Source organism: Desmodus rotundus, chromosome 2, assembly GCF_022682495.2.
Source record: "Desmodus rotundus isolate HL8 chromosome 2, HLdesRot8A.1, whole genome shotgun sequence".
Taxonomy (NCBI): Eukaryota; Metazoa; Chordata; class Mammalia; order Chiroptera; family Phyllostomidae; genus Desmodus; species Desmodus rotundus.
In genome coordinates, this window is record NC_071388.1 from 6,675,364 (window position 1) to 6,746,662 (window position 71,299).

The 71,299-nt window shown below is 49.5% G+C and overlaps 1 protein-coding gene across 1 annotated transcript; it reads left to right on the forward strand.

Moving 5' to 3' along the window:
* The first annotated feature begins 5,227 nt into the window (after positions 1–5,227).
* Positions 5,228–57,737, forward strand: PCP4 (Purkinje cell protein 4). Its single transcript, XM_024559789.3, has 3 exons — positions 5,228–5,382; positions 30,303–30,354; positions 57,337–57,737. The coding sequence occupies exons 1-3, from the start codon at positions 5,374–5,376 to the stop codon at positions 57,462–57,464; spliced, it is 189 nt and encodes a 62-aa protein (XP_024415557.1). The 5' UTR covers positions 5,228–5,373; the 3' UTR covers positions 57,465–57,737.
* The last annotated feature ends 13,562 nt before the right edge of the window (positions 57,738–71,299 follow it).

Below are 71,299 nucleotides of genomic sequence, written 5' to 3' on the forward strand. Positions count from 1 at the left end.
CCCCAAGATCTCATATACAAAGCTGTAGATCTAATTCTCTGGAAGTTCATTCAAAATTTATTTCCCAGTTCAATATATTTAGTGTATATATTTTTGCTTAGGTTGGCAGATGCAAGGTTTTTGATATTTCTGCCTTACCAGCAGAGGAAATGAGACATTGAGGAATGGAGAGACTCTGCCAAGTTCACACGGAAAGCTATTGCTCACGTCAAGGATGAGGAATCTGAGCTCCAGTTTGTGACTCCATCTACCATATAATGTGGTGTTTGCCTGATAGGAAGAAAGTCATAGGCAGGGGTGTGTTGCAGCTGCTTCAATACACTTGGTCCATGTAAGAGTCAAGAGGTAACACAGATCCTAAAAGGAGGTCAGGTGAGGAGGCGGGAGGCGGGAGGGAGCCTGGAAAGTTTGGAAGGAGTGAGTGATGTGTGTGTGTGTTACCACTGCTTCAAGCAATGACTCTCAAACTTGGCTGCCTATCAGACCCACATGGAAAGCTTTAAGGACCACCCAGTACCACCCTTGTCCCTTGGCATTCCGAGACGAGGGGCAGGGAGTCTTTGTGACCTTTGGTCTGATGGCTGGTCATCCTGGGGCACCATGGCCCCAAGGGAACGGATGGGGCTGGGAGCTGGGGTCTTCAGGCCCACCTGTTGGGGCATGATGAGTGGGGCCTTCAGTGCCCACGGAACCACTTGGGGCACACACTCACATGTCTCATGTGTGACCCGTGGGTGCTGATTTCCCACGTGCAGCCTGGTTCTCCCTTGTGGCCACGTGCTTGGGTTCTCTAAACCAATGGGACCCCAGCCTCACGAACAGGGGAACTTTGAAGGTGTCCTGGAGACATGAATAGGTTATGCTGAATGCCACCTGGAGAACCTGATCAAATCCCCCTTCAGGCCCCTCTGTTCTTTCCCCGAACGTCTCCTCCAGGTGCTTGCTGCATCACCTGCATTCGTCTGCTCGGGCTGCCACAGCAAAGTCCCACAGGCTGGGTGGCGTAGACATTTGCTTTCTCACAGTTCTAGAAGTTGGCACCTGGAAGTCTGAGATCAGGGCTGACTCCTCCTGAGGCCTCTCTCCTTGGTTCACAGATGGCCATCTTCTCCCTGTGCTTCCCCCTGGTCGTCCCGCTGTAATGGGCCCTCGTCTAGATTTTGTTGCCACCACAACAAAGTGAGTATCACCATAAAGTGAGTCACACTCTTTTGTCGGTTTCCCCGCACATGTAAAATTTATGTTTATATTATACTATAGTCTTTTAAGTGTGCACTAGCATTATGTCTAGAAGACCCCATTTTGTCTATTAAGTGTGCTATAAATAGCATTATGTCGGAAAAAACCTACCTTAATTAAAAATCCTTCACTGATCAAAAATGCTGACCATCCTCGGGGCCTTCAGTGAGTCCTCATCTTTTTGCTGGTGTAGGGTCTGGCCTCCAGGTTGGTCAAAACACGGCATCTGTGAAGTGCGGTAAAACGAGTTGTGCCTGTACAAGAATTTTTGGGGATACAGTTCAGCCCATGATGTCATCCATCCTCTCTTCCATCGCCTTTCTAACCCCTTGATTTGTCCCAAACTGCTGGACACTCTACTCAGCAAAGCCACAGCTCAGCCTCGGTGCCTCTACGCCTGTCCCCACCCCTGGAAACTCCAGCAACTGTTCACTGTTTCCCAAACCCCAGCTGCTGCAAATTGCTATGTGCTTCTGTATTAGGAGGAAGTTCACGTTTGCTGGTTCTCTCTGTCCCGTCTGCTCATCCCCTCTGCCGGGGCACAGCCTGCAGAGCCCCGTGTGGGGCCCTGTGAGTGTTGTCCCTAGGAGATCTCATCCTCCTCCTCCGAGCCCCCAACTGGACAGGTGTCCCTGGGGAAGGTGTGGCTCTGCTCCCATGCAGAAATCGAGCCCTGCTCCCCTTCCTCTTGGACATCTGCAGGCCCCTCCTCCCCTCTCCCATTTCCAACCACCTGGGGAATCCCGAAGGCACCCTGCCTGGGCCTCTCAAGTGTAAACTTGGGAGCAGAGAAGGAAGGGGGTGAGCAGATAAGGAGGATGCTGTCAGGATGTGCTGGCTGGCAGATCCTTTGTTGGTTTGCAAGTGATTCATGCAGTCAGGATGCCTAAGTAAATACAGACAAGGATAAATAATTGTAGCCCATTCTGTTGCTCTGTGAAATACGAGTTATTATAACGGAGGTACCCGTCTTCCCATCGGAAGGGGCCTTGCTATAGACAAATCCCTATGTGAAGTGGTTATAAATGAGGAAGATTGGCTCCCACAAGCCGTAGGGACTTGTGTTTCTTGCTGTTTTCTGCTTGTGTTCACTCATGTTTAAGCAGCACAGACGAGGGTTCCTGGCCTCAGCTCCGCGGGCAGCCTTTGCTCCCCAGTGCTGGTCTGGGGTCCAGCCTTTGCTCCCCAGTGCTGGTGTGGCTTTTCTGTCACTCACTGAGGTAGCCCTGAGGAATGTGGTGGACTGGCAGGGAGTGGGACTGGGTGACTGAAGGTCAAGGGGAGGAGGTCATAGTGAGTGGAGCTGAGTTAGGCTGAGAAGAGGACTAACCTAGGGTAGCATGGGGCGCCTTGGTCTGTACAGGGAGTGGGGGGCGTGTGGGGAGAAGGTGTCAGCAGACACTTGAATGTTCTTGCTGGACCCATGAACTCCCACCCCAGGACTGGCCAGGTCATCAGACACAACGTTCCCTGAGTCTCCCTTCCTGTCACTCCCACTCTCGAGGCATTTTCTCAAGCACACAGCCCTATTGAAAAGTTGTTGACTGCTCGGTGTCCCAGGAACAAAGTGGGAGCCCCAGCAATAACCTGCATGGGGGGAAGTTTGAAGTTTCAAATCAAATGCTCTCCCTGTAGGTTGTGTTTCTCTGTCCTGGCTCCACCTTGAAACATGCTGTCCTGCTAGAATGTTCTCAACAAAGAACCACGTTCACGGTCTTGTCTTTGATAGTGCCCAGAAGGGCCCCTAATTCTCTCTGTCCTGCACTTTTATTCTTTGGTTCGAAGCTCATCCACCCTGTCCTGGGAACTGGAGAGTGGGGCCAGGACCACGGTGGCACAATCCTGGCACGCAGGGACGAGGTGCCTGCCGACTCTCGGGTTTGGGCAGCAGCGCCAGCGTTTGCGTGAGGCTGGTTTTGCATGTGCCCTGTGCTCCACTTCCTACTTCCTGCTCCAGACTCAGAGGAGTAGCTTCTGTGTGTCCAACTGGTCGGTTTGGAGAGTACGTGACGCAAATATTCACAGGTCCCACAAGGGCATTTCTATCTCAAGGTGGCTGCAAGGCAGATGTCTTGGGACTCTGCCAGGAGCAGTGACAGTAGGTCACTCCCTGGCAGTGAGGAAGGAAAGTAAGAAAGGGGCCCGGGGAGAATTAGAATTGCCACAGTTGTTGGGGTAGAGAGGTGGGGTGGCCATTGGCAATAGAAAGCCTGGAGAAGGAAGGCGTGGGGTGGGATGAAAACTCCACAGGGTGTGAAGTGAGAGAGGGTGAAGCCCTTGGAGGCGGGAGTTCAGGGTGCGGCCACCGTGGCCGAACAGAAGCCAGCCGAGGACAACCATAGACGGGCTGTGCATAGCACTGAGTCCACGCGTAGCTGTGGACTGAGTCTGTCCATGGTGGGGGAGGCGGCTGAAACCTTATAAGGCATCAGAGGATTGTAACAACTACCCCGTTTCTCATTTATTTATCCACATGAGATATTCGGTAGCCATCTTGTGGCTATGTCTGTGCCTCCAGCTGGTCCTTGGCACCTTGTCATTTGGGGTGTTTGCCATGTCACAGCATCAGTGTTCTAGTGCTGAGTCTCTGCTGGAATCTGGGACCAGTTGAAGTTGGCAAGTTGCAGGGGTCACCCTGACCAGTGATGGGCCCAGGAAACCTGCAGCAACCTGCATCTTGGCTCTGGGCAGTGGCCACATTCCCTAGTCTGTGGTACCTGCTTCATGAAAGTCAAGGTCCACTTGGGTGCTGCGAAGACTCCTCAGGGTCTCACGAGCTCAGGATTGGGCGAGAAGATGAAATCTCTTCCTAGAGATGCTGGGCGGGATGAGGCTCCCAAACCTGCTGTGGATTCCAGAGTCAAAGTGGAGTCTTCCTAATGCCAGTGAAGTTAGGAGCCACAGACAAACCTGGGGGCACTCCTCTCCTCTCGGGTCACAGCGTGACTCTCCAGGTCCATGTGCCAGCCCTGCGCATGCCCTCCGACCAGGGATGAAGGAAGTGCCTGGGGTGTGAGCAGGCCGGAGGGTTTGGGGCCGGAGGGAGGAGTGAGACTGCTCAATGCTAATGGCTGAGATCTGTGCTGCAGAGGGCAGCGGAAGCTGCAGGTGCCCGGAAAACAAGGAGGGACGAGGCAGAGCGCATGCTAGTACATCAGCACTGCTCTCCCTTCAAAAAGCCACCTTTCCAATAGCAAGACATGGAGGCAACCCAAGTGCCCATCGATAGACGAGAGGACAAAAAAGCTGTGGGGCATCTATACAATGGAATACTACTTGGCCATAAAGAAGAACAAAATCTTACCATTTGTGACAGCATGGATGGACCTGGAGGGTATTCGGCTCAGTGAAACAGGTCAGAGAAAGACAAATTCCATATGATTTCACTCATATGTGGAATCTAAAGAACAAAATGAATGAACAAACGAAGCAGAAACAGACTCACAGACACAGAGAACAGACTGAGGGTTGCAGATGGGAGGGGGGTTGGGGGCTGGGTGAGAAAGGTGAAGGGATTAAGAAGTACACATTGGTAGTTATGAAACAGCCATGGGATGTAAAGTACAGCACAGGGAATATAGCCAATGACATTGTAATAACTATCTGTGGGGCCAGGTGGGCACTGGAGTTACTGGGGGAGCCTTCGTAAATTATATACGTGTCTAACCATTGTGCCGTACACCTGAAACTAACACAATATTCAATGTCAACTGTAACTGAAAAACAAAATAAAATAAGGCACACAAATCTTTTTTCCACTGACATTGACAAGCGTGTTTTTACGTGCTGAAACCCTTCACCCCTTGAATTAACAAACAGTAGCAAACCCGAAACGATCTTTGTGCTTCTAACTTTGACTTTTTAAAAAAAAAAAATTGGTCATTTCCTTCTCTTCCCTTACAGAACCTGGAGCAGCCACCTGGTGTGTGTTCCATCTTTTTCCACTAGGGGGCCCTTTGTGCTCTCAGATATCTGCCAGGCCTTCAGACAGGTGAATGCATCTCATTGGCTCACGAGAGGCATGATGCCACCGGGCAGCCCTTTTTAAGAGAAAAGCCAGGACCGGTGGAATAGCGACCCCTCAGCAGTGCTCTCTGTGCTGAGCGGCAGGACCAGAGCGGTGGTTAAGGCATCATGAGCGAGGTGAGTGGTATTTCACTGGAGGAGGGAAACCCCAGGCGGGGAGGGAGAAGTGGTGAGAAGGGACCTCAGCTATCTCAGAAAATATGAAGGAGAACTCATCAGCCCTGGAACTATCTGCTTTGAGGACCAACACTATTTATAGCTCGCTTTGCAGGGCAAGTGCAGAAACCGATTCAGTCTGCAACTTTTAAAAATTTGCCTTAGAAAGAGAAAGGGATGCATCGTGGGCTTCCGATGAAATTGCGACTTTGGAATGAGCTTTGGGTTTTAGCCCTCAGGAGAGAAAGCCAATTGTCTGAGTATCTCATGAAGATTTATGCTACTTGCTCGCATGTGTTTGCTGAAGGGAACACCTTTCAGAGAGCTAGCAGGCAGGCGACGTGGGGAAAGCCGGCTTCTTGGGAAGAGCAGTGGGGAGAGGGTGTCCCCGCCTGGCGCGGGGACGCACGGGCTGTGCAAACGAGGTCTGCAGTTCCTCTGGGTGCCAGGGAAGGAGACGCACCTCGGTCAGACCGTGAACGTCCGTGTGCCCGCGTATCTAACAGGGGAGAGACTGGGCAGAGGAGGAGTGGCAATTTCAAATTGAAAGTCGCTTCGCTGAATGTGTTTATACAGAGTATATTTTGGTGGGGCACACTGATGGGGCTCGTTTTATTTTTTTTGAAAGATCATATTTTCTTTCTTTCTTTCTAATGGGGCAGATTTGCATAATGCATCACTTCCCTCTAACTCTGCAACTAAGCCCGTTTTTGATTCCTTTTGGTTGGCACTTAAATGTTTACTTTTAAAAATCTTTTATCTTCTCTGCCCTTTTTTTTGGCAGATGGGAGTCCTATTTTTGGAAGTCTAGAGTAAAATTAACCACCTCAGAACTAAAATGTCTCTTCACTGCTTTGATCTCTATGATGGGTGACTTTTGATATAAGCATGACAGGGAGAAACAGTGGGTGAAGCCTGATAAAACTTAGGAATGGGGTTTGAGATGGAGTCGAAGGCTCAAGCGTGGGGGGCGGGTACGCGCGGGGAGGAAGGTGGAAAGGCTGAAACCCTTTCGTCAACAGTTGCATCCACAGCAGCAGCTCCCGCTGGCCCAGCGATCTCAGCTACTGTATTTGAGTCGCCCACCAACTCCGAGAGGTGGGTGCTGGTATTATTCTCACTCAACAGATGAGGAAACTAAGGCATGGAGTTCAAGGTCAACTGGTTCAAAGCCACCAGGAGGTGGCAGAGCCAGAACTTGGGCTGTAATGCTGGGCAGCTGACTGCTACTTGGATGTTGATGTCCAAGTGCATAAAGAAGTCTCTGCACAGCAGGAGCTAGAGGAGGAAGAGGAGGAGGGGGAGGGTGGGAGCCCAGGAAAAGGAGGCGGAGGCCCTGGCGTGGACACAGGGAAATGAGTCTCTGGCCTCCATTTCCTACGTGCCTGGGTGGAGGGCTTTGTGCTGGGCTCCGGAGATTCCAGAACGTTGTCTGTGTGAGCTCACCTTGCTTGCAACAAGAAGGGATGGCTGTGTGCAGCAGGTTTTCATACATGACCTAATGGTTCACGTGGCAGAAGCACTTGGAAACCAGCACGGTCCTGGGGCCCCCTTTCTTTGATCAAATCAGCTGCCGGGACTCTCCCAGAGTGGGGGCCTCCGCCAGCCCTTCTCCTCACCAGCTCAGCCACCCCCTTCTACTGGGTGTCTTCCTGCCTAGCGTCCTACTCACATGCTCTCTCGAATGCCCCAGCTCTGAGGTGCACACTTAACTGTGGGTCCCCTGGGGCAACAGCAGATGTCTCAGACCTCACTCCATGATTAGGGTCCCAACCTCGTTTCTGGTGGATACGACATTAAGGCCACCCGGCCCCAGCATTCCATCGGACAAGTTGGCAGGCAGTTGTAAGAATTCTCTGCCTTTGCTCTGTGAATCTTGATAAAATCCCACAAGACGCAGTCTTCCTCTTAGCTGCCCGCGAGACCCTTCCTGCTCCTGCCCATGCGCCCCCTGCCCCTCCTGTAGCTATCTCCCCCTTGTGTCCTGTGCAGCCCCGCCCACTGGCCACCTTTGGAGTGACCAGCCCTCTGGCTGATCTCCCAGTTTCTGAGGGTGTGCTCCTCGGAGAGTGGGAATTTGTCCTTTGACTAAACCTTAATCTGCTTAAAACATTTAATAAAGTTGAACAGAAGCTCCCTTCTGGCAAGAGAACTGGAAACTCGCCTCGCCCCCACCCTTTCTCCTCAAGCTTTTCTTGAGTTGGATGAATGGCGTGGGGCTTCTAGTGTTAATGAGTCAGGCTGGGACAGGTTTCAGGTGATCTTTATTGACTGTGCACCCCATTACTGCAAGGGTCAGAGCAGAGCTTGTCAGACACCCTCTGACTTCAGCATTTCTTTGAGGCTGGTGGGCAAATAATTCCTGCTCCAGCTGTCAGGCTGCAGCACCCAGTGCAGAGTTCCTGAGCACACAGCTGCCCCCTTGGGCCAGGGCACAAGCCCGGCTGGGTGGACAGACCCTCCAAGGGCCACATGCTCCTGGGGGTGGGCTCTGCTCCTCCAGGTCCTGCAGCCTTCAAGGGGATGGAAAGTGGGGGAAGCTGAGCCTGGAGCTGGCTCTACACTGAGTGGTTTTACCACACAATGCCTTCTTTATCCCCAGTGACAATGCTTTTTGGGGGGAATGACATATGATTGAGAAGAGCAGCTCAAGTATAACAAGGAAAGTCAAGTCCAAATTTAGGGCAATGTGAGAGAGCGGAGGTGGTTTGTGGGGGTGTGTAATTTACATTTCGGTATTAAAGTACGTCAGATGTGCCTGGAGCAATCTAGAGATAAATTGGAAGATAATTCAGCAGGGATCAGAGTGCAGGCTTAGGGGTGTTCGCTGGATCAGAAATCTCGGCTGCCAAGTGGAAGTTTACACAGTGCACCCTCTCCCAGGCATGGGCTCCCAGGCACCAGAAGGATGGGAAGGTCCCCTTTGCGTAGCCACCTAACACTATTTGAAAAAGAAAAACATGAGTCCCACGAGCAACAGCAATTAGCCTCATTTTCTTAGCCAGGTGTGTGTTTTTAGGTTGCTTTGCACAAGAAGTTATTTAGAAGAGCCAGCAGCAAAATGTTAATGCACAAAGGGAAACATTTGGAGAGTTGATTTAACAATGACGCACCACCGCCCTGTTTGTGAGGGGGTGGGGGTGGGGGAGCTCCCAGTTGCATAATACATCAGCTGACAGCCATTAATTAGAGTGGAGACCCTTTTGGGAAAGCATCCTCCTAAGCCTTCAGTGTTGCCGTCACGGGTGCCTTTCTTTCATCGGCTTGGATGGGAGGTTGCGACTCTGTGCCAAGGTTATGACCATTTCTTCCATCCAGACATTGGCCACGAGAACAGGACTGTCTGTCAGAGGCGTGGTTTGATCACACTAAGGACATTTAAGGGCAAATCTTCAGACCCACATGTCTGTCCGTAGCCCAGAATGAGAAACCGCTGCCTTATATATCAAATCTCTAAAGAAAGAAGAAAGCCTGATATCGTGCTGGACAGAGGCTGCACACGGAGGCTAGTCCCACTTAAATCCTGGGGTGGGGGCATCGGAAAGACACAACTTTCCTTTTGTTGAAAGTAGCCATTGGTTACAAAATACCGTGTGACACTGGTCTGGGGCTTACCTAGGTAGCCATCAGAGCCCCGTGCTGGTGAGACCCACAGTCCGATGACACCGAGCTGCGGCGAGAATGATTATGGCCATGTGCCCTGATGATGTCACCGTGAGCTGACCACTTGCTAATGGAGGATGATTAGGTTTGCCGGGAGCTGTACAGTTCAGACCAGTTGAGTGCAGATTCTGAGGGCCACTGCATAATGTGTGGGTTTTGCAGCTGGCCCCCAAGGCCTAGCGACAGAAGGTCAGAGGACAGTTGAATTTCTCATGTTGTGTCATCCTCGTCTGGGCGTGTAAGGCAGTGAAGGTATGGGAAGACTCAGCGAGATCCGCACGGTTTTGCTGAGTCACACGATGAGAGACACCCTCTCTACTCCAACCCGAGATGTGAGGTGTAGAAAGCCACGAACTCCAACTTGGGTTCGAAGTCCGACTCTAACCGGGAACAGGCCGCAGTTAAGCGCGCTGCTGAGTTTGCGGGGATGACGAATGTGGTGGGCGCCATGCGGCTCGTCCCCCCACCCTGCATGTCACAAGGGATGCGGTGGCGCTAAGAGCTCTCACTGTTCTTCTCTTTCGATTTCTAAGAGTGACAGACCGCGAGATGTATTATTTTTTTTCAGAAAGAAAGGTTGACAAAATGAGTCACAGCTGATTTTATTAAAGGCTCGGTGGAATGGTGTGATTAGGATGACAAGGCAACATGGGCTTTTGTGACGGAAAGTGCCTTGAATTTATGATGAACCTATTCTGTGTTATTTTTTAAAATTCTGATTTCTGCTCTCATGCTTTAGTAGCGGTGCTCTCCCAGGCGGAGGTGTTCACAGCGCGTCCGCGGTCCTGTTTCTTGTCCACCGGGTGCACTGTGCTCTTGGAATGCATGAATAATATCAGGAGTCCAAGCCCGGGGCTTCTCATTAATTCAGAAGGACTTCCTAGAAAGGGCTTCCTACTGGGGGAAAAGAAGGATTTTCGGGGATGCATATGCACAGATTTATATTATGTTTGACTTATATTTTAATAAAACACAGCATTAAGGATCATGCTGTTACAGTGTTGCCTTATTCTGTTTGGGCTGCTATAGCAAAATACTATAGCTGGGTGATTATAACAAACAGAAATTTATTACTCACAGTTCTGGAGGTTGGAAGTCCAAGATCAGCATGAAGCATGGTCAGGTGAGGGCTTTCTTTTGGGTCACCAACTTCTTGCTGTGTCTTCTCTTGGGGGAAAGGGCAAGGGGGCTGTCGGGGGCTCCATTAACAGGACACTGATCCCCTTCCTGAGGGCGCCATCATCCCTGAGGACCACCTACTCAGCTGCCAAAAGCCTCACCTCCTCATGCCATTATTTTGGGTGTTAGGATTTCAGAATAGGGATTTTGGAAAAATACAACATCCAGTCCTTTGCAAGTATTATGAGCTGCGTTTTGTTTACTGGGATCATCCTGTCTTGGCGGTGAACTTCCTGAGGACAGGGACAACTTTATATCCCTTTGTATCGTCAGCAAGGCTGGGCTCCTGGTTCGGCACTTGCTGATGTTCGGTTACTGGAGGGATACGTGGGCTTCAGGGTGTGGATTTGTCAGTGGCTGTGACCAACGGACAGACCCTCTTCTCTTAGATGTTAAGATTTGTGGCCCAGATAGGTTTGGAGAGGAAACGCTCCGTCTCTTGTTCTTTGCTCCTGGTTTGAAACCTGTGTTTGCCCATTTAAATCCTCCATTGGAAATAGATGCATTGATATCTATGCAAAACAAATGTTTTCATGGCAGGCAAAGGAAATGAGAAAAACCGGGAAGAATCTCAATAGAAAGAACCCTTGACATTTGGGAAAATGTAAAGGAAAATAAGGGAGCTGACGGAGGGATGAGAATTTTAATATCCTGTAGTTCAGGGTTGTCCCCATTGAGATTACTCATTTCAGATAAGTCCTATGAAATTCAAACAAAAGAGATTCTAGGGAGAGAGGCAGAGCCCCTGGATCCCGTGGAAAACAGTGGGCTGTGTCGAAATAGGCAACTGCTTCGGCTGTGCTGTGCGGGGTATCGGAAGGAGCCTAAGCAGGGCTTCCGTCAGATGGCTCCTCGTGCTGAATCGCCGTCAGCCAAACTGCAGATGCGGGCACGTGCTGGAAGGCAGGGACGCAGAAAGCAAATGGCATATTTAAATACTACAATTCGTAGTGAAACATGAGTCCTTGGTGTTAATGTTAATGAAAACACATATTTTAATTATAGTTGCATATTTAAATATTTTAAATTAATTTATATTTGAAATAGGAATATATGACAACTCATATGCAAAGAAAGACTGATTTGCGTTTGTCCTCCTGGGAAGTTGGACATGGAATCCTATATCCATGCCCACCCCTGTAAAGTCGAACAGGGTCTGTCTCTACCTCCCCGCCACCTCAGGCATAGATTCTACTGTTCCTCTCCCAGTCACTGGAACAGAGTGAAGTACAAATGTGAACAGAGAAACAATTTCCATTCAATTTGGTTCAGGTGCCTCTAGGGTACGGGCATGAGAATGTGCCATATAGGTCTCTGTTTTGTACTGTCAGCCAAGCAAGCTTGCCGTGCCAGGTAATGGCCCAAACCTGTAAACCCAGCCTTCATTTCTGGGCTGCTTTGCATGAACGATTCGGATTCAGCATAAGTTACGCATTTCAGGCATCAATCTGCTTGAATATTGTTTATGCCTTGCAAATAGCCTTAAATTTATGCTTCAGAATCTCACTGAATCACTTCTCATTCCATTTCTGAAAGGGAAAGGCTTGGCCATATTTATAACGTTGCCAGCGGGAAAATCAATCACCCGCTAAATGCCGTTATTTTATATTGTACTCTGCAACTGCCACCTTATAAATAAAAGCAAGACAAATTAGGATTGTAGAGCAGGAAGGTAATCATCCACAAATGGAAAACTCCCTTGCAGAACATCTAAGGGGGATGCCAAAAAAATGTGAGCTATTCAAATGAGGCAATTTTCATATGGTAATAGAACTAGACCAGAGAGGAGGGGCAAGTTCATGTCTCCTCGAGGCTTCTGTACCCAGTGTGAGGACGTCGCGGACTTTGCCAAGACCCAAATCTCCCAGGTCATCCATACTTCAGTCTTTCCCTCAGTGATCTGCAATGTGCTCTGAGGGTCAGTGTTTAAATACTAGTTTCTGATGATCTGATGGCCGATTTTGTACCAGGACTGGTTTGAGACTATGCTTTTCCTGGTATTACGGTCTGGACCTGGTGTGGAGTGGCACGGCAGGATGGTCATCGGGCCCGATAACACCACGCCTGTGCCTTGGCCAAGATTCTAACTGAGTGACTAGTTATTTTAATTTTACATGACACCTGCAAGGAGGACCCCAGCGGTTGACAATTCTCATTAGCATTTGTCATAACAAAATAAGAAAGTAAAACCATAACAAGGAAATAGGTTCTCCCTTTGTCCCAAGGTCTGTTGTGTGGTCAGTAGTCTCCTCTGTCCATCGTGCAGCTGAATTCCAATATTTAAAAACTAACTAAGAAGTTACGCTTGTCTTAAAATGGAAGATTCTTACATATACAATTTCCTTATTAAGTAACATCCCCTGTTTCATTAGGAGCTGTTAGAAAAATAGAACTTTTTTTCTTGAGCCTGACAAAGGACTCATTGCACCCAAACTTTTTCCTCTTTCACGTTTCCTCACACTTGTTTGACATGCAGAGAAAGCCCCACCGCCGTGAATCCGTCCACCTGTGAGCCTGAGAGTAACCTGCCGGAGCATCCGGGGGGGCAGTCTCTTCACCTCCGCGGGCTGGGGGGTCATCAGCAGACCCTAGTGTGTCGTCGTGAAGTTACCCACATCCAAGATGGGCGAGGGTGTTGAGCCCACCTTTAAAATTCATCATCTCTTCATTCATTTCAAAGAATTGTAGAAGGGGCCAGCAGCCAGCAAAACAAACCATTATGCCCTGGGAACCGTCTCCCCACACAGGTCGAGGTGTTCCACAGGATTCTGTCCTCCCCTCGTAAGATCGCTGTCCTGCCCGTTCTCTCTGACGTTTCCACAGTTAGCTGTCATTGTTCCATCATCACCCAGGGTTTCAGAGCTCACGTTTGAGGTTCATCAGCTTCTTGGGAACTGGTCTCTCTTCAGTCCTCCCACAGCTCCAGGACAAGCCAAGGGATTGCTGCCCACGGTGGCCTTGGCTGTCACTCAGAGAGCTGTCCCCACGGTTTTGGGCAGTGCACCCTTTCGGGAAGAAATTTTGAGCATGCGTACACAATCCATTTATAAAAATTCATTTTAAAGGGATGCATACTGGCTAATATGTGAAGTGTGGTCATGACACATACAAAAACGAATATGAACAACTGCAGAGAATGATGAAGCAAACCACACTTTCAGTGAGCTTCTGATTGAAATAGCATTATTAGCCCTCGCCAAAGCATCAAGGCGCTTTGCATACACTTGCAAAGGCCTATTGTAAATGGAAAAGCACGGAAATCTGTCCTTCACAGGGTCTTGGTAACTGCGCCTCTTTTTGAGGCTGATACGGTGACTGGTTTTTAAGCCCCTATCGGTGCATCGGAAGATATTCTCACAGTGAAAGGTCAGTTAGCGCTTCCATTTTTTCGGGGTTGCTTTGCCGCCAGTTTTGGTACTGTCTTCAGTCTGTGAACACGTTATGCAGGAATTTTTTTATTTTGGTAAAAACACATGTAAAGTGCACCATCTTGCCCATTCTTCAGTGTGAAATTTAGGAGTGTTAATTTTATTTACATTGTTGAGAAACAGGTGTCCAGAACTTTCTCATCTTGTACAACTGAAACTCCACACCCACTAAACCACAACCCGGCTCCCGGCCGTCCCACTGTCCCCTGGTCCACACCATCTGTTTCCTCTGTGTTTGTGTGGAGGTGACTACTCTGTTACTAGGTGTCAGTGGGATCACAGAGTAGTTGTCTTTCTGCCACTGACTTATTCGCACAGCGTCTCCGAGGTTCATCCGTGTGGTAGCGTGTGACTGTGCAGGGGTTTTTTAAAGCCACTTACATACTCCTGGGAGATTAGTTAAAGGAAGATCATATAACCTACAAATCCTCTCACGGGAGCACGGGGAACCACAGTGCAGCCCTGGGTGATATTCTGAGAGCAGGTCAAGAGTGAGGGGACCCTGGGACTCACACTGCTCTTCTCCACCCACCAGGTGACAATGGCCGCATCAATGCAGATATTAGCTATTGGTTAAGCCTAGTTTTTTTCTTATTGATCTGCGATCCTAAATAGATATAAATAGAAATGCCAAAGTTCTTTTCACCATGCATGGTTGTGAAAATTAAGCACCTTACAACCCCAGAGGTGCCATCACACTGTGATTTGTGCCAACAGCGCTCCCTAGAGTTGTGCTGGGAACAGGTGCAATTGAACACAGTGGCCCTGCCCCTCCCTGGGGTACAGTCAGTCTGCTTAAAGGCCACTGACCTAGACAGAGACTGTCGTTTCCATGGTCCTACTTAGAATTCAGGTAAGTAAAGGAGGCCAGAGTTGTCATTTCATTCAAAGCAGTCATTGAAAAATAGGGAAATAAGTGCCCAAAGGCTAATCTTGTTCAAAATCACGGAGCTTCTGAGGAAAAGCCAGTCTAGGTTTCACATATACATTTCCTATCCTATTAAATTTCTCATTTTCTGTCATAGCCTCCACCCAACCCAATTTTTTTTCACTTGTCCCAATTCCATTTAGGACTTGAACATGACATATATTAAAAATAATATTGTCCTGGATTTTTTTATTAGTCTCTGGTAAAAAAAGGGCAACGACAGAAGTCTTGACAAAGTCATTCTTCCCTTCACCAGGTGTTCTGCTTTATTTTCAGAGTTAGGTGTCCACACTGACCGCCTGACCCTGCCCTCCAATCACAGAGGGAGAAGCCGGTGTAGGTCGGCCTCGCTGCCCCTGTGGACCACATTCTCTTCTGTCCTGCCTGGCAGAGTCGCCCTGACTATGCATTTGCACAAGGCGCCTGCATTCCTTGCCTCACCCTCCACGGCTCTGTTTGCATAAGAAAGAGCATTCTGAACCCCAAATGAAACCCTTAGGAAACGTTTCCTCAGGGAGTGCTGGCCCTTTCTGCAGTCAAAAGCACTGTGTGTATAACTGGTAATCACTTATTTTGTCAGCCATGTTTCTTTTCGCCTCCTGAATTATGAAACTTTTAAAGAAAGGGACTGTGTCTCCTACACCTTTCCGTGTGTGTCTCCTATACCTTTCCGTGACCCCAGCATATACCATTGAACCCACACTGATGGAGAAACCAGTTTGTGTTGGGGTTTGTGCTGGTGAGTGAATAGCACGTGGCCTTTCCCCCTTAGAAGACCTTATAGGATAGCGGGGGAGACAGAATCATGTGATGTTAACTGGACTCCAGGGTCCATACAGAAGACAGCTCTATTCACTGCGCAGACCAAGTGCCAGGGAGACACGGGTAACAGGGATATGTCCTTGGGCAGGCGTGGGAGGGGCAGAAGGAAGAGTCAGGAAAAGCTCTCCAGTGGAGCCAAAGCTTACCAAAGTGGGGGTGCAGTGTGATACTGGTGGAAGAACAGCCACATAACGAAGGGTGAATCTTAAAAGTCACGAATTTTAGAACCACATGAGAATTCAGCAGTCTTCAGGATCGCTGAGTGGATACCTGTCTATTGGGACGCCATGGCTGATTTCTAACCATTGCCTAGTGACATCAATTACTCTAAGCACGCCGGACATTGCCCCATGCTTATCGATGAATGTTTGGGGTCTACTGACTTCTCGTGTCTTCCTCTGAGAGTGTTGAGGGAAAGTCCTGCTCAGTGCATTGGAAGCAGATTACATGAGGATAGTCAACAAGAATTTTGGAATTGTGCCCATTGTTTCATTTTAAAAGTTCTGTGTTCTAATAATGAGAAACGTCTAGGCGAATGTAGGTATGATCTGTGTCCTGTGGGATCAGAGTGAGTGTCTGTCCCTTGCTGAGTGTCACTGCCCACGTGTGTCTCAGAGCCCGTGGTGGCTTCTTAACTATTATTATTATTTTCTTCTCTCTGGGTCTTGTTCAAAGCATGGGCTTCTCTTATATTTATAGCTCTGTTCTCACATGTGCATATGTCCTGTCAAAACAGTGAGATAACGCAGCACCACGATGGAAATATTATTTCTGGCCATATTCCATACCTCCGAAATGGGGGCTATTTTGCCTCTTTCCTGAAGATGGCTGCTTAAAATAGATGTAGCCATTTGTCAAGTGCTTCTCCCAAAGACCTCCTGCAGGTTCATTGTTAGTTTTTCATCCGGAGTCAGTCTTTCCCATCTTCACAGCAGATTCGTCTCATTTTCTGGGCACTGTGCTGTGAATTTTCATGTCATCATTTTTTTTTGCTGAGTTCTTACTGAGAGCCAGATTTGGCTGAAATTCAGGCTAGAGCTCCCCTACGGTTGAATTTTGGATGAGGATTTTGAATTCGCACATGACAAAAATGTAAATGCAGCGTAATGTGACTTTAGAGCTACAAGCAGTGCCCTCAGGGGACCCTGCTCCTGTCCCTAAGTCCCTTTAGTATTACAACAAGGAAGTGGGACAGGAACTGAGGGGTGAAGCAGATCTCCTCAGAAATGAAGCAATTTAAAAACAAGCAACAGTTCGGAAATTGTTCGCTCTGCTGTCCATCTCTGCAGTAGACCTCTTGTGAGGTGACGGTAGCTCAGACAGAACTGGGATGGGTGAACAAGCCTGCAACTGGGCCGCAGGGACGGGGCCAGTGACACAATCCGTGGGGGCCAGTGAAAAGCAGAAATGCGGGGCTCTGTGTCGACCATCGTTAAGAATATCACGACAATGAGGACAGAGCATTCAATCAAGCGTGGAGACTTTCTAGCCAGAGGCACAAGTTACATGGCCACACGGCCATCAGGGTGCTGTTTCTTCTCCTGCACACCTGGGTGAAGGTGGGGCTGTCTGAGCGCTGTTTAGTGGAGAAAAGAGATAGATAGGTAGGTAGGTAGATATATACATATAGATAGATAGATAGATAGATAGATAGATAGATAGATAGATAGATAGACAGAGAGCCCACCTAGCAGGATGCTTGAACAAGAAGCCAAGCGATGCTGGCTGACCTTGCAGGTCCTTTGTGAGGATGGAGTAAAAAAACCGATTCAAAAACACTTGGGGAGCCTGTAATTTTTAAAGGTCGTGTAAATGCTGAACTGTAACTTCCATGGGAAAAGTACCCCCAGTCCCTGCCCTGAATGTCTTTGCGGAGCGTGGCTTGTTCACTCTGACGGATGCCTCGGTGGCCTGTTTTGTCCTGAGATCTTCGTCCCGCACTCATCTTCTGTCCTCACCTTCTCCCCTTGAGTCTGCTGTGTCAGGGACGCAGAGGGCACGAGTCTCAGGCTTGTTCCATTAAAGAAACACTTGCCCTTGGGATGAGAAGCATCCTCACCATAGGAAGAGCCAAGTCAGTGTGTGCAGATAGGAGGCGCCTCAGGGGCGTCTGCTTCCACCCAGTCCCTAGAAGGCGACCTTTAACCAAACAACAACAACATGGGTTATTTTCCAGCAAATTATGTTCTGGATTTTGGAGAGATTTGGAAATAAACTATGGGGCAAATATCTGTCATGAGGGGGACACAGCCGTGGGGCCGAGGTGGTTGGTGGTATTAGTGGCAGTGGCAGCGGCAACATGCATTTCGTTTTCCTGGGGAGGTGGCTACAAAGTTCCCCTCCCCAGGGAGGGGCTGATCACATGGCCCAGGGAGCTTTTACCCCTGACTTCTAATCTGCATCTCAATTGGCTTGAGCTCTGACAGCTGATTTAGGACAAAGCACTCCCCTTTCTTCTAAGAGTACACAGCCTGAGCTTCAGCCTTGTCCTGAAGCTATTTTCATTTCAGTTGAGTGTTGGGGGTGGAGAACCCCGGCTGCTTCTTCATTACCAAAAAAGAAAGTCTGTAGCTCGTGAAGCCTCGGAACACCCCCCTTGGAGAAGCACACTGGGTAGCCTACATGCCAAGTCAACATCTGCTCTCTGTCACCAGCAGGCAGCACGCGAGGACCGAGCCCTAGCTTTCACAGGAGGAGTGTGCGCACCCATGAAGCTGGTTAAGCACGTGAAGCACAAACCAGGGTACCCGGGGTTGCCGAGCGAGCACTGCCTGAATGGTCCTGGAGCCGTGATCTCCCAGGTTCGGGGCACATGTCTGGAGGTTTGGTGTCAGGTGTTAGAGTGGATGCTGAACCCTGCAAGTGCGGTCAGTACCAGGGTCCCTGACAATCTTGTGAAGTGTGTTCACCCCATCTTTTCCCCTGCAACCGTCCATGCATTCGCAGGCACAGAATTTTGCGAGATGTGGATTTCCACAATGAGGAGGGTCAGGAAGTACGATCCCCTTTCTACCACCTTCTGGGCCGAGGAATAAACATCTGTGTTGTTGGTGGCAGAGGGCGTCATCAAAGTCAGGGCTTCCCTCTTCCAAGCCAGTGGCTAGCATGCAGACCCCTGAGCCAGTCTGCACGCCCCACTCAGCTGCTCTGGGTCCTTGGGTGTGTTGTGAGACCTCTCTGTGTCTTAAGCTTTGTCCCTATCACATTGCAATAGTTCTCATACCCACCTCTCGGTGTTGTCACCATAGAAGTGTTATGCTGTTTGCACGTGCGGACACGGAGCCTGGTGTCTAGGTGCCAAGACAGGAAACGTCTCTGCCAAACCTGGAAGTGTCATCGTTCGCTCCGCCCTAGTGTGGCTTCCGCTCTTTCACAGTGGCTTTGGTCGTGTTCGCTCTTCTCTTGCTCATCCCTTTGTTCCCCTGGAGAAGGAGTTGTGTTCAGTAGATCACGATTGGCTCAGCCGTGGTGGGGCCATGTGGCCACAGTGAGTGACCTTCCACGCCCAGGGTGGCTGGCTATGTAGGGACCGCCAGCAGGGCATGATTCTCCCGGCTCTGGGGGCATTTTCATGCTGCGGCCTTTGGCCAGCCTTTGCCTTCATTTGATTGCACCCAGCACTGCGCTTTATTAGCCGTATGGAGGAAGGGACGGGGGAAAGGAACGTCCATGTTACTGTGAAAACAAAGCAAAGATGTGTCTTTCTATGTGTCCAGTTCCCATAATCTGGAGAAACCACACGTGGATTTTCTGACCTCACGTCAGCTTCTCCAGCCTTTGAACCATAAAAATCCCCCCCAAACCACATGATTCTAGAGGGGGGCAGGCGGGGTTGGTGTTTGCACCACGATACAGTATAGGTTTCACTCAGTTCTAGAGGACTGGCCACGCCCGTTGGTTTTTCCCTCACCATCTATCTGTACGAGGTGTTTGTCTTTAAAGAGGCAGTTTAGGGTAGTTTATTGGCACATCTTGGGTTCTGCCTTTGCATTTCTCTTTTATGGACAGTTTTCTCTCTCCCTTTCTTCTCTTGGCATCTGGCTGGTCAGCCATCCCTTCTCGGGACTGAGAGGGAAAGCAAATCTCTTCTGTTGTGTCTGCCCGGCTTGCATCTGGCACCTCCTGTGTACGCTGTGAGAAATGATGGGTGGGGTATGTGCGTCTTTGTCCACGAGCCTGTTGTCTTTCGATCAGTCACAGCTGCTGTTCTAGGAAGCATCTGGCTTTTATGCCGACAGCCTTTTTCTGAGCAGAATCTAAGGGAGGACCGAAAAGGAGGCAGGCTGGATGGAGAAGTGTTTCCTTAGGCTGAGTTAGACACACACACACACTGTCTCAGGGCCACCGAGGTGTCCCAGCTCCTTCCGCCGTCCTCCTCTGGTTGTCCTTTTACCCGCCTCCTGCAACTGCTCTTTCTAGGAAAAAAACAAAAACAAAAACACCAGCTGTGATTGGTACCAAACCCACGAAACACATCTAGGCCAGGATCAGAGGCTCAGAAAACTTCCACCGAAATTAGTAACTGAATAGCTAGCAGGTACACGCTGCTTACTTTGTGAAAAAAATGATGACAAATACTAACATTCTCTCTTTGGATTCTTGTAACAGCCACGGGAGACGATACACGTTTAATTTAACATCATCCTTGAGGGAGAAAAGCTGAGCAGGTGGAGAAGCCCGGATGCGAGCGCTGAAATTGGCTTGCTCACAGCCATTCGGCCATTCGGCCATTTGGCCACCCGTGGGGCTCCTCCGGGTCTTCCACCTGCTGAGCCCCCCGCGCTTTCGTTGTCCTAACTGATGATATGCGGAGGAAAAGGGAAAGGCAGACCTCTGTAAAGCCTCTTTTCCCATTACTTTGCCGCTGGCTCCTTTTAGGGACCAGATTTGTGCAATGTGATTGATTTTAAACTCATTTAATTCTCACAACCTGATGAGGTACGGGTGCTGTTACTCCCATTTTATAGAAGTGGAAACTGAGCTCAGAGAAGTTAAGTGGCCAGCACGTGGTCACACAGCTGCTAAACAACAGTGCTGAGATAGCCTGGAGAGGCTGATTCTGGGACACTCTTTCCTTTCTTTTCTTTTTCAGATCGGGTTTACTGAGGTGTAACTTATGTATTATAAAAGTTACCATTTTAGCTGCATCGTTGATGAGATCAGAAACATATGGATTATTGTACCACCCCCAAAAGTTCTTTTGTGTCTCTTCAGAGTCAGCCCTTCCCTCCACCCACAGCCCTGCAGCCTGCATTCTTCGCCAATAGGCTCTAAACAAAAACAAACCCAATCCCCGATGCCAGGTGTTTACACTGCCATGAGAATAGCTCCATCTCATCGGCTTGCAAATAAATTCCATCGTGTTGCAACCGTTTCCAACCCGTGCTAATAGCTGCAGTAGTAGAGCTGTAAGAAAATGATGGAGAGGGTGATGACGGCATTTCCGGTCCTTGCTCCCTGTAAATCACTCCAATGTCTCAAACGGCGGCCACAGCTTCCAGCGAGTGGGGAAGCCTCGGCTTCCACAGAGCAGCCTCAGCGCCCCTCTGTAAGCGGCTTTCTGTCCTGTTTGTTGAACCGATGTTTGACTTCACCACTGGGTCCCCCGAGTCTGGGAGCAAGGGTTGTGGTGTGGCTCTGGTGGTCACCGGCTGCCAGCTGTGATCCCAGGGCCAACAAGGGTCCTCGGTGCCACTGCTCTGCTCTGTCCCCCGTGGACTGTCACCACAGTCCAGGGTGAACTCTGACTGGGTGGATTAGATGTAGTTTTTTGGTTCCCTCCTCGTGCATTTATTTTTCAAAATTTTCAGAATGACTGGACTCTCCTTTTATAAATAGAATTTGAAAAGAATGTGGGCACAAAGAAATGTTTAAAGGTAGAAAATACTCATTTAAAAAATATTGTTTGTAGGATGAAATATTGAGTTATAAATCCCTAAACAGGAGGGTCCTTTCATAAATGGTCTCCCAAAACTACAGCAAAGCTAGTTATTTCTATTACCATAAAGGTCAGGATAAAAATACCAGGAGTGGAGCGTAGGGTTCGAGGCAGAATTCATCCTTTGGGCCTTACAGAGGTGACAGCTGGCTGGAGAAGGAATTAGAAGGAAGTGTAAAGGTTAATGCCCTTGTTACTGGGGAGCCCCATCAATTTTTTTAACCAGCTCTTTTTTTTTTTAAGGCAGGGAAAGTTCTCTTTTGACATTTGTGTCTACACCTTTAGGGATTAAGTTAGGGAGTTTTTAATGCTCAATTTTCAGGAAGTTACTAGGAGAATTATAGACAATTTAAAGCTATCAGAGGCATGAAACTAAATCTATCTTTTCCTTATCACAAGATGTTGGCATGAGAGGGTCTTCTGCTTTTCAGAAAAATTCAGGAACTCTGATTTGAGAGAGGCCTTGAATGATGTGCCTTTGATGTTCCTGAGAAGCCACCAGCTTAATGGCTGCCCTGGCCCCAGGAGACCACCTGTGACGTGCTGGCCGCCCAGCTGTTTATCTCGGTTCATGGTGCATTCGCTGCGGCTTCACTCCTCTGCTCATTCAAAGTCTGACATTTCATCCGACAGACTCACGAGCCTTGTCCATAAAGCGTGAAACGTAAAACCATAGAAACTTTTTTCTTCAACGAAGATCAAAAGACAGCACAGAAAAACGCTTCTCAGGATGTCCTGAGATCTCTGGGGACAGGTCTCTATCTTGATGCCTCTCCTATGCTGGGTGTTGATTTTTGCAAAGAATCTGCAATACCTGAACCAGGCTATACCTAAGGCATGCAGCTTTGTGCTTTTCCTCTTATGGATGAGCCATCGGAGGAACCGCTTGTCACGATGCTCCCACTTCAGGGCGTTGGAAACACTGAAGCCATTAGAAATCTGACTGTCGGGATGAAACAGCATGAAAGGAAGACAGCACCGCAGAGAAAAATTACTTAGGAGGAAATGCATCACCAGGGGCTAGATGGCATCGGGTAACATTTGCTAATAAGAGCTTCTGAGCCACCATGGGAATGAGATGGCTTTTTCTTTCCGTCATTGCCAAATCTCTGCAACTACTTGGTGGACAGAATCCTACAGAGGGCAGGTGTTGGGAACAGGGGGCAGAATGCTAGAAGGTGCCTTGAAACAGGTACTCTCCCTGCTCTTGATGCATAGATGCCATTGACTTGGTGTTACCAAATAATGCCTCTTCTGGAGAACACTGTTGAGGATGGACAGGTAGGGAGCACACACCTACTGGGTGCCCGGTCCCTACTTGTGGCCGGTAGGAGCCAGAGGGTGTGATCTGTCCTCAGAGGGAGGGAATGGGGTTTAGATAAGGGATTTCCCCAGCAATGCACAGCTTGTGGGGTTCTATTGCACATACTACTTCTGAAGAGGCAGAAGGCCCCCCTTGACCACCATTGGGGTCCCTCACCTGTGCCCCTGAGCTTAGCCATCTTGAGTCAAGCTCTTACCCACAATATAGAGATGGTTGGTTTAGTCTCTGCCTGTCCCTCCAGGTTGTGAGCCATCAGTGAGAGAATGTGCCCTTCTTTCGGAGACCCTTAGGGCTCAGCCCAGGGCCTGGTTTTTTGGAGAAGTAAACAGTCCACACAATGAGTCACCTCCACACCCCCACACCACCCCCAAACATGGATTAAGTCTGGGCCCCTGACACTGAATCCCTGACCTTCACCGCCTGCCCATGGTTTTGCACATGGACCAAGGTACCTACTTTTGACAATCTGCTTTTCAGAAGAGAAGTTTATCATTTCTTAGCCTGGGAGAGACTCAAGTCCTCTCACTGGGGAGCTTTGCCCGTGCTGCCACAGTGAGGGGCTGATCCCAGGACTGAGAGGACCCCTCCCCTTCCCCCCCAACCCCCACCAACGGCTCAGTTATGGGCTGAACAGAAATGCCTCTGGGAGCCGGAGGCTGCTGGGGTCCCACTTCCTCCTGGCTCCATGAGGGTTGTCGACTTCTCTCCAGTGCGGCCAAAGTGAGCACAGGCATAGAGAGAGCTCTTTCCGATATCCGGGGGGAAAATGAGCTAGTCTCTCAGGGAGGTGAGGGAAGAAAGGGTGGAGGGTGGGGGGGACCATGGGGACCCTGGGGGTGACCTGGGGTCCTTACTGCTGCAGAAGGCTCTTTGTTCCCCAACCCTAATGAGCTTTTGTAGTGGTGACTTTTTAGGCAAGTCATTTCTCACCAAATTAAGTATCAAGCCAAGTTTTTGGAGAAAATACAGATTTATCCACTTGAATGCTATAGGTATAGATTTAGAAAATACTCTTGGACTGTCATTTCTACCCCACATTTAACTTGCTGGAATTCATTTCATGTTTATTCTCTTCAAATTTCTGAAATAAAAAATGAATATCTTTTAATGGGAACTTGTGTTTTGTCCTAAAGATGAAATAATACACACTGGCGTAATCCGAAAGGTGAGTACTAGAGTATTCGGGAGCTCAGGTAATAAAAACTCTCAAAATGACAGCACGAATTCATAACCTGCAATCACAGCCCATGATGAAGCTGCAGATGAAAGGTTTCAGAGACTGTGTTAGAATGATTTTCTAAAGCCTTGAAATCACTCCACTTCTCGAATCTTTTACTTACATGTGACCCGAGCCTGGTAGGGCCACTCAGGAGCTTTAGGCGAGGGAAATATCCATAACAGTGATGGATCCTGTCTTTATGTTAAATGTTGATATTTGCTTATAGTGGCTTTTTGCAGTATTTTTAATTTTTCTAAAATATTGAATTAAACTATTATCTTTTTCAGCTTCAATGAGGTGTCATTGACAAATAAAAATTGAACACCCTTAAACAGTACAACGTGATGATTTGATACATGTATGAATTGCGAAAGATTCCCACCATCAAATTAATTGCCACATCCATCACCTTGCACATTTACCTTTTTTGTGAGTGAGAACATTTCAGTCCCACTCTCCCAGCAAATTTTAATTATACGACCATGTTGCCAACTGGAACCACCACGTTTGACATCAGCTCTTTGGTCCTTTTCATCCTGGAGCTGAAACATTTCACCAGCCTCTCTGTCTGTCTCCTACCTCAGACCTAGCAACGGCCTTTCCACTCTCTGCTTCTGTGAGTTTGACTTATTCTTTCAGATCCCACATATAAGTGATCCTGTGCAGTATTTGTCTTGATTAATAAGTTTCTTGGTCCCCGACTCCCACCCTCAACAGGGATGAGCAAAAGCTGGTTTACAGTTCTTTGTATGGGATAAGACCTGCGGGTATGGTTATTACAGTAGCTTTACCAACACAGAAGAAAGTATGGCGGCACAGTGCACCAAGGTGCTCAAACCGCTGGTCTTCATACTTACACATTCTTGTGGTCTTTGAAAATCAGTAAACAAACCTGGATTTCGGGGACCTGCTTGGGTGAGCCCCACTTTCCCCCAGGTGGTTGAATTCAACCCTACTTGGCCCTCCCCCGTATTTTGTGCCTAGAAACGCCACAGTCACCTGATGCAACCATGATGATTCCAAGACCAGTAAGACTCTGTGTGGATTTCACAAGGAACCATAGTGGGCAGGGGAGAAATCAAGTGAGCCATTTTCAGAGGAAGCCTGGCTTCGCGCCCCACGCAGTCCGGCCGCACGTGTGTGTGTTGATGAGGGTCAGGAAAACAGCACACTTTCTAGTCGAGGCGATGCTGCTGATGTGTGTGGTCAGACATGCCTTCATGGCCACTCGGAGCTCAAGGTTCAGGGTGACGTGGACCTGAAGTCAGTTATTGACCGGAACGTTGGCGTGGCCTGTCCCACGAGTGAAGTACCTCAGGTAATGGGAATTGTCTGTGGTTTTGCAACGTGGTTGTGAAGAGTCACCCAGCCAACTTAATGTGCTGAGTCATGCACCTCTCACTGGGCCTATCAGTAAGGGCCCCTGTGGGTGGCCGGCTCGGTGTGGGCTCCACAGACTTCTGGCAGGTGTGAAGGGACAGTATGTCACCTCCTGCCCATGCTCCACTGAGGGTGTCCACCTCTCCACCTCCTGCCCTGGAGCTTCCTCTGTGTTCCCGGGCAGGTCGGGGGTTTGAGACGTTGCCCAGTCTCGAAGCATTGGAAATTGACACTCTGTGACATCTGTCTTGGACCAGAGGGAGGCAGGGGCAAGTGACAACTCATTTGCCTTCTCCTAGCTGGGGTCTGTCCTACAACACAGGCCGCACAGCCTGGAAGGGCACAAGGTCCGAGTCCGAGGCAGCACCAGCAGGATGGTGGACCCTCCCGTCACTCTCTTTTCCCTCTTCCCGCCGCCCTCCCTCCTTCCTGGCTCCCCCTCACCCATTTGCACAAATGGCATTCGTCTCAGGCTCTACTCTCTGGAAAATGAACACATACTCTTTGTTAGTTTCCTGCAGCCCCTGCTGCAAAGGGACTGTCAGGCGAAATGACTTCAGAGATTACACCTTTTTAATACCACTCCTGCCTTTTTATAGCTACTTGGCACCTACTGGATTATCAGAAGGAACTATCATAGACTCACTCTCTATTGAGGCTCCTTTTAATTGGGGGCTTATTAAATTCTGAAATGCTACCTTGTTATTAGTTAACATCACTGAGGAAGGATGCGAGGTGTGCGCTGCCTGGTGCGCGTCTGAGAGGTGTGCCCCTCTGGCTGGGGCCTCCACTCGGAGGACCCCCAGCATGCACGCAAGCCCCAGCTTGCACTGGAGGTGAGGGCTCCTGGAACACTGTGATTTTAACTTCTCGTGCCACGTCCTTAGATGGGGATTCAGCATTTCCTAGTGGTGAAATGGGGATAATATAAAAAGAGGACGTTTTGAGGAAATGTGTCTGTGTTCTAATGAGCTGAGGAGCTTTCTTATTTGTGATTCTCAGGGTCAATTGAGTGGAATACCTTTCCTCACCTAGGACCCTGGTTCCTGACAGAGGTCCCAGGAATGACGTTGTCTTGATATGTTTGAAGAGGGGATGCCCGTGTGCCTGAGGCAGACAGACACAGAGCTGGCTCGCTCAGCAGGGACTTAGATTTCAGACAGCCAAAGAAGGAAGGGGCTGTTGTTCTCCTAGACCCTTAGGAGCACATGGAAGAAGGTTCTAGGTCTGTGTGTGGCAAGGTGTCTCCGAGGGTCCCAAACATGAGTGTTTGATGAACGTGAAGTTTAGGGAGGGAGTGAAGCTCGAGTTGACCTGAATGGGAACATCGGTGTCAAGTGCCCCGACAAGGGGCAGATGACAAGAAGCATGGCGAGATTCTTCTGGAAGCAGAATTATGAGGAGAGCTCCCGTTTCTGGTTTTGCCGTGTTGAAACTCTGCAAATTTTTTGCCCCCACTTGTTCCCCCACCAAAGAAGAAATAAGCAAAAGCCCCTGTATGCCAACCACTGCCGTTCTCACTGATGGGTGCTCTAGATCAGTCTGAAAACATGGGAGCGAAGCCTGCTGGTGAAAGGGTGTGGAATGCCCCGTGTAGGAAGCTCTCAGTGCACGTGTGCCGGTTTTCTAGGTAATTTGGACAGTATATTCTGCATGTTCGCTTTAGCCTGGTGATTGTGACTGTGTGTTTGGTCAGAGAGCATTTTCCTGCCTCCTGCACACCCTAACATACTAAGCCGGACTGATATGAAACCGAGGGACCCAGAGGTGGTATTAATGATGTCACTGAATCATTTCTGAAGTTCTTAGAACAGAGCTCGACACTCAGACTCTCGTGTCAGGGTTTGCCCTGCCCTTTCCCTTTAACATCTCATCTCACTTATTAGTCCAGTTAGAAGAGATGATATTCTTCTGCTCAGTAGGTAGCACAGGTTCTGAGGATGCTGAGCCCAGGATAGGGCTAATGGATAGAGGAGGCGGGGTCTTCTCTCACTTGGCACTAAGAGTGGGTGGGGGGAAAAAGCAGCCTCCTCCCTCAGTGCACTAACTTCTATCATCTTGTGAAAAAGAACCTTTTCCCTACTGGACGTTTGGAGAATGACATCCAATCATCCATCCATCCATCCATCCATCCATCCACCCATCCCTCCATCCATTTCAGCACAGCCTAGCTATGGTTTTTTTTTATTATTTAAATTTCATGAAAGACTCACAGCAATTCTACCACTGATCCCTGGACCATTGGTTTGACTCTGCTGCTTTGTATAAGTCAAGTGTCCCTAAAACTCTCTGTGGGTGCTTAAGAATTTGCTTTGACCCTCACACAGGACTCTCCCTACCTGCTGAGGGAGGCCCTCGGGGGATACTGGGAGATGCTCAGGCTTGAGGATTTAAGGGGAGGCCTTCGAAGCTGGGGTCTCTGGGTTGGGGTTACGAGTCCATCACTTCCCAGCTGCATGACCTCCATGGAGTCCTCTGTGTCCTCCTCTGTGTAGTGGGCTGATGAGGAGAATGGAGGTGTGTCCCTTGTCAGGGATGCTGTCAGAATTCTATGAGTCGATGGTGTGCGGGGGCCCCTGGAGCCCCTGCTCCATAGCAGCATGTGTGAGCTGTGACCCCCCCCCCCCCCCACCAGCAGCCTGACTTGGACCCTCTTCATTTACCGATTCAGGGGAATTTCAGCCACCTCACCTGGCGATAAAGCAATCGTGTGTTGACTACCCAGACACCGGGGACAGGAAAGCTCTTGGATGATTCCCCCATGCGCTCAGCCTTGCCTGAAAAATGTCACAAAGTCTCAAAGAATTCTGGGAAAAAATGCTTTCAACGACTAGTTCTTTTTTGTCAGGATTGTTTTCTGATCTGAGACACCACCTCCTTATGACATCTCTCAGCTGCACTTTGCATCCGTCAGATTAGACACAAAACCCCGTCTTAGAAATCCTGGAAAAAGGACTCCTTTTTCTCCCCTGTGCACATTTCATTTTGGTTTTCTTCAGGTTTCTAAAAAGTAATCTTTTATAAAATGAAGTATTCATGACATTTGAAAGGTGTCAATGTTTAAGGTAGTTAAAGACTGTGGGGTTGAGTGTGCACCTATTTTGCACTTGTAAGCAGTTTAATGGGACTTTATTCAGCTCTAGAACACTGTCCTTTAATTTTGTGGGATTTGATTTTTTTTAATGAGCCGTCTACGCATCATGCGGGGAAGGGTGGAGGGTTTGAACATCGCCCACAGCTGCTGCTTGATCCTCCTCAGTGGTGATCAGATTTCCATTGAGTGCAGTGAACTTGAACTTACTGCTCTGTGTTTGAACAAAAGGAGCTATCAAAATAACACAGGCAAGAAGAAAGGGGCATTTTTACTGGTGCATCTCCTCTCTTTAAGAAAAGTGTGATCTGGTTGAAATGAAGATGGTGTGTATTACAGGCTGAGGGGGGGACCTCACTGGAGTGTGTTGAAGGGCAATTGATGTTTGGCTAAGGACCTTCTTCCTCCGCGGGAACATGGGAAAGATCTAGCATTCTGAAGATTTAGGGTGTTCCACTTAAATATGATGAAGGGACCCACACTGCTATAAACTTTCCAACTTGCCACCTTTTCTTCCACATCCTGCCAGAGAGAGGTGGTTCTACCCTCTCAGAACGGGGCAGATCAGGGGGTGCATTTACACTTCACAGTGACTAGGATGGGGTGTGTGCCCACGCCTGTGTGCCGACACACGTGGGCTGTGGTGGTAATAAACAGGAGACTTGACTTTGCCTCTCTCGGGTTATCATCTGTGTGAGGCAATAAGCATGCACAGGAAGGTTAACTTCATTAACAAAAGTCTTAATCATTCACCCTGTTTATTTACACTAGTCAGAACCTGAAAGCAGCATTTTCGCAATGATGGTCGATGAAGGGACCTGGGAATTTCTCATGACAACACGGGACACTAATGGGAACTGATGAACTGAGTGTTATTTCTTTGATATTATTTTTGGGCTGAAGTCTTGGGCTAAAATATACATTTTGAGGGCACCTTTATTCCCTAGTGGGAGTCACCTCTAGTGGTTTTCCCTTGTCCAGTGCTCTGCCTCTCTTTCCTCTGCACAGGTCCTGTGCAGATAGTTACGTAACAAGAACAATTCCTCCGCGACACCGACCTCTGGGCAAGGAAGTCCCATCTCCGGTCTTGACTGTGACCTTGGACAAATCAGTCTCACTACCTGGCTTCATCGTTTTTTTCACCTAAAAGTTAGAGACTTTACGTCTCTTCAATTCTTGTCAACTTAAAGCATATTTTCTGATAACTACTAGAACATTTGATTGATAAACGACTTCTCTCTCCCTGGCCTAGAACAATTCAGAACATCATGTTATTAAAAACAGTAGCTCAGTAGCCACGGGGAAACATGCTTATATGTTTACCTGTGTAACGCCTTTCACACAGCTCCTCACACGCAAACCACCTGGCTTAACCATCCAGGTCTAACCATGAAATAGCTCTACTTCTGGTCAACCAGGTAAAGCAAACAGGCACAGGAGAGGCATAAACGATGGTAGAAAAATTACTCCACAAAAGGAAAAATGTGACTCTCAATGTAAATTTTTTAGTTGATTAAAATTTATTTCAGTAAGACACTGGGTGCTGTGATTGGGACGAGAATAGAGCAGTGTAAGGGCCACCGCTGACCCAGGTGCCAGTTTCGAGCTTCTCGCAGTTGGCATGTGCCCTCGGCCGTTTCCCTCCTATTTCCAATGAGGTTATGCTCGTCAGCAACAGTCTCTCACCTGCTGTCCCTTGTTAGGGATGAGGGAGGCTGGCTCTGCCCCTTCACTGGATCATTTCTTGGGTCGGTCCTTCCCTGGTCTCATAAGCACCTGGCTCTACCCACTGGAGCTAAAGTCATACAGAATTTGATGCAATGAAAGAGATCTGTGTAACAATAAGGGACAAAATATTTCTGAATATATGTGATAACATTTCCTCTCCTTTTTTTTTTTATGCCTGTAGAGACAAGGTGCTGGGGCAACCAATGGAAAAGACAAGACATCCGGTGAAAATGGTAAGATGACATGCATCGTCCACCTACTTACTGTTTCTCCACCTGCAGCCTTGGGCAAGCGCGGGCGGGGATCATGCCTTCCCCAGAGACCAGCTGACTACATGTCTGCGCTTCGGCTTGGAGTGGGTTTCAGCAAGTCTCTGTGGGCACCGTGGTCTGTTTACCAAGGAAACAGAGCTAGCTCAGTGCAGGGGTGGAAACAGTTTCCTCCGCAAAGGAGGACTCCCCTTTTGGGCAACGGGATAATTACAATGCAAATATAGTTCTCTGCTTTCTTCATTAGGGTGGGTGAGAACCATCCCAGTTGTTGTGAGGATAAATTAAGATCAAATGAGATAAATGCTCTGAAAACTGTGAAGTGCTCGACTCCTTAAAGGAGGTTTTGAAGTCTGCTTCAACCCTCCCCATACACAGAGTCCGGGGCTGGTCCCCGGGGAGGGACAGGGTGAGAGTGTCCTGCAGTCAGTCACCAGGAAGTGGGAGCACATAGTGGAGACGGGAGTATTCGTGTCCTGGGACTCCGGTCTCCACCCTGGCCCTAAACTGTAGGAACGATCCTGTTTTATGGATGGGGAAACCAAGGCTCAGAGGGGAGGAGCTGAGATGTGACCAACAATGGGAAGGGCATGCACTTGGAAGGAGAGACACAGCCGGGAGGAAGGGGTTGTCATGGAGGATGACTCGCAATAATCAAAAACGTCTGGGCGCTCTCACTTTTTGCTCGTTATCAAGTGAACTCGCCCTCTGTGGACCACTGGCCCTGCTTCGCTCTGGAGAGACCTGGGCGGGTGCCCACTCCTCCCGCTGTGGGAAGTGCCGGTCTCTCTCACCAGCTGTAAAGACTCCCTGGGGGCCTCCAGACTGCTTGGGGTGCTCTGGCATGAGTTTGAGCTGGGGCCTGAGCAAAACCCAGGTACTAGAATGTTCCTCTGTACTGTACGCACTCTGCTCTCACCCCGCTGTTTCGGGCCATCCTATTAGGTAGGGTCCAGGTGGTGACCCCTGGGCTGAAAGGTCATTTTATCAATAAGGAGAGTGTTTGGTGCCCAACAGTGTCTTGATCAGAGGTGGCAGGGAGGGCGGGGAGGGAAGGAAATGAGTTCTTTCACCAGCCTTTCCTGATGCCTGGGGCTCTTCCTGTCAGCCCTGTGTGACTTGGGGAAGGATGGACTGCCTGCCGTGCGGGAGCTTCCCGATTTTCCTGGTTCACAGAGTCATGTCTGTCTCTTCATTGGAGTTCATTTCCTTGGAACCTCACAGCCTTGGAGTCGTGGGGCTTCGTGGGGGAAAAGACTCCTCAGAGACACCCCTGCTGCACCCATTCTCAAACCTCTTGTTCTCACAACTTCGTTTTAATGTTTATAAATTCTCAAGGACCCCAGAGAAGTTTTGTTTATATTGATTATATCCATGGATGGTTCCCATATTCAAAATTAAAGTGGAGAAATTTTAAGAAGGTTTACTCATTCATTCACTAAAAAAATAGAGTGAAAATCCAATGGCATGATAACATAAGTAACATTTAACAGTGAAGAGTAATTATATTTTCCAAAACAGAAAGAAGTTTTTAGTGGAAGAGCAGCCATGGTTGACCTGTTTGCCGATCTCTTTAACGTCCCTCTGGCTTCATTCTGTCATAATGTCACAGGCCACGAAGCCGGAAAATTCCATGGTGTGCTCGTGAGAGAATGAGATTTAAACAGGCAAAAAAAAAACCACACAAAAAAACCCCTTAAGAGTATAAATGACCATTTTGGTTTTGAGTGCCCCTTCCAAGGAGGAGGCCCCCCAGGGTGCCTGGGCCACATTTTGAGGACTGATGCTCTAGTGGGGACTCCTGTGTCACCCCGGGGAGCCTGCAGTCTGAAGATCAGACACAGGGGTGCCTGAGAAGGACGGGCTCCCTTGTATCAGATGCCTCTGTCCTTCGGCTTTACCCTGGCGTCATGTAGGTCCTTTGAAGCGTGTCTATGTGCTCAGTGCTTTGTGCCAAAGGGAATTATCAGCAGTTACAGAAAGCATTACTTTCTGCCATTCCAGGCTGTGGAATTTCTCTCAGCCAAAAATGGATCCATTCTAGTGAAAACGGAGTATGTCTTTTCTGGAGGGATAAAAACTAATTGAAAGGAAAAATTCAAGATGCTATTTAAGGTCCTCTTTCTATAACTCTAGATATCAGAGGATATTAATTTATGAGTAGAAAAAGGGAAATTTAGAATTAGAGATTATTTGATAGTTAGAGAATAATTGTGCTACATAAATTCAGCTCATTATTAACATGTACCATAATTTCAGAGAAAACTGTGCATGTATGATATATGTACATGATATTTCATTATAATATTATGTTTGTGTTTTTGCCTCTAAAAAGGAACACAGACAATAGTCAATAGCAATCCAACAACCGTTGGGGTAAAGACTGGAGGTGGGGAAGGGAGGTGGGACTGGCTGCTGGCTGAGGTGGGGTGGAGGGATGGGGAGAAAATGCAGACAGTTGTAACTGAATAAAAAAAAAGACTTCTGGAAGCGGTCTAAAAGATCGCTTTTTTGAGCACATTTTTCTAAAAATCTAAGTCGCTTAAATTTCTTATTCTTAACTTCCTAATGCGACAAGATCACCTCAGAATTTCTGTGTCAACCTAATAGTACATTGCACTGAAAATCAAATTATTTTACTCTGTTATCACAGGTGTCTAGAGAGATCTTTTATCCTAATGTATATTTCCTACTACTACAAATGGAGCTGCCCACATGTGTTGAAGAACAGGGACCCAGGAGAATAGAACTATGAAGCACAGAACATTAAAATGTTATGAGATTTGGATAGTAGTCAGTTCATCGTAAGTAGTCAATTAGTCCCAAATTTCATTAGTCATCTGCAAGGCAAAGCATTCTTATTCCAAATATAAATTTAATTTTGGTCTCCATTTAACACTTAAAGCATGAAGGTTATGGAGTGAATTATGAGCGTCTTGAAATTATAATTTGGATCACAGAAGACACATTAAAACTCCAGAGGGATCTACATTTTGGGGGGTCTGCTGGAATTTTATTATATTAAATATACCTCAAGAGGGCCATTGGCTGGGAATCTAGATTCTTGTTTTGGTTGCCATGGTATTTATTGATCTGAAATACAACATGGATCTGCTCCAATTCCAGAATGCCCCTGCAGTGTGACATTTGTCCGCTCTGTACCCAGAATGCGTTTTCACTTTCCGGAGAACCAACCTCTGAAGACACAACCCAGCAAATTCAGGTGTTTTTCATCTCATCTGTGGTTTGGAGATAGGTTTCTCAGAAATATTAGGGTTATTATTATTTTTTTTAATTAAAAATCAATTCATTATCATCTTGGTGGTTCAGAGATTTCCATTCCCATACGAACAAAGCACCTTCGTTACCTGATTAGTTTAAGCCAAGAACTTCATTTGCTTCCGACAGGACGCCCTACTTGAGTGAAACAGCAGTTCACAGCTGCGGTTATAGGTCATCTGCTGCGTTACAATCGACCATGTCCACGGGTACAGACACAACTTTCTGAACCCGGAGTGTGCACCGCCCATCATCCATTCGGAGACATTCAAAAGATTTGTTTGTATGACAATCATTTTGCTGGGTATCTTGATCTTGAAACTCACCCAGAGAGACCCCAAGAGTTACATTTTTTATGGACAGAAAAAGTAGAGACATGCTGAAGGCTGAGTGGCTGCCGGGAGGCTTCCACTCTGAAGGGAAGGTTTATGAATAATGAACCTCCGGCAGAGCCTGCTCTCAGAGCCTGGAGGCTCGCCCTGGCTAAATTGAATTTCTAAAACGGGAATGCATTTCGCCTGACTAGGTGAGCCGTGATACATGTGTTTCCAAAGAGCTCTGCCAGGAGGTGACCGGCCTAGATGCCCCTGATTCCAGTACAAGGCTCCCCCGCACGCCCCGCTGTCAGTAAATGCCCAGAGGCAGCACTGTTCCAAGCTGTCTGTGGGGCTGATGGCAGTTGCAGTTCCGTGGAGGTGTGAGTAGCTGATCAGACACTCAGGGATCGTATCAAATAGGTGTGCCTATTGTTATGGAGAGCAGACTGTGGCTTGAGAAGTTCCTAGTAGGGGTGGGGACAAGCTAGGAGCACATAGATTAATTTGCTTTGATATAATTGTGTGAAAGCAAACGATGACTAATCTGAAATGTCGTTGTACTGGGTACCCTCCCCTCCTTGTTTTGAATATAACCCAAACCGTGGAAGTTCATCTCACCTTTAGATTGGAGGGCACGTGCGTGGACTCACAGTGAGTATTTCTATCTCTGCTGTGGAGATGGATTGAGAAGGACCCGATTCATAGACAGGCAGATACATCGCTATTACTCTGACCATCGTTTTTCAAATAAGACATAAAACCCAATATTTATTCCCAAAGCACTTTACACCCTCCCCTTGGCTCTGGGTCCCCTAGTAGGTGCTAATATTTTCCCCTTTGGTGCCTGGGTACCTCATGATCTGTCAGTACCTACAAATTGATTTGGGCAGGTTTTGGCCTGGGACCCACTTGCGCAATCACTGCTCCTTGGCTTGGGGAAGCATGTGGGTGAGGCTTCACATGGGAGGGTGAGAGACCAGCCTGGAGTAGAGGGAACTGTGGTGGGTCCAGGACCAAGAAGCGATGGAGCACTCACCACTGCCCCACCTGAGAGAGAAGGTCAATTCTGGTGCGAGGCTCGGCCAGGCTGCTCTTGTTCCCGAGCATGGAAGGTTGGGATGGAAGGCAAGGGGAGCAAATGCAATTTCAAGAAAGGCTACAGAGGGCTCATGCCATGTATCTGTCTAAAGCACTGATGTAACTTGGTTCTGCTTCAGGAAGGAGCCCACAGCCTGCAATGCAGATCCGTGACTTTTCCAGAGGCTGTGTGCAGGCTTCTGGGAACCTGGGGTTTGTGAGCCTCTACCCCGCATGGAGCATCTGAGACGCCAGTTCTGCATCAGTCGCAGTAGGAGTTTAGGTGGGAACTTGCTGTCTTAAGCTAAGCCTCTTAGAAAAGAGAAAAACAGAATTTAGAGTGTCGAGAGGCAACATGTATCAGAAACGTGCTGTTTAAAATGTTCACAGCTGCACCTGGCTATGGGAGAAGCACCTCCGTACAGAGATCAGTCTTTAAGGTAGGCCACCGTTCCCAGGCCAGGGACCTCGACCCCTGCTCCTGCTGCGGTAATGAAGCTGTGAGCCTCAGGAAGCCCAGGACCCTGCTGGTGTATTGTGGGCGCTGCCGTGAATACTGCAGACGCCGCGTGAAGCTTTTGAGGCAAAAAGTCATAGAACCACTGTCTCCATCTGCGTCTCTTGGCCTTTTCTCTCCTTCTTTTTCCATATTTGAAGCAACCAGAAAGAAAAGTCAAAACAACAGTGGATGAGATATTAAAGCGGCTTTCAAATATTGCCAGTGGGATATGTCCCTTGTGCCATTGGCCCGGGACACTCTAAAGAATCTGTATTCCAGAAGGGAGATATGGGTACCTGGGTTGCTTCTGGCTCTTGATGCAGGTGGGGAAAAGATAAAACTGCACTTGCTTATTAAAGCCAGACCTTTAAACCATCAGAGTCTCCACACAAATCTGGTCAATGGTGATATTGTTCAAGAGAGAGGATTCTGTGTGTGGGGGTCAGTTTAGGAATCCGCGCTGACAAGCAATTTATTACCCTCAAGGTCAGTTATGTAAGAGTTATGTGAGAGTTATGTGAGTTCTTTCTTCACCCTTTAGGTTGAGCATTCTAATAGCTTCAGTGTGCAAGGAATACCTTGCATAAACACAGCGCTTCTAACTAACTAAACATGCTTGAAACATTGTCAGTAGGAGTGGAGCTTTGTACCTGCTCCTCCTTATAATTCTTCAAATCTGTAAACGTTGTATAATTGAAAATGCTCTTGTGCATGACCTTTTGTTTGATCCTGTTGCAGACTCGGAGGGTGGATAGGGAGGCCATGCCAAGCAAAATTTCTCAGGAAATCAGGTGCTTACCCAAGGTCACATCAGTCAGAGGTGGAACACTTTGGTCATCTGGCTTGCGGTCCAAACATACCATGTTGCCTTCACTTATACTCTCTCTGGGGCTCCCTCTTCACCAGGGTCTTCGTTGTAAACTGGCAACTAGGATGGGCTGTGGCCTGAGCCCATGCACCAGAACGCGCTAACAGTCTTACATGTTGGCCAAGTGAAAATGTAGTCTGAACAGCACCATCATCTCATCGATTCCGTTAACTAGCCTTTGGCAAGGATGTGTGATCTCAGAGTCGTTACAGGGAGAGCCATGTTAGTTTTTAAAACTAAAACATTAAAGCAATATGTTAATTTGTGGGCATATCCATATTTTCCCTTCCTTCCTTCCTTTTTTCTTTTTGAGATTAAACCCTGGATAACTTTAGACTAACTGAAGATAGAATTTTGCTCCCTATCACATGGAGAAGGCCCATATGCTTTAGCACAAAACTGAAATTATAAATTATGCTAAAAACTTGTCATTTTAGATTTGTTAAGCCTATGAAGTAGATTCGTCAGGAAAATGACAATCTGATCCTTAGGAATCCTGCCCCAATCAGGAGATTTGGGACCTTTCGTATTCTGCTTATCAATTATTAGTAGGGAAACAATATTTTTCAAGGGCTTGCAAACACTTGACCTTTTGTAAGTAGGTGAAACACTCAATTTTATTTATAGAATTAATTTGCACAGTGAGCAGCTTTTCAGAAGAGAGAAGCAACTTGAATTTCAGCCTGGGCTACGTGCTCAGACGGCTTACATGTGGCTTTCCTCTCAGTGGGCTCATCTGTGATTGCAGAGGCATGTGGAAATGCCAGTGCCTTTGGGAAAGGATTGGTCCACGCAGTGAGACCAATTGTCTTCAGAGACAGGACTCCCTTCTTAGGTGGGACCTGCTCTCCCACCAGAGTTGCTCAGAGCAAAAGGAGCCTCGGGTCCCTGTGACTGTCTCTGGGGCATCCTTCTGGCCACCACGGGACTTGCTTCAGACCCGAGGGCAGAAATCTCCCCGTGCCTCACAAGAAAGCTCTCAGCCAGCGATTCTAGAACTGAGGGCCAAGGGCCTGTTGTGAGCTCACTGGACACTCTTGACCTGCGTCTTCCAGCATTCTTAGTCAGTAACCCACTGGAGTTTCCCATCGACGCTAATTAACTGTGAAGATTTGGCTTCGTTTGGACTATTCAACCAATGAGAGTGCTGTTTCACTCCAAGTGCGATTTTTATTTTCTCTGAGGCGGGCTTCTCCTTGTTTTCAGGGAAGGACCGGTTGTCACTATAGTTTTCAAGCTGAGAACCGACTGGCCCTGAATCCTCTTTAAATTTTTTTTATTAAACAATAGTTGGCACACAGTGTGGTGTTAGTGGCAGGTGTACAACACAGTGATTCGACATTTGTTTTCCTTGTGGTGTGGCCACTACGGTAAGCCCGGTGACCGCCTGTCACCGTGCAGAGTTGTTACGGCGCCACTGCCTGTATCCCTGCACTGCCCACGACGTCAGAATGTGATGGTGGGCTGTTTCGGTCCTGAGCTCAGATCTGGTCTAGCAGACCGGTGGCCTCACTGTGGCTTTGCTACAGTGGCAGATGCCACCCCCACTCGCCTTTTCGGGAAGTCAGAAGAGCAAATAAACGCCTTGGGTCACCACGCACCAGAGCTTGTCTCGAGACTGGAGCAGGTCCACTCAGCCACGCGCTCTGGAAGACAGGACCCTGAGAGACTCACGCTGCGTTGTCTGACGGCCACCTCCCTCCCTTGTCTACCCTCTAACCCCAGCCTTTGACGCACTGTTATCAGGCCAAGCTGAACCGAGCCTGGGCCCTCCTGGGGGGCCCCTGCCAACGTCGCCTGTTGTGAGGACAGCCTGTGACGGGTGCCACACACCAACCTCTTTTTCAAAAACAAACACGTGTCCTCTCTTTCCCAATGCATCCCCCCCCCAGGACGTTCTGAACTGCATCCTGGCTTAAGCACAGCAGATACAGCAGATAGATAATTGGAAACTTCTTGGTGTGAAAATTAATTTGCATTTAAATTTTTCCGAATGAGGGGCATAAAACTTCCCTGCTCTTTTTGGTTTTCTGTACTTTTTAAAGGACTTGGCAAATATTCCCCAATCGCTTTGAGTACTGGTTGTAATTTTGTGTGATTCCTGGTTTTGGGTCATCCTTTGTAGGGGATTAAAGATGGCCACCAAGTCTTTGGCCCCTGGGGGTTCCGAGTCCCCTCCAGCATCGCCGGGGCAGCCTGTGACACCTCAGACTAACAGCACAATGCAGAACAGAGGCACATGACTTCCTGGGTCCAGACCTTGAGAGACTGGCAGCTTCCCGTTTTTCTCTCTGGGAGTACTGGCAGCAGGAGACAACAGTTGTCACTTAAGAAGCCCGACTACCTTGAAGCCATCATGCTCAGAGGAAGCCTGAGCTAGCCACCTGGAGCAACTGCTGGAGAGATGCCTGGCCAGCCAACCACTGTACTGACTACTCCGGCCAGGCTGGCTGGCAGGTAGCAGAAGATCCCCCAGGTGACGCCAGCCCCAAAGCCATCTGGCTGCAACTGCGTGGGAGACTCCAGCAAAGGGTGCCCAGCTGAGCCCACAAACCTACAGAACTGGAGGGAAGAATATTCCGTTCTTGTGGTTAAGCTGCTGAATGTTGGGATAAGCCGTTCCACAGCAACGGTTAACTGGGACGTACTGACACCTCTCATCCTGCTAACGGAGGAGGGTCCCCGCCTCTCACTCCACTTCAGCACATCCTCAATTGTTTTTCTCCTCTTTGCTGGCTAGAATATAATCTCTCCAGGATATAGCCCTTTTAGGTCCTTATTAGCCAGAAAAGAGATGTTGCAAAACAGTATGGACTCCAGCTTTGCTTTGCTCATTCATTCAATCAAAAAATATTTGCTGAGCACCTACCAGGGGCTATAGGTCATAATCAGAGCTGGGGATGGGATATTTTCAAAGAGATGGCTGAGTGGAGTCATCACTCCTCGGTGGCGAATGTATCAGTCGTGGTCCTGGCAGGCAATAGAGGCACAGGCCACCTGAGTACTTTGAGGGGAGTCAGCCACACGAGGGACTGTTTGTGATGGTATGTAGGGCTTAGGGACACCTACAAAGGACGGTGTGGCACCTCAGACTAGCAATGGCAGGGCTGAAGGGAGGCACCAGAACCCAGAGTGGGTGTGGTGTGGGGGATGGCCCAGCAGGAGCTGTTCTTCTGTTGAAGGACATACCTGAGCTTTTTTGCAGACTTTCAGGGTTGCTAGATTTAGCAAATCAAAATACAGGATGCCCAGTTAAATTTCAGCATCAGATTAGCAAAAACCAATTTTTTATAGTATAATATTTTTCCATGAACTACTTGGAACATACTTTTATTACACATTTTTTTTCTTTTTTTTAATCTGAAATTCACATTTAACTGAACAGTCTGTATTTTATCTGGCAACCTTGGTGGAAAAGGAGGCAAGGGATTAAATACCCAGATCTCTCTCTTTCTGTCTTCTAATTGCTTCTAGTACCACCCACTGGACAGACCCAGGCAAAGCCACAGCCCCATGGTGAGGAAGAGTGGGAAAACGGTGGACAGTGGCTGGGGAGGGGCAGAGTTGAAAGTTGCCCCAGTTCTTGTTCTGAGGCCTTGGGGCCAGGTCACCCTGGACCGCGCTCAATCTTCCCTAATTAAAAAATGTGGCCTCTTGTACTATAGGTGATTGCAGCTTTACAAATACAAAGTGGGAATGATTTTTGTAAACAAATTCTGAAGTGGCTTCAGAAAAAGAAAAGGGAAAAAACAAAGCAGCCGTCAATATCATCCTTTAATTTTAACTGTGTGGTATCATTGGTTGGCTTAATATTTTTAAAGAAGGAAAACTGTCAGAGCTATTTTTGAAAGATGACGTAGTTGACATTCTTAGAGCAATTAGTCTGTCCCCGTTAAGGTTAATGTGTGCGTGAGGCCGTCAGTAAGCCCCCCCCCCCCGACCCCTGCAGGGGCATTGTGGGGGAGAAAAGAGGGGGGGCCAAAGACAGGGGTGGGGGTACTTAGTAGGGATATGGTAGGTCGGGGGGTGGGGTGGGGACAGAGCTGGACACAGTCTGAAGGGAAACATTGCTGGAGCCCAAGCCAACTGAGACACAGAAAGCGGTACAGAGCAGGCACAGTTCCCCTGAAAGTCAGGTTTATCAGGGCAGGAGGGAGGTGAGAGCAGCTCCCAGCCTCCTAGGATTTGGGGCCTCCAGGGACCAAATGGGGGTGGGGTGTAGTCATGTGCCCTGTGGTGAGCTGGAGCTGGAAGCCACACCTGGCTGACCTGGCCACAGGAAAGGTGGGTGACCCCGGCTCCTCAGGGGAGGCCCGGCATAGCAGCTGCCCGGCCTGGGCCTTCGGGGTTGATCTGGGATGGATGCAGCTCTGAGCTGTCCCCAGCCAGTGGTCCAGGTAGGAGGGGCAGAAGGTGCTGCCTTGGGCTGACACTCCCCTGGAGAGGCAGCAGGGACCAGGTCTGCGGTCTCTTAGGCCCCTCTCGGAATCCCCAGTTTCAGTACCTGGAGTTAGACTTCAGAGCGGTGACTGCAACATCAGCTGCTTAGAACTGGGAGTGAGGAGCATCTCTTTCTCCTGAGGTCCAGCTGGCACCCACCTCTTCAACCCTCCTTCCCCACACAGCCAGGGGCATTGCTCTTGGGTGCTCAGCGAGGATGTCCCCTAAAGACATGGGGGTTCAGGCCCCTTTAATGTGAGCCATATTTTGAACATTCGAGGGGAAGAAGGAGAATTAGTATTGTGGGATCACTGAGTTTAGCGTTTATAAACTTTGCTTTCTCCAGCATTCATGAGAAGCATTTATGATTACTGTTTTTTTTTTACAGAATTGCCCCTTGTCATGAGTGAGAAGGTTAATAACTTGCACATTACCAGATTTAATTTAGTAAGACATTTAAAAATTATATTCCCCTGGAAGGTTACACACCTCCACCCCCACACCTGTGCAGCAGGGGGTGCTTCCTATCCACCCCCTGGGAGTTCTTTGGGTTCTGGCCATGGTCATTCTGTTTCAGCTGCCACGTCCCTTTTTCCTGTCGGGATCTGGAATCGGGTGACCATGGACCAGCTGTAACATGTATTGATTCCACAGACCCAGGTCAGAGCAGGGTCGGCGGGTGGGAATACAGAGATATGGCCGCTCCACAATGTTTCCTGGAACACCCCCGTCATTTGTGATCGTGGGAAATGGAAGCCTGCTTCTATTTCTGTGCTTGGCAAGCGGCGCCTTCGGTATTTCTAAGGCACGCCGTCTCTCTACCATTCTGCTGTCCCAGCCCCTGAAGGTAACAGAACACCGAATGGCACTTTGCATTGATTTAGAAAGTGCTGTCTCCTCGGATGTCAGAGAGATGCTTTCATAGAGAGATGCTTTCATGGCAAAGCGCCAATGTTCCCACCACAGCCTCCTCCTGTCACTGTTGGCTCAGGGACCCAAGAGCCCTAGGCCCCACCTTGGTACTGCAGAACTCACGGCCCACCTGCAGAAATGCTAATTGTGCTGATCCCAACGAGACCTTGCATCGCCTGCTCTGACCTTCCTTAGACTTAGGGTCTCGGACTTTTAAAGCCAACGGCAGTCTGAATGGATGTGCACTCACCAAAACTCTGTTTCCCACTGGTCCATAAAGAAACCGTTTTCACAGTGTGCTTTGACAGTGGCTGGGCTGTCAGAAACGGCCCACAGAGATGCCTGTGGTAGATTACAGTGCCTTTCCTGGCCACAAATGTGCCCAGGATGTACCTCCCAGTTAGTCATCCTCAGTAATTGTTTCCTAGGAATTTCAGAAGAAAACTGAGAAACATTTAGCATCCAATTTTTGCTACGTTTATCCATGGATTAGCTGTCAGCACGCCGCCGCCCCCTCTCCAGCCTCACTTGGCCATTGCGGTCGATTGCTTTTAGGATCTTTATTTTTAGGCCATTCCCCTGATGGCAGGGCCTCTGAGCCTACCTGGCCGCTCAGGCAAGGAGCCACCTCCGATTCTGTTTGCTGTGGAGGGTGGGAGAATCCAGGCCATAGGTCCCTTAAATTATGGCAACGTGTGGAGGAGTTGAACTATAATTTTGAAATTATGAGCCAGATTCATTTGTGCAAAGCTAGAATTGGGTCCTAGAAAGACACTGTGAGCTACTTGGAGATAAAATGTTCAGCCTTAGTCTGTTCACACATCTCAAAGTGGAACAAAACCATAAAATACTGGCAATCTCACATGTGGGCTGGAAGGAGCCTGTTGGTCGCCCTGGCCACTCACAGCTGGCAGAGTGTAACCCCTGGTGTATACTGCTTCAGTTCAGCTGAAGACGACCTCCGCGAAAGGTCAGACGCTTCCACTGTCTAATGGACGATGAGGGACCCTTTCCCCCTAGCGTTCTACCTGTGTTGGTTTCCTCCATCAGCTTCTTGACATGAGCCTCTATGAATGCCCCCTTGAGCTACAGCAACCGGCACTGGATATTTTTATCATTGCTTAAATTTTTGATCTAGACAGGGATCGTTCTACAACATCTACTGATACGATGCTTTCAAGGGATGATACTACAATGCGGGTCCTTTGAAAAGTTATGTTTTTTAAAAAACTGTTTAAAAATTGAATAACTTAGGATCATGTTACCTGATCCTGGTAATTTCTCTGTTTTGGGAATTCTTGTAATAAAATACTCTGCTTTATTTTTGGTCTGTAAGAACTTCTGGGCCAGATGGGTGGCTTTTCTGGGCTGCACCAAGGGCAGGTGCCTGGCTCTCCCGACACAATGTCACACAAGAGACCCAGGCTCAGCAGTAGTGATGGCTCGCGGACCAGGCACGGCCCACATCTGAATTCTCCTGGAGCTTCACAACTTCCTTACTTCCTTGAAAAGCACTTCTTACTCCATTTCCTCTTGGAATCACCCGTCAGAACATTATTCTTGAATAATGCAGAAACTAAGACCAAATTCTCCTGTTAGCTAGGCCTGGGAATCTGGTTACTCCTTGTGGTTCAGTTGCCCAGTTCAGATCTGAATAAGTTTACTCCTCTTGTGGGTACTTGATTTGATTCTCTCTTTGCAAATACGCGAACCCATCCTGCTGGTAAGTAAAACAACAAAGCCCAAAGCTCAAAATGACTCACCCCTAAAAAGCTATTTCCAACAAATGAGTAAGTACTTGGCCATGAACTCTTAAAATAGCGTCTGTAGAACAACAACAACAAATGGAAGCGACGTGTCTTTGCCACAAACACACGGAAAGGGATGTGTGGCCTGAGGCTGTGGGAGGAGGAGACCAGGGTGCACGCACCTTCACATACACAAAGATTGACAAGCAGAGGTGCCCACCTCTGTGCAGAACCCATCCCTGTCCTCAGGACACTCCGACATGTACCCTTAGCCATGTTCAAAAAGATCAAATTGAATGTTAAAATAGGGAAGGTGGGGATGTCTGTAGTCTTGTCTATTTCTGCTCCTTTCTCTTGTTGCGAATGAAAAGGGTAGAGAGTGACGTGAAGCACAGGACGTGTGACTGGATGGAGACCGCAGGTTGGCAGCAGCCTGGAGTTGGAGGCTTTGAGCAGCAATGAGCCGCTGGAGCTGGCATGGCCGCGGCTGTGGCTTTGTGTCACAGACTTCTTCCAAGGTGCCACTCAGAGCTTTGCACCCAAACTCGTGTTCTGTACACAAGGGACACATCTGCCCAATAGTCGAGTGCATCTAAGAAAGCTTGTCATCCCTGAAAATCTGCAAAGGGAAACACCTGTCAGTCTGGATGGGAGTCACGGGGCCAAGGAGCCAGACGGGAATGTGTCTGTGAGATAGCACAGCCCCTGGGCTTGGCTGCTGGTGGGGGTCCAGGGAGAATGCAGAACCACCTGCCAGGGCCGAAGCCCCAATGCTGACACACCACCAGGGACAGGCACCTTCACTCGGGCAGCGCACAGACAGCAAAGGGGAAGAGAGCCCACAGTCCCAGAGTCGGAAAACAGTGTCGGTTCCCCTCTCTTTCCTGCATGCAAGTGATAACTTTTCAGCCCAAACTGTCTTCAGTCCTCATCAGTCACGGAGCTGGACCAGTCATTGCATGAGAGCCCAGGTCTCATCTGGCTTTTAGTCTCACCAGCTTTTCTCCTCCTTCTGCACTGAGTCCTGGAATGCCTTCCGTTGCCTTAGCTCCTTCCTTTCCCTTTGGATCAAAGTCTCAGTGTGATTCAGTGAGGTGAGTTAGAAACTCAAACGGGCTCAAATAAGGTTTTCTGTTAATTAGGTGAACTAATGCCCCTTTGAGGCAACTGGAAGATGTCCTGTAATTGTGATTGCATTGAACTTTCTATTAAAAACTGAGGAATTTTATAAAATTCCTGATGTTGGTGAAATTTGCAGAGTTTAATTCTTTAAAACTGGTATTTCAAAGTTTAGAAGCTGGGGCAAAAGTGAGTCCGAGAAGTTCGCACCCTCTGCGATAGTAAAACCAGGGGTTACAAAAGGAAGAAGAAAACTCAAGTTATTCCAAAGCTTCAAAGGGAAGAAAGAAGTGGACGTGGAGCAGAGTGAAGGGTGGGCTCAGACTTGCTTAGGGTCAGGCCTACCTAGGAGCCACCCCTTGCTCACATTTGCTTCTAGATGTGAGCACTTGAAAGGTTTTCTATTTGCACAGGCTGGAAGGGGAAGACGTGGAGGGAGAAGCTGGTGCCTTACAGGGAGAGAAAGGGTAATGCCAGTTAGGGAGGCCTGAGAGTGACAGTTGGCAAAGGTTACAAAGCATGCAGGAAATGTTTCTGTAAAACACTGAGATTTTGAAAGCCAAGTGCTATAAAGAAATGGCCACCCACATCAGGAAGTGGACAGACGTATATATCAGAAGAAAAAGCATATAGTTGTGAACCAAAAAATAAAAGGACTCTCAAAGTGAGAGGCAACAAGCATTTTTTGAGATCAAAGAAACGCTGTCTGGGAGGCCGTGATTCAGGCAGAGCCCAAACAGTGTTCCCATTACTACACAAAAGCTGGGGGGACTTATGAAAACAGGAAGGGAACGACAGCATTCATAGAAGGAAGGCATTGATTGGTGCAGATGGCGTACCATAGTGGTGCTAATCCTAAATAATGTTTTCGATTTTCTGTTCAGTAGTCATCAGTCCTCTAGTCATCATATCTGCTTTCTTGTTACCTTTGCAAACAGTTCTTTGGGGCACAATGTTGCTTTAAGCCCAGTGGAAGGTTATTTTGCCCTGTGCTAACATTCCAAAGGTTTGAGGCATCAGACGTGCAGGGCAGTTCCTCTGGGAGGGCGGCTCCAGCTCCATTTTAAAGCAGCCCCATTTATTACTTTTTTATGTAGTTAAGGGAGGAAAATAAAGCCATACTAGAAACATCACTGCGCCGATGCACAGTGATGTAGCATTCGATCTCTGTTATCAGCTTGAATGCAATGTTTTCAAATGAGTTATATATACACTTATACGTGTAAGTAGATGAGGTTTATCTACGTGAAGCAAAATCCTAAAATAACAACAACTTAAACAATGAAGTTTATTTCTCTTTCATGTAAAGGGAATCTGGGGGTAGGTAGTTGAGGGAAGTCAGGGTAGTTTCAAGGATCATGGAGCATCTATATTAATGTTTTTCCATCCTTGGTGTAAGACTTCCAACTTATGGTCCAATATGGCTGCTTGAGCACCAGCCATTCATTCAAATGTAGCCATTCTTGCATTTCAGCCAGCAGGAAGCAGATCGAAACAAGAAAAAAGGGCAAAGTGTGTCTGTTAGCTTTCTTTTATTCTACCCACATTATAGTGACCAGAGCTTAGTTGTGTGGCTACAGTCAACAATAAGAAGGCTGGAAATTTTGTTCTTGGTAACCATGTGCTCAGTCAGGGGGTTTATAACTAAAGCCAAAAAGGAGGTAAATGGAGGCAATGAGCAGACGTGGCCACAGCACATTTCTGTTCATGGAGTTTCTCGAGCGCTTACATACCTGGCTGGCTTGCCTGGAGGGCTGGTCTGCAATGTTAGATGGTTCATTTGTTCCCACTTCCCATTCAGCTTGACGTTGTTTTCATGGTCAGAGTTGTGGAGGGCAAATGGTGGCTTTTTTGAGTGGTTTGTTGCTAGGGAAGTTAGCTGCTGATTTTTTGAGGAGGAATTTCCACTTTTTCCATGTGCTTGGAAGAGGAAGGAAACATTTGATATGTTATTCCCACCCGGAGAGGGGTTTCATTTACTAACTTTCATTCAAGTTATTCTCCAGTAAGTACCGCCTGCGATCGGATCCCTGAAGACACGGGGTCGTGCCTTTCCTTATGTACCGTAGCATCCCGTCTGCCGTCGGCCCCCATGGAAGGTAGACATACCTGAAGGAGACTTGCCGACTACAGAACCCACTCCGGCTCCATAGACAGGGGCGTCCAGGCTACCAGCACCTCACAGGATTTCTAGAAGGCAGAGAACCCAGCCGGGGCCACAAACAGCCGTGGATGATGCACATGGGAAACACTCCCCCACCCCTTAGGTCATTCTGGCAGAAGTCACTGCTGCTGTCACTCACCGACTGGCCCGTGGCATCAGGCACAAGTCAGCGGATTTCCCTGCGGCTGCCTCAGGGAAACCCAATGCCTCTGCCTTTGAGCTGGTGGGATCTTCCTGTCCTTGGCCACCATCCATGGGCTCACTTCTGCCTTTTTATGATCCTGCCTCAGTGCTTCTGTCTGGCCCTAAGCCTCAGAGGCTGAATTCTACTCCCAGGACATCTGGGAATGAATTTCCTTCAGGCTGTCAGCCTCTGCGCTGGAGGAGCTGGAAGGAGAGAGTGTGGGGCGAGCCAGTTTGCATGCCACCATCTCAGGAAGTAACCTTGCCCTTGTAATTGCCCTCTACATCCGACAACGTGGGCCAGTGCACTTCCTCCCCACGCCCCTCTGAACACCCCGAGAGAGAAACAAACCTAGATGCATTGTCATCCCTATTGCAAACACAGGAGAAGGACTTGAACCTTGGAAAGGCCATCTGACCACACTCGAGCATCGGAACTGGAATTCGAGCCTTCCTTAGCGCCCCCGTTTCTGTCATACCTCATCTGCCTCTAAAATGTAGGCATCGTGACTCGTGTTATGTGCTGAATTGTGTCCCCCTGGAAACTGGGGTGTTGAAGCCCCACCCATGTAGTATTTTAGGATGTGACTCTATTTGGAGACAGTGTCTTTACAGATGTGATTAAATTAAAACGAGGCTGTTATAGTGGGTTCAAGTTTAATGTAACTGGGTTCTCACTAGAAGAGGAGGTTAGGATACGGACACGTACAGAGTGACGACCACGTGAAGACACAGAGAGTGACAGCCACCTGGGCGTCAGGGCGAGAGGCCTGTCAGAAAGAACCAGCCCCACTGATCTTGGGCTTCCAGCCTGCAGAGCGGCAGGGAAATGCTTCTGTTGTCTGAGCTGCCCAGCCTGCGGTGCATTGTTACAGCAGCTTGTGCTCACGAATACAACTAGGAACCGGGTTTGTTTTTTTGATAGAAAAATTCTGGGCTGGTGCTCAGGCAGCCGTGTTGGACCGTGCTTTGGGAGTCTAACCCCAGGGGCGGGAAAACCATCCACTCGGCCATCGTATTTTTGGTTCTCTTAACGAATTTGGGGGAAAGTCTGGTCTTTGCGGTGCTCATTCTTTTCCACGGATTCATTTGATGACCTCAATACAACAGCTGGGGAGCCATTTTGGAAAAGTGAGGGGCATGTAGGTAGTGACAAGAGAGATGGAACAGCCAGAAGCCAGGGACCCAGAGGAGCTGGGAGTAAGCTGTCTCCTTCAGCCGAACAAACCAGGCTCTGCATTCACCAAAGCCCAGTGTGAACAGAGGAGGCGGTGGGGGTCAGAGTGCCTCTATTTTAGGGCAAAGGAGAATTTCTCTCTCTTGGAAAAAGCTGTGAGCACCCAAGGAGGTGCGAACCTGGTAAATGGAAAGTGAGCAGAAATGAGAATTGCGTTTTTATTTGATGTGAGAGCACTTTAGATGCAGAAAGCCCCTTTGTCAGCTGCTGCTAATGTCTGACCCTGCTCGTTAATCTCTGCTGCTTAGCAAAGACCTGGAAAATTGCAATTCTTTGCACCAGCAGCCCCCACTGATAAATCCCGAGCCGGCAGGCAGGAGCAAGACTGGGCTTGGAGCTGGACCCGGGCCGCTTGCTGGACTCCCAGCCTCCGCCCAGCCTGGGAGGGCCTGCTGGAACCCAGGAACAACTGGCAGAGATGCTGTGTCCTCCTTCATTTGCTGCTTCTTACAAGAACGTGTTGTTTTTGGTTTTTACTGGCATTTCATAAAATGGATGCTCAATGCCAGCATCCCTAGATATCAGGCCTATAAATTCATTTTTATGATTTTTTTTCTCTTGGGACGGATTGGCCTTTTCTCTAACAATACAGGCCTTGTTCTCTGAGTATGTTTTGATCCAATGAGAGGCTTAAGGGATAGAAATTCCAACCCTTCCTTCATTTTCTTACCAGTCTCTGGGCTTTCCTTGCCTCCAGGGCCGGGGCTGGGACTTTCTGAAGGAAGTCACATGGGCTCTCCCGGGCCCAGGTGGCCCTCGTGTGGAGAGGGTAGGTGCCCTGCTCAGAGGCCGGGAGGCGAGCACTGTGTCCGTTACCTTCTATGTATCAAGTGCAACACCAGTGACAACTATTAATTCCTTCCAAGTTAATATTACCCTCGGGAAGAAGGTAGGACATTCTGAGAACCTGGCATTCTAACGCCCTGTTTGCAAGGCATACTTAAAGTTAAATGACTGTTATTTCTTGATGGCGTGCGAACTCACAGGTCCTTTTATAGTACGCTCTGTGCCGCACCTCCTAATCAGGCGACTCCTACTGGGGACAATTATATACCAATTTACTGCTTAGGCACAAATTTCTGATCTAAGGGTTAGACCTTAGGAGGTAATTTGTTTCCATAAAATAAACCTTAAAATATGGAGAGTTTTATAAATACATAAACGAAAGCCTTTACCACTCTGTGTGTGTGTGGGGGGGGGTGCGTGTGTACAAGCCCCTGTGTTCATGACTAACTTCTCTAGGCAATGACTGTACGTCATCATAAACTCAGTAACATATGTCTCAGCTCCTTTGGTCAGCGTGGAGTTAGTATGATGTATTTTGGAAGGATGTGAGTTTCAAACTTTTTAAAAAATCATATCTTGGGCTGTTTGGGATCCATGAATATCTCTATTTTGCCTTAGATGACTGCGTGTCTGTTTTTTTTTTTTTTTTTTTTTGAAGATTTTATTTATTTTTAGAGAAAGGGAAGGAGAAAGAGAAGGCGAGAAACATCAATGTGTGGTTGCCTACTGGGGACCTGGCCTGGCCCGCCACCCAGGCATGTGCCCTGACTGGGAATTGAACAGGTGATCCTCTGGTTCTCAGGCTGGTGCTCAGTCCACTGAGCCACACCAGCCAGGGCGGTGTCTGTTAATTTCTAAAGAATTTATGCTAATTACTTAGAGTCTGCCACTTAGAATGTGAATACATAAATCAAGAATAATTTTTTCAAAAAGTGAAGACTAATTTTTCAAAAAGTGTTGTTTCTCATCGATGAGGGGCTCCTGGCACCCCCTCCCCCATGGACAGGTGGGTTGTAGGCTGCCTTTGGGGACAGGCGTCCCCTTCTCTTATGTCTCCTTCCCCGAGGCCCAACCTGACCACCTTCACACACACTCTGCTGCTTATCAGTCCACTTTCTTTTTGGAATTTTTGAAATTCCATTACTCATTGGTGCACGTACCTTTTCATTTTCCATTTCCCCAGGGAGAGCAGGGTTGCTCTGCTCTCTCCCGACCCCTAGCTAAGCAACGGGCCCCTGGCGGGCACTGCAGACCATTGGCCAAATGGTGGAATTGGGTGGCAGTTCTCCTGGAGCGCCTGGTGAAAGCGCAGATTTTGCAAACTGGTTCACCATGTCATGTGTTTAGACTGCACCACGTAAGATTGTTTTTCACCCTGAGCGACACTTATTGGTCCACACGGAAGGCTGTCATTTTTGCCTCTGTCTAGGGAGCTGAAAGTAGCAGGATTCAGAACAACACCTGAGTCCCGAATCAGCCCTCGGCCAGCATTCACCTGTGCAATCCAGGGTGACCTATGTTGTCCTCCGTGTACCTTTCTAAAATGGGGAAAATGGCCATTCCCTGCAGCTCTCATGAACGGTTGCAGAAGCCAGGCGAGGCAAAGAATACAAGCTACTTAAAAATCTCTCGGTCCCGGTGTTAGGTTAGGAGCTGTTATGTGCCCTCCCTGTTCACAGGCGGGAGCCCTGACCCACAGTCCCTCAGAGTGGGGCTGTCTTTGGAGACAGGGCCTTTAAAGAGGTGAGTGGGTTAAAACAAGGTCATTAGGGTGAGTCCCAATCCGATCTGACTGGTGTCCTTATAAGAAGATGAAAAGACACCAGAGCAGGAGAGGACTAAGCAAGAAGATGGCTGTCTGCAAGCCAAGGAGAGAGGCCTCAGGAGAAACCAACCTTTTCCATGCGTTGACCTCGGACTCTCAGCCTCCAGACTGAGGGAGAATGTCTGTTGGTTAAGCTCCTGGTCAGCGGTACTTTGCAGATGAACACAGATGCTCTGTAAGAACAGGCTGGCAGGTGTAGGGCTGATGTGATAACTACTACTCTAGCGCGAGACTCGCATTTCTCAGAATAGATGCTCGCAAACAGGATTTGAGTGTGACAACCCATTCCCTTTCAATGGGGTTTCATGACAATGTCGGAGGCGTGTAATGTTCATTTGGAATTGTCTTCAGCTGGTGGTAGTTCCTTCTCTCCATACTGATGACCCTCTATTTTACATTAGCCGTGAAATCATCTGTCAAAGAAAATCCACTGTAGTCCACAAGGGAGGGTGGATTTAATGCTCAGTAGAGGGTGGCTGTTATCACAGTGGCATCCTTAGGAGGGGCCATCTGAACTTTCTCTTGTGACATCATAAAATGCCAAAGAGCAGGGCCCCTTCCTGGCCGTTTCTGCAGTGAAAACAACCAAATGTTTCAGGGGAAGAGCATCAGAAGTATCTGCAGTAAATCTGAACAGGACCGGTGTCCTTCCTGGAGGGGAGGTTGTGGCAGGACCAGACCATGAGACGTCCTGAGACTTGGGGCCCTCCTTTCTTCACTGTGCCCGGCTCACTGGCAGAGCCTCGGGCTGGGTGTTCCTTGTCGGACGAAGTTTCTGCCGGGGGAGAGCAGTCTAATTGTGAGGGACCGTTTTGCAGCTGTGCTCTCTGTTCTGAGAGAGAGAGGCGGGGGGAGAAGATAGATGGGCCCACGCAGGATGGGTAAACGGCGGGTGGGTAATGTCAGCTGCCCAGCCTGATGGATTCTTAGCCTTGGCTCCTCAGACTGCCCCCTATCTTTGAGAACAGGTGTTTCAGGGAGTGGACCTGGCAGAGTCTGGGTGAACGCTGCAAGGCTCAGTGCAGGTCCTGGACCCTCAGGCACACAGGACATTACAGTTATGGGGTTGTTCTCACCCCTGAGCTCTGCGGTCAGGAAGTCGGGTCTCCTCTTTCTCTGGGGTGGTTAGGGGGAGTGGCGATTGCCATTTGTTCATATTAAACCCGCTAATTGGTATGAAGAATCTCTTGACCATTATCCTGGTCGGCTTCAGAATTTCTTCAAGGAGGGATGCACAGAAATGAAGAAATTCCAGAACCCCAGACAGAAAGAAATAATGATGACCATGGAAGACCGGTAGTGTACGAAGCGTTCTGGTGAAATACTGCTTGTTTGCTCAGACTGACAAAAAGCCGCCACTGGGAGCATGGTGCCCACGCGGTCTGCCCACCTCAGGCAGCAGGACCCTAAATCAAAACGCAGGTGGTGCCCTTGCAGATCTCCTGATGAAGCCCCAGTGGGAAGGATGAGGACGGGGCTGCACAGCCACCTGGAAGTGACTGCTCACTGAGATCTACGGTCCCTCCTATGGAGAAGCCCGGGAGCACTCAGTGCCTGCCAGCTTGGGAGGCTGGGATCCCCCTCGTGCACTGGCCGAGGGGTATCATCACAGGCCCTCGGAGTCCTGGGCGGCATGGGTCTTTAGGCATAGCCTTTGGGTGTCGCCTCCATGCTCTGTGCAGCTGAGCCGGGGCCACCCCGTCACGATCCATCGAATGGCTGGGGTGGACTTGACACGGAGGGCCAGCTGTGTTTGAGGGCTGTGTGGCCGCCCTGTTGGAAAGCCCTCCCCTCCCCTTGCATCAGGACCCCAGCATCTGAGAGTCTCACCACTGAGCAGATGCAGGGCTCCAAGGCTGGAGGACCAGATGACTGCCACGTCCCCCTCAGCTGCTCTGCGGTCCCTGCATGTCCTACCCAACACCACTCCGCCTTAGCTTGATTTACAAACGGCCTTGACCTGCTCGGTACGCTGGTGCCTAGAAGGGTCGGGCTTTTTTAATAAAGGTTTGACATCTCCATTTTCGAGAGGAACACATCGAGATCCAGAGAAGCTCTGCACCTTCCTGAGAGTCGCGGAGACTCAGAGACGGCCCCAATCTGCTCTCCCCTGGGCCCACACCCCTGCTTCTGCTCACTGCCTCATCGGGAGCAGGGCAGGGGGTCTGAGGGTGGGCGGGAGTCAGCTTCATTCCAGAGATGGCTGCAGCGCACTGTCTGCCTGATGCCAGGCCCCTGGCCAGGCACTGATGGCAGAGCTCCCTGGCGCGGGAGCCTACACAGTGGGGGTTTCTCAGGAGCTGCGTCTGTGAAGGTGCCCACCCCTGGACACCAGCGCCCCCTGTTCTTCACCCAGGCCCTGACCATTTCCTGCCTGTCTCCCCCATGAAATGCCTCCTTACACCATTCCAATGTAGCCACGTTTTCTGTTCAGGAGAGGAGCCTCTTGTCATCTTTGCCACGTTGTCTGTGGACAGTGTCCCAAGGAGGCTCTGCCACAGCACCTCCCAGACTCACCCCCCCTTTAAAAGCATGGTGCTGGCAGTGGGGGTGAGGGACCCTCCCACAGGGAGCTGCCGTGGTCACCACTGTGGGTGACTGGCTGGGTTTTGTCGTCCAGATAAAGGCGCGCACTGGACAGCTGCCTGGCGCAGTAATTCATGCACTCACTTGCAATGACCGTTACTAACTGACTGAACACCTAGTATGTGCTGAGCCCTGTGTGGGCTGCTGGAACAAGGCAGGTGATGTCTCCCCCTCCTGGACATCACGCCGCGGTGGGTGACAGACTGCAGACCAGGGAGGACAGGGAGAAGTGGTGTAAGGTTGCGATTGCCTCACGAAGAACCATGATGTGGGGTGAGGGGATGGGGTACACCCCGTGGGGAGCACCCATCCCAGTGCTCTTCCTGTTCCCAGCAGACATCTTCTCTCTGGGTTGCAGCAGGAGAAAGGGTCTCTGGTGCTGTGGGTGGGCACCCTGTCTCTGTCCTGGAGTGAAGGCGAGGAGGGATATGGGGAACCGTTTCAAGCGTGGGAAATGTGGCCCAGCCCCCACTCAGAAAAGCCAGTGGGGAGCGAGGTTGGAGGGCAGGACCCACACCCATGGACAGGTTCTCCCTTGAGAAATCAGGCCTGCATTGTACCTAGGCTGCTATGAGACTTGCTTTTGCTAAAACTCCCTCACCCTGAGGCAGCAAATGTTTACTGAGTATCTTTATCTTCCCCAAATCTGGGCTGGACCTTCCAGGTATGGAGCATAACCGGTTTCGACCATTTCTCCCTTTACATTGCAAATATTCTTCTTTGATGTATTTAGCAACATCCTCTCCTTTGTTGTCTGTAAAAGATAACCACCGGAAACAAACCCATGCAGAGTAAATGAGGAGCATCTTTGATGTGAGGGGCCTAGAAAAGCAATAAAAGCCTGTCAAGGCAAGGGTTGGGGTGCTCTCCTCTTGAGAGAGTGGCTGCACCATCCCTTTTCCTCCACAGGATTTCCGTAGTCCGTGTGTATTTGTATATTGCAGCCACAACACAGGATCCTGCAGGCCGGGAACCACATCAGAGGGGCGGCTCTCAAAGGGCCACCCTGAACCCTTCTGTTGTTGCCATCTCCACCGTCCCAGACGGAGAGCCGTGGCTGCAACTCGATGACCTGAATTTGTGCCAGGCCTGAGGCCCTGCGGAGTGGCTTTGAGGGCTGGGACCTGGCTGCGGTCCCTCCAGGTCACATCCTTTCTCGTCCCTTCACTCTTGCTGAGTCTGGGTGCTCAGAGCTGTGCTCATCCAGCTCCCAGGACCCCTGTGCCACCGAATCTGATTAGTTGTCCCTTCTCGATCACACTCCGGGTCCCCTCCTCTGCCTTGCCCGTCCCTGGCCAGTGCAGGGGAACGAGGAACAATGCAGACTGTCCCCAGGGAGTGCTCGGCTTCAAAGTCAATGGAGTGTAATGATTCTTGAAATATTAGTGGTTTGTTTTTTAAACACCGTAATATTTTTCAAATGAGGCAGGAATCTATACATCACTTTTGGCTGAAGATATTAGTTTAAGATATAATTGTGAAATTTGCTTTTATGGCCTGTCCTTACTGTCTCATTAAATAGCCCCTAAATATACATAATTTCCTGCATTTTCATTTATCAGTTGTCAAGAAAAATATTGCTGGTTTTTTTGTTATTATAAAAGGAAAAAGATGAATCAGGCCCTTCCGAAAACTGCGGGCTGCTGCAACATTTTAAATCTGAGACAGAAATCTCTCATTTCATTTTGAATCAGAGCAAGTTTGCCCCCTTTGTGGTTGTGACCCAGCAGACACAAGGGTTAGGAGAAGCCTGGGGTCACTAAATCATCTAAAGAATATGACAGTTCCCAGCGTGAAGGCGCTGCCTACACAGATGTTCCTCGTACTGGAGGGTTGGTTCCTGTTTCAGGTTTGCTGGATACTCACTCTCCAGTCCCAGCCCCTGTGCTCCCACTCATGGAGCACTTTAAAGCGTTGACTGGGGTCTCAGGGATCTCTGGTCCCTCCCGGTGGTCTGACCCCTGAGGAGATGCCCCGAAGAAAGGGCCCCTGAAGGGCCGATCAGAGAGTGAATGGCTCCCTGATGCAGGACACAGTGCCAGGCATCACCTGGGCGCTCGCAGGTTAAAATAAGAGCCCCAAATAGTCCCTGGACAACGATGCACTCAAGCGCTCTGCTTTAATGGGCATCAGCAGCAAATCTGGGACAGAGGAAAATGATTCTGCCGATTTAGGTCACGGAGTGATCGGTCGGCAAGGCTTGCAAAGCCGTGTCCTCTCCTCCCAGACGGAGGTGTGAATGCAGAGCTCCTGGAGGGAGCTGCTTAGTTTCTGGGAAAATGGAGGGGACGCTGTTCCATGGGCTGCGGAGGCCGAGTCACGCAACCAGACACATCTGTAATAAGGGCATATGTACATGTATATCAGTGTATAAAATAGGTATAAATTCCTATCTTCTATTATCTATTTATCTATCTAACCTATCATTTATCTCTTATTGATCTCTTTATCTATCGATCTGCATCTGAGACAGAGGAGAACAGAGCAAGTAGGAGAGACCAGCCTGCCTCACTTCTCAGCCATCCCAGCACCCTGTGCCCCCGTGCTGCCTAAACGTCACCATTCCCAGTCACCGAGAGAGGAAGGGAACACACGGGCCACATGTGGGTTAAACGCTGCACTCAGGCAGCCTGGTGACAAAGTCAGGAATAGAGCCCTGTCCCTGCCCTTCCCCCTGACCCCCGCCTTGGGGCTTTCTATCCTGTCTCAGTGTTCCTGATTCTCCCATCCTCAGCCTGGATGTGCCCCTGCCACTGCCAGGCTCCAGGTGCAAGGCCAGGTGGCAGACAGGCCGTGGCCCAGGTGCCAAGGGGTGGGTGAGTCCCCAGCTCGGCCGTGAACTAACTGCAGACCCTGTTTGTCCATTCATTTGTGGACAAAGGAGCTGGATCTCAGCCCTGAATGCATCTTAGAGCCACCTGAGAGCCCTTTAGAAAAGGGGGCTGTCAGGTCCCCGCACCCCAGTGGCGAGATTATTGAACTCAGTCTTGCTCTCCAGAGCTCTCCCCACTGCGGCTGTGTGAAGAGGGAGCCCCGAGTCTGGGGGGGGCCCGGGTCTGTATTAAAAAAACAGGGGTGACTTTTGTGGCTCTGATGATCAGCTTTCACTGGACTGAGGAGTTTTAAAGGTTCTTCCCTTCTCGGACTAGAGCATTTTATTTATTTATTTGTTTGTAGTATTTGGCGAGATGTTGGCCAGTGCTCGGTTAGGTGCATAGCACCAAGGGACACCAGCTCATTTTTACTTTGATTTGGCTCCTACTGTGTTTTCAACCGTCATTACACTGTGCAGTAGTCAAGTCTTTCTGCCTTAGCAAACAAATTGCTAAGCCTGCCTCTCTGGAACCAAATGTTAAGACTTGTGAAAGCAGCCTCATTGTGAAGGTCAAATGGTGACATCTATCCGTGACTGTGATGCAAACAGAAGCCTTAATTCAATAAACCAATCTCATTGGCCGGGGAAGTTTGCCCAGAGACTCAATGATTTTAATTCAGAGCTGCTGTGCATATCAGCTACCATTGGGTTAATATCTGTAGCAGTATTTAAACTGCATCTACATGAAATACCGGGAGAAAGTAACAGCACAGCTGATACGCTTAACATGATATGTAAAATACGAACATGAGAACAGAAAACCACGCATGGAAAGTGTCTGAGATGTTGTGATGGGTCCTTGAGCTTCATCATCCCAGGCAGGTGTAGATTTCAGGCAGCCAGAAGTCAGCTGATTCAGGTAGGGGTCAGAACGTGCACCCCAGGGCTTCACTTTGCAGACTTGGTCTCGTGCTGGGGGCGGTGAATGCCTGGCAGTGGCTGGGGGGCTGGGCTCTCCCGAAGTTGCTATCTGGCTTCCTGCTTGCTTTCAGCTCAGGGGTTGCCTTATGTCTGTGTTTTTCTTGCTACAGATGGGCAGAAGAAAGTTCAAGAAGAGTTTGACATCGACATGGATGCGCCAGAGACAGAACGTGCGGCGGTGGCCATTCAGTCCCAGTTCAGAAAATTCCAGAAGAAGAAGGCTGGGTCCCAGTCCTAGCAGGGAAGCCCCTTCCTAGTCGGCCAGAAGACACCGAGTGCAGCCATCATCTGTCGAGAAACTAAAGAACCCCCCTAGAGAGGAATCACCTGCCCACTGCGCACACGCACAGCAGTCCCACATTGCATGTACAGCCACCCGACACTCCTCTCTCTTAGCAAGGTGTAGGCAATGCAGCTGTGAGCAGCTTCGTGTCTGTGTCCATCCCCAACATCGTCCCCCCCTGCAACTACTTTCCCTGACATTGTAATAAAATGGAGTGAAGATGCGTGACTCAAGTGTCTGCCTCTGTCTCTGCCTTCTGTTAACCTGGGACATGCCTACTGTTAAAGGTCTGCACACCAGGTGTCTCTTTTCTGCTTCCCTTAAGGTTAGAGCTGAAACACCACGGTGCCTCTGTTAGGAGTTGTTCTGTGGAGGCCGAGGCCCATTCTCAGACTACTGGTCCCCTATGGGAAGTCCTAACTTTCCCACCGGCGATCGCAATGCATTTTCTGCTTGTGGTGGGACTAGAGCGCTGCACCCTGGGACACCAAAGACTGGAAGTTTCACTGGGGGATTAGGACTCACCCAGAAGCACAAGAAGGGTGGGGGCGTCGATGCATCTGCATTTGGCCTATGTCACTCAGGTTAGCTCAGCAGGCACCTTTTAGGACTTCACACAGGACTTTGCACCGATGGGTCCCTCCGCCACTTACCTGCAGTGCTCCACACCTGTGAGGCTCTGGGGGCAGGTGGTTCTCCCATCTCCCCACCTCCCTGAGCTCCGCACACTGATTTGTTACCTGTGCGGGTTATTTACCACCACCTGAAGTTCAGAGAAGCTGCCTGGCCTCTCTCTAACCCCATCTCCGCCCCTGCAGACCTCACAGGTAAGTTGCTTCGCACAGCTCACCTCACAGGGCTCCGCAGGCAGCCAGGAGAGGTCCATCATGTAGGGGGACGGAGTCAAAGCCCTGGGTGCATGCCTGCCTTGGGGCCCCCGGTGGCAGGATCCCCCAGCCCCTGTGTCTGGCTGTTGTTTGAGCTCTGCCAGGTGCGGACCTGTGTGGGAGTTGCATCTCTTCCTCGCACCCCGAGAGGCTCCATGACAACACAATATAAAACTGTGGGGCATCCGATCTGTTCCCTTTGCCAGCTCCTCAACCAAGGATCCAGGTGGAGAGGGGAACATGGTGGGAAGAGGAGGGCGGGGCTTGGGGTGTGTGTGTGTGTGTGTGTGTGTGTGTGCTTGTTCACACACATGTGCCTGGGGTGCAGGCGTACAGCATGGTGGAAGCCACAAGCAGTGTGCAAGGCAATGCCTGGGACAGAGGCGAGGCTGCTCCTGGCAGAAGGAAGGGCACGCTTGGGAGGATTAACTGTCTGAAAAATCCATCTGAAAATGTATTTGTTGTTTGGTGTTAGGGGATTTCTCCTGTTAGGGATGGGGGCGGGGGAGGGTGGGGACAGAGCTCTGGGTTCCCCGGATGGGTGTTTAATCAGAGAAACCTAAATAGAATCGCTTTGGCACTAAGAATCACCTCAGCAGTAGGGACCAGCCAGGGCTCCCCGGGCACCTGGTGGCCTGTGATCCCCACTGAAAAGAGGACAGCAGGTTGAGGGGACACTCCATAGAGAGCTTTCTGAGATGGGGACCGTACAAATGCCACATAAATTAGAAAGGTTGTGATGCAGTGTTCTTCGGAGTTCCCTGAAGTCCCGATGGAAAGGAAGCTGGGAACAAAACAAGGGCTTATGTAATTCAGATGAATTCCCTCCACACCCTGTGTTCCCAGCACCCCCATTGTTCCTCATCCTCTGAGGATTTCACAGAAAGGAAGCAGGGCCCCCCTTACTGGGTGTGTCTGGCCCCAGTGGCCCACTCTCCTCCCGCTCTGACCCATCTGGAAGCAGGTCTGGTTTTACAGTGAGGTTGCGCCCCCTAGGGGGACTGTCCCTGCAAAGCAGGAGATCCTGGGCAGTGGCGTCCCCAAATTCTCGAGGGACAGGAAGCACTCCCTCAGCAGCACTGGCCCACTGGTGCGGAATGAGAGTGGAGGGAGGGCTGTGACGGTCGGAGAGGATACACCCTTCTCGTCCCAATCACAGGTCAAGGGTACATCGGATTTCCTTTCAGCCACAGGGATGAATTTAATTATTGCTTCTCAGCTGGATTCCTGAGAGTGTAGAAGTCCAGCTAACAGCACAGGGAAGATTTTAATGGTGCCTCTTGTGCCTGGGCACTGGGTATGCTGAGTCTGTGGCCCTGTGGAGCCCGGGGAAGGAGGAGTGGCTTAGGTTCCCAGCTTTGGAGGGCCCTTCTGTTCCCGTGGGCTACCCTAGAAGGAAGGAGGGACTGTCCCCAGGGTGAGCCCGAGCAAGCTGGAGCATCACCAATTTAATTTTGTTTCATAAGTGTGCTTTTTTGCTTTTTTATAATTGTTCAAGTACAGTGTCTCCATTTTCCCCCCAGCACTCCCCCCCACCCCACCCCACCTTCGATGTTTCATGCGTGTTTACTGGACTCTACTGTGCATGTGTACCTGGTGCTGCGGCCGTCCCTCACCATGGTGCTGGCAGGCTGGTGGGGCAGAGGCCCTGACAGGCAGACACAAAAATGGAGAGATTCATGCTGTGGCACTTCAGAGGGGAGGCAGCTCAGCCTGGCTCAGCTGGGCTTGCAGAATCACCCAGGTCTCCCTGGGGAGCTGCCGCGCTTGGCGATCGATCAGAAAGATGGTGGGAGTCACCAGGTGAATACGGGTGGGTGGCTGGTTGGTTGGTAGAGAAGTACCTGGACCAGGCCCAGGAGAAGGAGAGACTCAGACTTGCAGGCCCAGAGGCACGATTTATTAGCACCAGATAGGGGGAAGTGGCCCTGCAACCCCAATTGGGCAGGGGGGGCCCCAACACTTGAGACTTACAACTGGATTCATCTCTGACTTACAAGTCAGTGGGCCAAGTGCCTGCAGAGAGTTGCCTACCTTGAGCAGGTGGTTTTCTTACCGTCAAGGTGATGATAAAGTCTACTTGGCAAGGTGGGTGGGAAATGTTAGGAGTTAAAGTGAGGTGAAACCCCTGAGTGTCTGGCTCCATGCAGGTGTTCAATAAAAAGAAGCTGTTAGGCATGGGAGACTAACACAATGGCTAACTCGGACACTATGTGACCGAGTCAGCCATTGCCTGTATCACCAACACCCTTTTCCTGACGCAGCCCCGCCCAGAGTTCCCTGGGACTCTGCTCCTCTTGGCTACTGCCAGTTGGGTCAATGGTGGAAACCTGATTGGAGGGGTGAGCTCAGCCAATCCGAATCCTTCTGTGAGCCTGAACTAACAGTCATGGGGAAATGAGCCAGTTAATGGCGTGAAGTTGTTGACTTGGGGCCAAAGCTGGTATTGTGGCCAGTCAAAACTGCAAAAAGGTTTGTTTGGTTTTTTTAAAAGAAAGCAAAACAAACTTTGTTTTTTTCCAGGAAGCTTCAAAAGCCCATTTGGAGACGGATACAAGAGGATGGATGAGAGGAGGTGGGCTCCTAGATGTATGGGCCACAAGAGACAGAGGGTAGCTGAGGCTGAGTTAATCATTTGGTTGCAATGAGAAGAAACCTACTCACATGAGCCAGAAAGAGCAAATTATTCAGGTCTCACAGCCATCCCAGAATAGTTCATCTAAGATGCTCACAGAAGAGTAGAACTCCACGGGCAGGTGGAATTACATTAAATTTATTAACAAACTGGAGCACAATGGGGGGAAGAATTGATGTCTTTACATCATTTTATGACTTCCAGTAAAGTTTTATAATTTTTTCATATAGGTCTTTTTGTTCTATTTCTCATCACTTCATAGTTTTATTCTCCTTCTAAAGAGTCTTTCCCCGAAGCATTCTCTTGTTGGCTTTGCTGTTATCTAGGGCAACTGCTCATATCTGTATGTTTAACTCTATAAAACTACTCACTTTACTGAACTACATACTCTCTGTTCAGTTTTTGGTGGATTCTTTAGGATTCCCAGGGAGACAATCCCATCATCTGCAAATAACAATAATTTTGCCTCTTCTTTTCCACTACTTTTAGCTCCTTTTATTGTTCTTGTCCTGTGTTTTGGGGGAGGCTCAGGCCTGGTTTCATCTCAGGTGACCGTGGCGGACCATCTCATACAGGGGCCATCTTCATAGGTCGCCTGTTTTGCATTGACTGATTTTAACTTCAGAGAGTCATCTATTTCCAAGTCGTGCAGTCCTTTCATTGTATCTTTGAATGAAAAGAAATTTTTAGACCCTGAAGGTTAACCTAGATACATTAGTACAATTGTAAGGGGAGATTGGAGAGAAAGAGTTTAGGGTTAGAGCTTCTTTAGGACTTACTTTCAGATGCAGATGCTCATTAATGGCATATTTAGGAGATTCCACTGGATTCCAGTTCCCAGCATGGGTCAGTGAGGTGGGGTGCCTTGGCCAGGCTTCTGTGCCCAGTGTCTTAGTCAGTCCAGGCTGCTGGGAGAAAATACCATAGACTGAGTGGCATAAACAATAGACATTTATTTCTCACACTTTTGCAGGCTGGTAGTCCAAGATCAAGGTGTCAGCAAATTAAGTTCCCCATGAGGACTCTCTTCCTGGTTGGCAGGCAGCCTCCTTCTTGCTGCATCCTCACGTGGTGGGGAGAGAGCGCGCTCTGGTGTCATTTTCCCTTACAAGGGCACCAGTACCACCACGGGGGCCTCACCCTCATGACCTCATCTAACCGTAATCGCCTCCCAAAGGCCTTCATCTCCTCAGGCCAGCACATTGGCACTTAGGGTTTCATCATGCGAATTTCTGGGGGACACAGACATTCAGTCCAACATCTACCTTTGCAGGAACAGGCCTCCCACTTCTCCTGATGTCATTTGCTATCATGTGATCAGCCTGAATAACACACTGGACTCCATCCCCTGCCCAGCTGACACCCAATGGGGCTGGGTTTGCCCCCAGCGCCTGTCACCACTTCCTCCTTTCTGTTGCTGCTTTAACGTTGGCTCCATGTTCCTTGTGGCTGTGGCCGCAGATGCTGTTCAGTGCCACATTGCCCTTTTGGAAGTAGTTGCTCTTTTATGAAAAGATACTTAATTGAATAAGAATTGCAGGGTGAATGACATGCTGCTTTGCCATGTGGGACCTCCCTGGGAGTCAGGGGTCCGCAGAGCAGGGATAATAATGGGTAAAGCAACCAGAGACATGTCAAAAGCGAGCCACCCTGCTCCATGCCCTGCAGAGCTGATCGGAATTTGGAGATTCGGTACCCCTGAAGCTAAGCCATTCTCATTGTTGCTAAGTGCCTGGGCTTCAGGGTCTCTGTCTCCTGAATGTTTAAGAGGATGCCATCCCATGGGTCACAGTTGCTCCCAAAGGTTGGAGAAGTCCTTCTCTGGTTAAGCTTCCTGATCCTCAGTCTTTCTTACGGACCCACAGCTGAGCCTTCTCCTGGAGCAGCGACGAACAGAACTGAGGAGCTTCAGTGAGCTTGTCTTGTCCAAGGGCAGGATGAGTCTTTGACCTGGAAGATGAAATCCTGCACAAAAACACCCAGGCACAGGTGCAATCACACAGCCCTCAGTCACCTCCCAGCCCTGACCAGTGTGGCCCAGTGGGCTGGGCATCGCCTCACACAGGGACAGGGTGCCGGTTTGGATCCCCGTCAGGGCACATGCCTGGGTTATAGGTTTGGTCCCCAGTTGGGGTGCAACCAATCAATATTTCTCTTTCATATTGATGTTTTTCTCCCTCTCTTTCTCCCTCCATTCCACTCTCTCTAAAAATAAATAAATAAAGTATTTAAAACCTCCCTGGAATCACATGCCTCCTAGATGGGAGGTGTTGATGCTTCCCTGATGCTGATAATATCCCCCCGGCTTCACATTTCACCCTGGGCAGCCACAGCCTCTGTGTCTTGGTCCTTAACCAACCACTGTGGTTTGGCAGCCATACGTGGGGTGTCTATCCCGAGACAGGAGAGCTTGTGGCCGACTCTATCGACTGGCCCAAAGGCCTAGATAGAGCTAATAACAGAGACAGCTAACTCCACAGAACACCAGGGTCGTTTCAGCGGCCACCCCTCTGATTTCTCCACTTTGCACCCACTCTTCTCTTTCTAGTACATTCCTCCATGGCAGCCAGAGTCATCTTTTAAGAATATGAATCTGATCATGTCATCGTTTCCATGCCTTCCGGCCCCAAATTTGAAGCCCTTCCACAACTTCCCTGTGTTGGTGTGGCCTGTGACCTCCTGCATGGGGCCCTCTTCCCTCACTCCCAGGATGGTTCCTTTCTTTGGACGCCCTGTCCTTCTTTCCCCGCCCCCTCCCCCACATCAGCTCATTGGAGTCTGGCCCTCTGTCTTTGCATCTGGTTAAGTCCTGTCACCCTCTAGCCCTGAGCTCCAGGCTACTTCCTGGAGCCGCTGAGATGAAGCTAACTACTGTGAACGATAGACCCCCACATCCTGGAGGCTGTGGCCACTAGACTTCTCTCTCTTACTATCAGCAGGGCCCAATACAGGTGTCCTGAGTCACGGCCATTCTCTGCGTGGAGGATGGCATCAAAGGGTTATACATGGCCAGACCCAGAAGTGACTTAGGTCAATTCCAGTGGCTGCAACGCAGGCCCGTGGCCACACCAAGTTTCACGGGAAGCTGGCAATGCATTCTACCTGTGCACCCAGGCTGTAAAACACTGCAGTTTCTGCTCCAGCCCTCCCCTCCCTGCACCGCACACACGAGGTACCCTTACAGCGTTCACTTCACACGCACGTGTGTGATTCTTTGGCTACTACTTTCACTCTTCCCCCGAGGTCGGGCACACCACTTACCGTTCAGTGCGGGAGCTTGGCAAGCCCTTGCGTGAGAGTGAACGAGGGCCCAAGCTTGTTGCATGCGCTCTGTGGAAAGCATCCCCCCAACACAGCTGAGGGCGGAAGTACGCAGAGAAATCCTGCATTTTTATTCAGTAAACAGCCAAGAAAGGTCCTAATTAGAAAGGTCCTAATTTGGTCAGAATTCAAAGTCAGCCTTTCCACTTTCCTTTCTAAGGAGGGTCTTAGAACGCCGGCCATGTTGTGGATTTCCCTGTTGTCTTGGTTTCCGATGGATAGACGTACAATGGAGTTCAGGACAGAGGGGCACAAAAACAGGCACAATTCTAGGCCACTTCCCTCTTAACCCCCACCCCCCAAGTTTGTGGTGGCCTCAAGGATAGCAGGTGTCTAAACACTACAAATCCAGGATCCCACCAATCACATTTTTTTCCATATAAAACATCACCCCACCTCACCACCTACCCTCCCTGGGGGAGCCCGCCCTGGACCTGCAGAGCCAGGCTTTGGCCCGACTCAGTCACTACGATCGGTGATATCCGTGTAGGAACCACAGCTCTCTCTGGCCTCGGTCTCCCCCTCTGTAATGTGGGTATACAATAAATTCCCCAGGGCGGCAGGAGGGAACGGGGCCCTTCCTCTGCACCAGGATGAACAAGGCACCGAGCCCTTGGTATATATTATTCCATTTAATCTTAACTATCTTGTAAAGTAGGCGCTTTCTCCCATTTTTCGGATGAGGGAACCAAGGCTCAGAGAGGATAAAGAGCCACCAGGTCCTGCAGCTAGTGCGCGGTGAGGCGGGCTTTCTGACCTGGGTCTGACCTGAGGGCCTGCACGCGCTCTTTGGCACCCACACCACCCAGTACGAGGCACTGAGTTCCAACGTGTCTTGTAACTCACGATAATTCTCCTTCACCCAGGGCTCCATTAGGGAGGGTTCTACAGTCCTCAGTGACCCCATGATGCCTCCCTCATTCATTCAAGTCCTGAGGGGCCCTTCTTGCCTCTGCATTCCAGTAGGATTTGGTGGTAGATAGAATAACGGCCCCCCAAATTGTTCACCTTCTGACCCCTGGAACCTGTGGCTGCGTTACCCTAAATGACAAAAGGGACTTTATAGATGTGATGAAGTTAAGGATCTTGATGTAGGAGATTCTACTGGTTGTCTGGGTGAGCCCAGTGTAATCGTGGGGCCTTGGAAGAGGCAGCCAGAGGGACAGTGTCGGGAAAAGATGTGACTGTGGAGGTAGCTGTTGGAGTGGGGCCCGCTGAATCTGGAGAAAGGGGCTGTGAGCCGAGGATGCAGGTGGCCTCTAGAAGCTGGAGAAGGCAGGGAAACACATCTTCCCTGGAGCCTCCAGAAGGAGCTGGGTCCTGCCAACACCTTGATTTTATTCCCTAGAGCTCACAGTGAACTTCCGACCTCCGGAACTGTAACAGTAAATTTTTGTTGTTTTAAATTCTAGGTTTAAATTCTGGTAATTCGTTACAGCAGCCACGGGGGACTAATACAGTGGTGTTTTCCGTGCCGTGTCTCTGATGCCTTACTTAACACTTGGTGAGGCCTTGGAACTTCACTGTTATGCACGTGTTAAACAAGCACCCGAGCTAAGGGAGAAGCCCTTGACCTGGGGGAGGGGCCATGGAGCTTTCCTCTCCCTAAGAACAGTGCAGACACACAAGTGGGGTTGTATAGAGATTGGCTGGGGTCCAGGGGAGAGGCCATTGAGATGACTGGCTGATCACTGTGTCACCAGACATGGTCCCTGGGGATGGAAGCCACACAATGCCTTCATAGCCTCAGTCTCGGTGGGGCCCCGTCACGCAGGGAGGTGTTGATGGTTGAAGCTAGAGGGCAGCGTTATGGCTTCTGCAGCTGCTGGGAGTGGACAGCGTGGGCAAGCTGCACATAGGAAGGCGTACTGCCTTGCAGGCTGGCCTGGGCAGCACTGGCTGTCTCTGCCACTTGTCTCATGGGTCAGGTATAACTCAGGCTCTTTCATGTGATTTGATTGCAGCCCAGCCAGCAGCTCCCGCAGCACAGGGCACCGAGCCAAGCCAATGGGCGCAGTGGCCGTGGAAATGGCCTTGCTACTGCAGACATGTGAGCAGTGGGGGGTGGGGAGCCAGGCAAGCTCTGTACCATGGTCACATCCCTGCGGCCTCCTGGCCCCACACTGCAGCCAGGCTCCAAGCAGAGGAAGACGTGTGTCTCCATCATCCTCCTGGTAGAGGTGAAGGGAGAGGGTGGGAGGGTAAAGCAGGAATGAGATACTTGACTACTTCGATGGTCTCCCAGGGGAGCCTGGGTGGTGAGGGAACTCTGGGGTGCTGTCTGGGACTGGCTGGGCTCGGCTTTTGGGATTGTTCGGGTTTAAATGGACTATTAACCTAAAATAAAAAGGCCTTTCAAAGCGAGAGACAAACAAGCTTTTATTTGAGATCAGTGAGAATAGCTCTTCGGCAATCACTGATTCAGGCAGAAGCCCAAAGAGTGTTCCAATTAGGAGACAAAGACAAGGGGTATTGATGAGATGGGGAAGGAGGACGAGTACATTGAGAGCAGGAAGGCACTTCTATGGGTGTGAAAACCATAGAGATGCTAACACTAAATAATGTTCTTAATTTTCATTCTGGTCGTCATCAGTCCAGTGGTCATCACAGCTGCTTTCTCGTTATCCTTGCAAACCGTCCTTTGGGGCACGAGGTTGCTCGGGCTCAGCCACAGGTGTACTGTTCTGTTCTAACACCCTGGGGTTTGATGCGTGAGACGTGCAGGGCGGGTCCCCCGTGGTGGCAGCTCCGGCTCCGTTTCAAAGTGGCTCGTTTGTATTCCTGGTTCCAGAACACTGGCATTTCCTAGCTCCCCCCTGAGCTGCTGGGCTCTCAATCCAGATCTCATTACTGGGTATTCTCACCCCCACCCCCTGCCTCCTTAGGGGCCTCGTGTTCATAAATCAAAGAGCGTTCAGGGTGGCAAGTCTCCACAGGGGTCTCGTCCACCTGCATTATACCAACACGTAGAGCCAGGCTTGCAGACGGGTGGGTTGTCTGTGGCCACACAGCCAGGCCCTGGCCCGGAGCTCTTCAGGGACAGTGTGTCTCCTACAAAACTTAACCCACAAACAGGGCTAATGCCACCCATCCCCCTCTCCCCATCAGAGATGCAAGGCTGAGCCTTTCTCCCCAGCTGGGCCTCCAGAGGCCCCTTGCTGGCCAGGTGGCACAACCTTTCACTAAAATTCCCTAGGGATGAAAGTGGCAGAAAGATCAGAAACAAATAAACCGCGGGTCACTTGTAGCTATTTTAATCAAAATCTCGGGAGAGTGGAGGGGTGGGGGTGGGGTTCAGGACAGAAGTGCCACAGCAGCTTTAACCAAACCCCCAGACACTAGTGGCTCCCACAGGGGCCATCTCACCCGGGACAGGCTGGACGAGGATTTCCAGGGCTGTGAGAGCGGCTCTGGTATCGGGACCAGAGTCCCTTCCACCTGGGTGCTCTGCCCTCCCCAGGTCTTGCCCCTTCCCTCCTGGGCTAAGATGGATTTCCAAGGTGTCCTCACTCCAGTTCCAGGAGGAGGCCATGGGGCAGATGACTGGGAGAATGGATGTAGAAGGATGGCACACAGTCTCTGCCACACAGGCCATCTTCTGTGGCCTGAACTGTGGACAGAAGCGTGTATGTGGCCCAAGCTCCCCAGACAGTTAGCATCTGTCCTGGGGATGTGGGATGCGTGTGCTGAAGCAGATGCTCTCCATGCCTGCCCCTCTCTTCCCAGCACTGGTCATTCCAGGTGACACCATGTGGCTCTGTAGGGACTTCTCCCAGCCTGCACACGGGGAATCTGGGAGCTCAGTGCTTGTGGGGGTTGATGGTAAATGCTCCAGCTTCCTTGCCCCTCAGGCCAGATCGCTCTGCTCAGAGTCTGTTCTGTCCTGCCTCCCAGAGTTCTCTAGAGGGGCTAGTCCTGAATGTGCACGTGGAAACCTGCTCTAAGTGCAGCCCTGCACGTGCACTCTGTGAGTAGCCTGCCCATGACGCACTCCTCATTGGCTGTGCTCCCTTCCCATGTCCTATCCCCCCTTCCTTTCCCCTGCTTCCTCGGATAACCTCCCCGACAAACCACCTACTTTCAAATCTTTGCCTCAAAGTTTTTTTCAGGGGGAGCCTAACCCAAGACATATGGCAAGGGAGACGTGTGGGCATTTTTAGCTAAACTCCAGGTTCCAAGGATTCTGGACCATATGGACCATATGTTTTGTTTACATCATATTTTTCACAACCTTCTTTTATTAAGAAATCAGCCTCTTAAGATCAAAGTGGCTAAGAACTGACTTTGTTTTTCTCCATCAAGGGTTGTTTTCTTCCTTTCCTTGATGGGAGCACTGGCCTGTAAGGGTGGAGGAAGGAGAAGGAGGGTGGTGTGACCCATCTGCTCAGTGTTGGGCTCTGGCTAAGCCCTGTAGCCACAAGAAAGAGAGAACATGGCCTCTATTTCCCCTGGAAGGCTCATTCCATCGGGAGATTCAAGATGTAAGTACACGAGAAGGCACATAAGAGAGATCAGTGCAAGACATGACCCACTGGAGCTCGTGTTTACGTAAAAGCAAGCGTGTCCTTGAGCAATGAAGAGGTCTCCATGGGCAGGCTGGGAAGCCAGAGGCTCCTAGGACTGGAGAGGTGGACAGGAGGAGGAAGGACATTCCAAGACTGAGGGTTCCCATGTCCGTAACAAGACCACAAGTTTCTGCACCAATCTCAGCTACTTAATCACAGGGACTTCAGCAGGAAGCCTCCCTCTGGCTCCGTGGGAACTGCGTACACACCTCTGCCTTTTCACCTTAGTGGAATGTGAATTTCAGGTCACCTCAGGGACGCCGATTTCTTCATGGATTCATTACAGCTTGGCAGTCAGGGCTCTGGGATGGGCTTGGATCTGCTTCGGCACCTTGGGTTAGACTGAGATGGTGTTCTCTCCTCAGGCACAGCCCCATAGCCTTCATATCCCTGTGACGTTACCTGCTGCTCATTCTCTCTGTTTCTCCCAGATGTCTGCTGGCTTGCTTTTTGGTGAAGCTTTCTGGGGCCCCTTATCCTTCAGACCATTCTCAAAATGGTCCCTGCTCCCCCAAAACAGCTTCTTGAGTTTGGTCCTATCTTAGTCACCTCCAGGCTCTCTGCCTGAGGGGTGATTGCTTCCCAGGAGGCTCCCTGACACCTTGTGACAATACTCAGATGGACACAAGCTCTCAGTGGCCCTGGCTTTGCAGAGAACCGTGAGCTGGGGCTTGCACAAAGCCAAGCCCGTCTCTTACACCTGTGTTATTTACAAAGAGCAAGTCCGGTTGAAATCAGTTCCACTTGGGATGGGACTGATTGTGCTGTGGCCCTTCAAAATTTCCCGAGTTCCATCTCTCCTCTTTTCCTCTGGTTTCTAAGCCCCAGGCTGATTTCCCACTTCTCTTAATGGGCGCTCGAACAAGCTGAATTGTCTTCCAGAAGGTTATGCCATCTTTATTTTGCTTTAAACTGGATGCCTAATCTAGATGGACTCGGTCCTGGAGCTCCTTCTCAGTGTGGGGTCTCCCCGGGCAGCTGGGTAACTTAGGCCCTGGGACAGCAGCAACCAGTAGGGTTGAGGGGTAAGGTGGGATGAACAGGGCATGTGCGGGTCATTCTATCCAGGACCCATACCTGCCAGAAAGACCCAGAACGTGATATAGCATTGAGGATGAGACGGGGAAACTGCTTACCTCCTCTGTTTTCTGCTTTTCTACTGTTCAGGTGGCTCTTCCCTTCTGCCTCATCTAGATTCCGACCCCGATCTCTTAATAATCATTACGCTGCTGAGGATAATTAGTGCTGGTGTAGTAATCAACCCTGCTTCTCAGTGGTCGAATACACAAGAAACAGGTTTCTCACTCTCATGGGGTCCAATGAATGTTGAAGCTCCCCTGGGCCACTCTCTGCCCAGGGTGTGACTCAGGACTTCAGGCTTCATCTCTGGGGAGACCCTGCTTCCTTTGGGCCATTCGCTACTGAGAGTCAGAGCTTGAGGGATTACATGGTACATTAGTTTCTTTTTAAAAAAATTTTATTGATTGATTTTAGAGAGAGATGGGGGAGAGAGAAATATCATTGTGTTGTTCCACTTATATACGCATCCATTGGTTGGCTCCTGTATGTGCCCTGACCAGGGATTGAACCTGCGATCTTGGCACATTGGAATGAATGATGCTCCAAACCAACTAAGCTACTCGACCAGGGCCTAATGTGCTCTTTTCTTAAGGCTTTTATAATAAATTGTCATAAACTGGGTGGCTTAAAACAACGGAAATTTATTGTCTCACAATTGTAGAGGCCAACGTCCAAAATGGAGGAGTTAACAGGGTTGGCAGCGGTGGAGAAACTGAGGGAGACCTCGTTGCACCCTTTCTCCTGATGTCTGTGTTGCTGGCCATCTTCAAGTCTTGTAGACACCCAACTCTCGTCTCTGCCTCCGTGCTCACTTGGCCCTCTTGCCTGTGTGTCTGTGTCTTTGCTCTCTCTCTTTTCCTCTTGTAAGGGCATCTGTCACTTGATTTAGGGCCCACCCCAAATCCAAGGCTATCTCATTTTGAGATCCTTGACTTAATTACATCTGCAAAGGGTTCTTTTTCCTTCTTTTTCCTTTGTCTATGAGGTCACTGTCACTGATGCTGGCGGTTAGGATTTGAATATAATCCTCTGGGGACCCCAAGCAACCTGTTCCATTGTCAGTCCTAGAGCAGCACACACATCCAGCCACACTCCACTGGCCAGATGGGGTGCCCCGCACAGCTGTCCTTGCCAGGGAGCTCCAGCAATGGAGGTGGGGGCACCTGGCCAGTCTCCAACACTGGTGACGCTCAAGGAACACTTACCCTTTGCCTGGTTCCCTGCTAAGGGCTTTGCAAGGACAACCTCACTGTAATCATCTTCATCCTCAGGAGGGACCTCCGACGTGGATACTCTTAGTTA

Excerpts from the sequence above, each read along its gene's own strand:
- PCP4 (XM_024559789.3), top strand. Across the intron at positions 30,355-57,336 it reads CAAGACATCCGGTGAAAATG|ATGGGCAGAAGAAAGTTCAA; the intron begins GTAAGATGACAT and ends TTCTTGCTACAG.